The following is a 72,089-nucleotide window of genomic DNA, read 5'->3' as shown; positions in this document are numbered from 1 at the left end:
TACCTGTTTATGCTTTTCACTAATTTTACTTTGATTTATCCCCTTTGATTCATTTCTCATCTGCTTCATTCCACTTTACCCCCTCCCCTTCCATCTTGAAAAGAATCCTTCCTAGGATTGAGGGTCAAAAGGTTAAGGGCTTTCGGCATGTTGGGATGGGAGTTACTTGTGAAGGAGCCAAGTATAGAAATTTGGATTGTATTCCAGTTGAGCGGCGCAGTCCAAATCAAAGGGTTGAATTCCCACGTGCGTGATGTATGTGAGAACATCTGTGAGGAAGTCACCAGAGTCGACCCGACTGGCAATGTGGAGTTCTTCCTCTATTAAGAGGCGGTCAAGGTAGGGATGCCCCTTGATGTGCTCTTCCATGGGTCGACCCCGAAGAGTGGTTAATACTCTATACGACGTGGGCGCGACGTAAGTGGGATCATACTCTGCTATTTTGATAGCACGGCGTTGCTCGGCGTTGGTCATTATGCGACATCCTTCAACTTCCCATTGCAACCTAAGAGCGTACCACTGCCTCAAGAAAGGTGATCCAGTATCAGCTAGGTGTGATAACTCCGCGAGATCTCGCTGTGAATCAACTTAGCAGCGGAGTGAGAAGCTTTTGCAAATGCGAACTCAAAGGTCTCCCAAGAGCAAGGCATATTACGCACTTCCGTTGCAAGGGGTTCTTCCAATAGACCTAAGTCCAAGCGGTCGTAGCTGAGGGCTAGCGACACGAAGGTGGCATCGAGTCATTTAATGCATTCCACCACATCATCCCCGGTGTCCTCCGCAAGGTCAACGGCTAGCGCTAGAAAGGATTTTCGTTCATAGGAGGGTGTAAGGCCGACAAGTGGCCGAGGTTTGTTAGAACTAGAGGCCTTAACAATACATAGTTGCGATTGGGAGTTTCCTTGAGCCTGTAGTTGGGCTATTTGGAATATAGATGGATTAGAGTCAGCCACAACAGATGGACTGCTACAGTTAGCTTTGCTTTGGGGAGTCAGATTGACTTGGTCGGATGATGCCTCCTGTGACGGTGGCTGTTGCTTGGGCCGATAGGTTTGTGCGACTCTCTTGGGCCGAAGCGTAGATGGGTTGGATGGCTGGGGCTCTGGAGAGCACTGTGACTTATGGTTTTGAGGTGTTATGGGACGTGGGCTGATCAAGCTTGAAGGTGGTGTATGAATAGTGCCTTTGGCCATGGGGACCTTAGGGATCCACAGCCAGGTATTTCCCTCGTAATAGCCTTGCGCATGCAAGAGGGATTTAGGGACCCATTTTTGCATGATCACGCGGCGCTTCCTGTGATTGCATCTTGGTTTCCTAGGTTTAGAGTTCTGGGTCTTATGAGGATAGGAGCCTCGACTCCTAGGCGGTTGTTGCGGCTGTTTAGGCACCCATTGAAAGCGAGGCTGCTGGGCCTTAGCTTTGGCTGTTGCGGGTTGCGGTTTATGGAAGTCGAGGAGTGGCAGCCACGCACTACCCTCTCCTTACTCTTGCCTACGGATGTTTCTACCAGTGGCTTTGCGGACGGTGATGGTGTCGCACAGCCCTGGCTGAAAGCTGTGACAATGCGCACGTTGCCTATTGCTAGGTGGATGCGCTGCGACTCATAATCAACATTGCAGTGAGTCTGCTTTTTGAAGGTTCGCCCTAGCAGTGACTCCGTGTCTGCATCTGTAGCACTTGGCAATACGTAAAAAAGCATTGGAATAGTCTCAGACTCGATAGAAACAGCGACTCTGCACTTGCCAAGAAGTGCGTATAATTGAGCCCCATATGGGTTTAATTTGGCAGTTGTGGGTTGAAGTAGTGGTTTGCCAAGTTGGATCCATTGATTGTGGGTTAAGACATTGAAGTCTGCTCCCTCGTCGATCAAGGCGTTGAAAGTGCATGTTTGCTTGGCAGTGACCCTGATATGGAGGTAAGCGGGTTCTACGGCTTCCTCATCCTCTTCGTTGCTTTCAGTGATTGTAGCTACCCGTACTTTGATCGGCTGTTCTAACAATGGTGGCTCATCCAAGGATGCGTGGGAGGGTAGTACTTCTTGACCCGACTGCCATTGAAGAAGCCTATTCCCTCACCATCTAGTGTCTCAAGCTCGACATTGCCGGATCAGCTGATTGCACGAACCTTGAAGGGCCCGAGACCTCTAAATTTCATTTTTTTCTTATGCCCCTTAACTGAGTAAAGGAGCACTAAGTCACCCCGTTCGAATTCGTGCTGCTTGACATTCTTGTCGAGCCAGCTTTTGCATCGGGCTTTCTCACTAATCAACGTGTGGGTGGCTAGAAGACGAGTTTCTGATAGGCGTTCCAGCTCGACCAGGCATTGCGTCCATGCCTCCTTCCCTTCCCATCGTTCTTGAAGTGCTATTCTCAGGCTAGGAACGAAGAATTCTAAGGTCAGTCTGAAGGGGGTTTGGCCGATAGCCGTTTTATAAGCTGTGTAGTAGGCCCACAAGGCTGCCATCAGCTTGTTGTCCCAATCGCTACGTGAGGCTGAAAGTACTTTAGTCAGGACATTGATAAGAATCTTATTAGTTGATTCTACCTGGCCATTCGCCTGAGGGTAGTATGGTGAGGATTTGTGATGGATAATGAGAAAGGTGGACAGGAGATACACTATCACTTCGTTGACAAAGTGCGTGCCTTGGTCACTAACCAGTTTGATGGGGCAGTCGAATCGCGAGAGCACTTGCTCCCATAAGAACTTGGCAGTCGTCCTAGCGTTGTTTTTACGTGTCGCTCTTGTCTCTGTCCATTTTGTGAGGTAATCCGTGGCTACAATGATGTACTTGGCTTGTGAGTATTGCGCCGCAGGACTGATGGGTCCTATGAAGTCGATTCCCCATTTTTTGAATGGTTGTCGAGCAATAATTGGGGTCAACTCCATCTGATCCTTGTGAATCGGGACTTTTGTCCATTGGCACTCGTCACAATGCTTGACGAAGCGTGCTGCATCACGGAAAAGTGTGGGCCACCATAGTTGAGACTGTAGCACCTTCCGTGCTGTCGTGTCTCCGTTAAAGTGTCCTCCCGCAATGTCGTTGTGTGCCTCCGAGAGCACATCGCGCATCTCATGCTCACACACGCATCTACGCAGCAATCCGTCTTGCCCCAGCCTATAGAGTTGTCCTGCAATCATCTGGTAGGGCTGAATCTTCAAGATCAAGTGCCTAACTCGGGCTTTTTCTATTGGTCGCTCGGCTAGTGCATGCTCGAGCACTTGGACTATGTCGTCCGCCCAATATGGCATTAGATCAGCCTTAAATAAATCTCTCTCGCTAGACAGGTAGAATAGGTGGGCGTCGGGTAACTCTCAATGATGCCTTATCCAGTAGCTTCTCCTGTGGGGATGCGTGACATGTGATCAACCATGTAATGTTGTTTTCCCTTTCATACCACCACAGAGAAATTGAACTCTAGAAGTAGGAGGAGCCATCGAGCTATGCGCCCTGAAGCACAAGGTTTGTTTACTAAATAGAGCAGGTCTTAATGGTCCACGAAAAAGATGAAGGGTGTGGCCAATAGATAATGCCGGAATTTCTTCACAGTGAACACCATGGCTAATCCCTCCCTTTCTGTTGTCGAGTGAAGCTCTCTATCTCTCATTGAAATGGCACGAATGAGCTCTCCCTTGGCCTCCTGGCTCTTATATGCCTTCCCAAATGTGGTGTTGATGTCCCAAATCACTCACTTGTCGATCTTAGGCATCACTAGCGAGCATTTTACCCATTTTGCACGATTTTTGCCCTGTTTTGAAATAGTAAACCCTCCTTTTCGAGTTCGATTTCCTAACTCTAACCTACGCTAAATGCAACAAAAATCGAAATCAAAAAACTGAAATAGATTTTCCATGCTTTCCAATCATCAACAACCAAAATATCCCAAAATACTTACATGTTTTGAAGATCAAAAACACCCAAACTTCCTACCTATCTCCGTTTTGGGGATGAATCCCCTACTTCGATGCTCGATATGAGGCGCGCAAGTGTTCAAGCTTGAATCCGTTTGTCCCGGCACTGGAACCAAAAAGTGGGAGCTTTCACTCAACCGCCAAGACCCACGGACCGTTTATTGTTTCAAGCATTCCAAGCGAGCTCTAATGGCTATCTCTCACCTAGTCGATGCGTCGTCGATCCTACGAGTGTAGTGAGCTTACCTTGATGATTGATCGAGTACCCTCCTCTCTCTTGCACTCCGGTCGCTCCACGATTCTTGATGCTAGCTCAAGCATCCTCAAGCCTCCTCCATCTCCACGCTCCATCCTCCATAGCCGCACGCAAGAGAAGAGAGGAGAAGAGAAGAGAAGAAGAGAAGAGGAGATGGTGAAGAGCTTCGCCCTCTTGATCCCTCACTCCCACACATACTCACTCCCTTACACTCTCACACTCCCTCTCTCAAGAGCACACACAAGCAAGAAGGAGAAAAGAAGAGAGGAAGAAGAAGACTCTTTTTGCCACATACCAAAGAATGAGCTTCTCATTCACTTTTTAACTTTTTATACAAAACCCTAAATCTCTTTTGGGCGGTCATCCCCTTTTTTCCTTTTTTACATGGCCGGTTGTAGCCTAGGCCCTTTTTCCCATTTCCCACCACTCTAATTTCAACCTATTCCCAACTACTGTATACAATTTGCACAGGAGCGAGCCTGGCGCTCTTTTACAAGGATTCGGGAGCGCTTTCCATATTTAATGGTGCGCCTTTTACTCTTTTGTTGTCTCGGGGCGAGACTGAGACTTTCTGAGGGTCGTGCCCGCACATTTAAATTTTTTAGGGTCTAGTTACCGGTCAAGGCGCCTTTTTCTGCTTTTATCCTACGCCTTTTTTGCTATTTCCTTTTTTTCGTTTTCCGCTCCTCTGTGCTGTGGGAAACACGGTAACAATTCTAGAGACATATGCTTTCAACTATTCTCTAGAGGATATGAACTCCTCTCACATCCACTCTCAAAATCTTCACACCTGAATTTGGTGAGAAAGGACACCTTTAGGTCATCCCATGTGCCATAAGGTCATGCTGCTTGTCTTTCATGCCACTGAAATGCCATGCCTTTGAAAGTGGTAGAAAATATTGTCAACCAGTGCTCATGGGTTCTAGCATTGTTTGCTACACATGGTACCATGAACTCGGCTACATGAATATTGAGGTCTTCATTATATTCTCCCTTGAAGATTGGCAATGTGACTACATTTGCTGGCATGTCATCAATATTTCAAGGATGGATCTAGCTAGGAAGGGGACCTTGATTTACTATTGGGACTTCTGTAAAAAGCGTTATAAGGGCATCAAAGGAGGCTTCAGTTGCTAGCTTATTCCTAACTTTGATTTTTTGCCTTCTCTCTTCTCATGTACCTCTAGATTCGTTCTAGTGCTTTCCTCTTGATTGTGTCATTCATTAAGGAGTTGGCTCCACCTAGTTTATTTGTACTCAACAGAAGGGAATCAGAGGGACTTTAGCCTCTAGAGGACTCTCTTGTCAACATTTCTTCTACTTTCTTCTTTTTAACATCTCTGAATTCTACTTTTATTGCACTATAGAGGGGAAGATATTCAGTTTTGAAGGTATCAAAATTCATGCAATGTCATTGTCCTGATAGTAAAAACTTTGGAGGGTCTTAATAGCATAAATTGTGAAGAGCACTCTATCTAAAAGCTGCCAATGGGTTGCCAATTAGACAAATAGAAGGTTGTTAGTGCACCATGCATCCCACATATCTTACTATTGTACATCCATGAACAAACCTCAGCTCTTTTCCTTCTTATTCTTGTAAACCTCCAATGACCATGACTCTTGAAGCTTCTTCACAATCTCCCCCTTGATGATATTTGGAAATTCTTCAATGAAAGCCAAATCTTCCATTCATACTCATTCTGTCTATTTTTCTCTTTAGTTTTGTGGAAAACAGTTGGCTATAGGTTGATGATTTTTGAAATCTTGAAAATGGAAGGTCGTAGCTTTTCATAGCACGCATGGGATTCAGATATGTTCGATGTATGCTCAAATGGATCATTATATAACTATGGTGGATTTTTTGAATAAAAGATGCAGATGCAGTTTGTCAACTTGTATTGTCTTATTTCCTCTATTCCGATCCTTTGTGAGTTTATATATGAGCATAGTGAGATAAGCAGTGATGTAGAAAGTGAAATGCCTGTGATGTGAAGATGAAGTTTAGTGTGAATTCAGATTTTTATCAATTTTCAAATTGAATGTCAAAATGTCATTTGAAATAGTAAAACTGTGTAGTTGATGCTCAGCCATGTAACCATAATACATTGGCGATCACGGTGTTTATGAAGGGTGTTCATGGTCGTGTTTGCTCTCTTCTGTGGGAGGGATGAGTTCCATGCTAAGCAGTGGTTTTGGGGGTAGTTACATTGGCGGTTATGTTTTTGGAAGTCAGATGCTGAATGATTTTTCATTCTAGAGAATTTACAGCAACATGTTCACCCATATTTCACAAGGTGGGCAGCGCGGTGGTGTGCAGCAGCATGCAAAAGGGCATGAAGGTGGTGAAGATAGTGGGATACAAAGTGACAATTCGGAGGGTGAGTCAAATCAAAGTGCATAGGAATTGGAGGATATAGAGAATTATGGAGGACTTTTCAATTAACATAGAGGAGTTGGGCAATTGGATCTGACTTTTGTAGGAGAAGTAGTATTGCAGCATGCATTGTGGTGAGTAGACAGTTGTAGTTTAATGGGAATTCGAAGAGGCGTATCAATATGTCCTTCAATACATACATCATCAACATTATCTTCAGTAGGGAATTTGACCCCAAATACGCAAAGGAATATGGTAGCAGCGGCTAGAGCAGATTTATGCATCAAGTTCGGGACCTTTTTCGGGAAGTCCAAACAAGACCCCGATTGCCACGTAGCTCAATTTGAGACAAGGTGGTAGGCTAGAGGATTTGATGGACTGTATGACACACAAGCCAAGATGTGATAATTCCGACACTTGAGCGAAGAGCCATGCAGTGGTTGAGTAATTTCAATATAGGGCATTTTGCAGATTATACAACATTAAGGGATGCATTTCTAAATAGATTCCGAAAGGAGAAAACTCTGAATGATGTGCTTACAAAAATCAAAGGGATTAAGCAAAGAAAAATGTTTGTGGAGGATTATGTTCAAAAATTCAATCAATATTTGAAGAGGCTTACAAATACTGAAAGGCCTACAAATGAAATGTTGGTTGGATATTACATGCATGGTCTGCGGAAAGAATTGCGAAATGCGGTAGCAGGTGTAGATGTCGGAGCTAGTTTTAATGCCTTGGTAGACACTACAACAAGAGCAAAAAAGAGATTTGGAGTTACAAGTCCGAGTTCTTCAAGGAAGAGTTATCGAGTGAAAAGGAAGGGAAAGAAGGGGAAGAAGAAGAAGAAATATTTGGATGACAGCAGTAATGATGATTCTGATACAGATACAGATTCAGATTCCGATTCAAAAGCAAGTAGCAGTTCAGATTCTGACTCAAATTTAGATTCAGATTCAGATAAAGGAGATAATAAGAGGAAGCATAAGAAGAAGGGTAAAGAAAAGATCAAGGGGAGTTTAGTTCAAAAGATAATGGAGAAGAAGTTAAAGGAAATGGATGTCAAGCAGGAGTCAACTAGCAAGAAAGCTCATTGTGATATTTGTGCAAAGGATGGTCATTTGATAAGTGTTGAGATGACAAGCTCAACACATGCAGACATTGATGATGGACCGCCTGGTTAGATGGGTCCACATGTCTACACTTAGCACATCGATGGTCATTATGACTCTCACATGGCCACTGACTCACTACTTATTATATTCAGGTTGTTACACCTATTTACAGCTAGCATAGTTATAGCACCAGTCGACTAGTGTAGTCGGTTATGCATTGCTTGACTTTGTAGGCCACTTTCCTTTATGTTTCATCTTATCTATACTTTGTGTACATTGTAAAGTGTGTGGAAGAAGAAGAAGAAAATAGCAAGAAAACGTTTTGGTCTCCATCTCTCTTCTTAGCCGGAAAGGGGACTGGGTGATGCTTTATAACTCAAAGTTAGGACCACATCTTGGTAAATTGAAGTTGAGGTATTTTGGGCCTTATCAGATTGTGGAAGAATAGGGGCAAGGCACTTTTAGATTGCAAGATGTGTTTGGGACTCCAGTTTTGAAGCCGATAAATGGATTTCACTTGAAAGTGTGTTCGGCGCAGCATCTTGAGCAAGTCCCCCCACCATGCAATTCTTAACATGGTATCAGAGCCGCGCCACACTGAGAGAGGCTGATTTCGAAGGTTGAAGTGAAGGAGAAGAAGCAAGGTTCGAGCAAGCAAGCCACGGGTAAGAAGCTCTCCCATTCTTCCGCTCTTTCTCTTGGACAATGCTTGTGGAGGCACCAGAAGCAGGGCAGAGCAAAAATCTCAGATTGCAGTGAGATTTGGTGTGTGTGAAGAGCATTGTCTATTCTACAGATAAAACCCTTTAGGGCTTGCTGCTGTTATTTTGGCCATCCGAGGTCATTTCAAGCCCCGTTTTAGAGCCGCAAGGTTGCGGACAACAGTTTCAGGGTACAGTGTGACTTCGGCTGTATTGATCGAACGTGGGTGCACAGGTTACAGATTTCAGATCTGTAAGTGCAAAGGTGTTTATCAACGAATAAACACAAGGTTTATCTGCAAACTGGTTGTTGCAGATTGCATGTATTGTTGAGCAGATAGTGAAAAAGGCTGTCTGGTATATTGCTATGCACTATAGGTCGAGGGTTGCAGAAGATTTACTTGTTGTTTGGTATTAGTTTTGTGATAATGGCAGAGAATAGTGGAAACCCCATCATTGAGAAGCTCGACAAGAACAACTACCCTTCATGGAAGTTCCGTATCACGAACTTCCTTATTGGAAAAGGCCTCTACGAGTTTGTTTCAGGTGAAGAAAAGGAGTAGGAGGTGAGTGATCCTCCAACTGCAGAAGAGACAAAGGCACGGAAGGAATGGAATGCAAAAGACAAAAAGGTCATGTATTGGCTGTCTGAGTAATTGACAATAATATGCTGGGACATATCATAAATGCAGAGAATTCATATACAGCTTGGACCATACTTGAAAGTATGTTTTCTATAAATACAAAGGCACGAAAGATTCAACTCAAGCAAGAGTTGAATACATTGAAGAAAGGGAAGTAGAGTTGGACATATGTTTACTCTGGATGTTGGAATTCCTACTATGTATGCTGCTATGTATGCTAAAGGAAAAGGTGTTGTTGCAGATATTGAAATTTGGCACAAACGCATTGGACATGCAAATGTACAAAGGCTGAAATTAATGCAGTCCAAAGGGTTGGTTACAGGTTTGCCTACATTTAGAGTTGCAGAATTTCATAAGGTATGCAAAGCATGTCAGTTTGGTAAGCAGGCAAGACAACCCTTTTCACATGACAGAGATGTAAGCAGAAATATCCTTGATGTTGTACATATAGACATTTGGGAGCCTACACAAAATGTATCTCTTGGAGGCAATTCATACTTTGTCACATTCATTGATGATTGTTATAGAAAGCTGTGGGTATATTTTATGAAGGAAAACAGTGAAGCGTTTGAGCACTTTAGAACTTTCAAGGCTGTAGTTGAAAGAGAAACAGGCTTGAAAGTAAAGTGCTTGAGGTCAGATGGAGGGGGAGAGTACCTCTCAAATGAGTTCAGTGATTTTCTGAGGTCTCATGGGATAAAGAGACAGTTCACATGTAGGTATATCCCACAGCAAAATGGGGTTGCAAAAAGGAAAAACAGGCATATTGCAGAAGTTGCACGCGCCTTGATGGCTGAAAAGAATATGCCTAAGCATTTTTGGTCTGAGGCTGTTCATACTACTATTTATATTATGAACAGAACTCCCACAGATGCAGTTCATGGGATGACTCCTGGAAGAATGCTTTACTGGCAAGAAGCCTGATGTATCACACTTGAAGGTATTTGGCTGTGTTGTATACATTCATGTGCCAGATGAGCTACAGAAGAAGCTTAATCCAAAGGTAGAAAAATGTGTTTTTATTGGATACTCTTTAGAGCAGAAAGGGTATCACTGTTATAACCCTGACACATGTAAGTTCAGAGTGAGCAGGGATGTCATCTTTGATGAAATGAGCAATTGGTATGCATCTAATGGTGATGCATTGGATGATGATGATCATGACACTCATGTGTAGGCTAAAAAGCAAGAATCACGGACTCTTAGTGGACCAAAGACATCATTTGGTAGTCCTTGGTCTGGGAGACTAAGGAGTAGCTCTACATCTTCAGGTGCATCTAGTAGCACTACAGGTAAAGACAAAGGAAAGAGTAAAGTGTCAGATGGCATTGATGCAATTCTTGATGGAGACTCTAGTGGCTCAGAGAGCTTGGATGATGAGCTTGGCATTCCTTCTGTCAGGACACCAGGTGTATAGAGAGCTCATAGTAATGTAAAGGCTCCATTGAGTGATTCGGTGGTACGCAGATCTAGCAGGGTCAGATACCCTGTTAAAAGATTTGGTTTTGAAGGTTATGAAGCTCACCATTATGCTTATATGGTGAAACTAGTTGAGGTTGTTGAGCCCACTTGTTTTGAGGATGCTGTTGGTCATACTCATTGGGATGCAGCAATGGATGAGGAGATGGCTGCATTAGAGGCCAATAAGACTTGGGATCTAGTATCATTGCCGAAGGGCAAGAAAGCTATTGGATGTAAGTGGGTTTATAAGATTAAGCACAATGCAGATGGTTCTATTAGTAGGTACAAAGCTAGGCTGGTTGCAAAAGGCTATGCCCAGACATATGGCATAGATTATGAAGAAACCTTCAGTCCAGTTGCTAGGATGGCAACTGTCAGATGTGTGATTGCTTTGGCAACATCCAAAGGTTGGAAGTTGCAGCAAATGGATGTGCAAAATGCCTTCTTGCATGGTGATTTGCAGGAAGAAGTGTATATGGATCAACCAACAGGTTATGAAGATTTAGAGCATCCCACGTATGTGTGCAGGTTGAAGAAGGCGCTCTATGGGCTCAAGCAAGCACCTAGAGTATGGTTTGACAAGATCAAAGAGTATCTTGTCAATATTGGCTTTTATGTTTCTGATGCTAATCACTCACTTTATGTGAGAAAGGGAGATGCAGGTTTGGTCATTATAGTCATCTATGTGGATGACTTGATTATTACAGGTGATAGTGATAGTGGGATTGATGAAGTCAATGACTTTTTGAAGAAGAAGTTTGAGATGAAGGATTTAGGTGAGCTAAGGTACTTCCTTGGCATTGAGGTGATTAGATGTGATGATGGTATATGGCTGTCCCAAAGACAGTATGGCTTGGATATGTTGTCCAAGTATGGTATGACAGCATGCAAACCACTTTCAGTCCCATTGGAGCAGAATGTAAAGTTGAGTGCTGATGTTGGGGATGAGATAGAAGACCCTACTATGTTCAGGAGGATAGTGGGGAGTTTGATCTACATGACCATTACAAGGCCAAACTTGAGCTACGATGTGTTGAGATATCGAGCTCCACTTGTGATATGCCAGGGTGACCGTTGTGCATTTATGTCACCGACTTGTTAACTGCAGATGCGGTTGGTACACCGCCCATGAATAATAGCTAGATGGCAGCTATCCTTATCTACTCTAGTTCGTGGCTCAGTTAGTATGCCACCTTAGTTAGTTGAGTTTGGTTTGAGACCCATATATAGGGTTCTTCTATTTCTCTGTACGTGTGTTCTTTTTGGCGTACACAACTAAGAAGAGGAAAACTATTTTCAGTCTCCATCTTTGTGTGTATTCCCCCATTGTATAAGTGAGAAAGCTACAAGTGAGACTCCTTCCTTCTCTCCCACAATCTTGACATGGTATCAGAGCCTGGTTTGTGGTAAGGAGCTCAAGAAAGCAAACCAAGTTCGCAGTGTTCTGGTAAGAGGACCAGTGTTGCTTTCATTTTTCGAGTTTGGGAGCAAGTCTCTGCAGGTACCACAGCCGAAAAGTGCAAAAGTGCATTGTCTCAGATTGAGATGCCCTTCGCGGTGTAGCAAGAGGGCGGTATATGCTACGGGAAGAGGCTTTACCCCTCGGTTGCCCTGTTTTTTTGATTCGAGGCCATTTCGGGGCCTGTTTTGGAGGCGGAAGTTTTCTGCACGCACTCAAGAGAAGGCCTTGTTTTTTGCTGTGCGACCACTGTTCTACAGGTCGGTGAAAAGTTACCATAGAAATTGCATCATATGCCTGTGTGCAGAGACATTGGGAGTTACAGAATCATCCTTATTGCCTGTTGATGAAAAATTGTCAATAGAAAGTGACTGTGTGGTCAAATACCACTTTCTTTAGTTTTGCAGATTTTCCCTTGTGAGGCTGAAGCTGTGTTTTTTGTAGTGACAAAATTTATTGCAGTATTTTGTAATGGCGTCTGATTCTCTTTCACAGATTGTCACTGAAAAGCTTGACAAGAACAACTTCCAAGCATGAAAGTTTAGAATGACGAATTTTCTTATGGGAAAAGGATATTGGGAATTCGTTGCAGGAAATGAAGAAGAACCAGTTCTTCCTGATGTTCCCAATCAACAGCAAATGCAAGCATTTAAAGGATGGCATGAGAGAGCCAGAAAAGTTATGTACTGGCTGTCTATCAGTATTTCAGACTCTATGATTGTGCATATTCAGGATGCAAGTACACCAAAGGAGGCATGGGATACTTTGTCAAAAATGTATAGCACAAATATGCAAGCTAGGAAAATGCAGCTCAAGCAAGAGTTTCACAATGTGCAAAGAGAAAGTATGAGCATCAATGACTACCACATGAAGGTGAAGAAGATTGCAGATGCACTTGCTTCCATTGGGTCGCCAATGGAAGATGATGATTTAGTTTCTGTGACCTTGAATGGTCTAGGAAAGGATTATGCACAGTTCCGAACATCCATTTCCGTCCGTGAAAGATTTCCTGATTTTGAGGAGTTGATTGCTCTTCTAATTTCTAAGGAGTAGAGAAATGGTGGTGCATCTTCTTCAAGAGGAACTTCAAAAGAAATTGTCTTCTACTCAAATGTTGGAAGAGGTAGAGGCAGAGGTAGAGGAGGCCGATCTGGAGGCCGTGGTAGAAATCAGAATATGCAGCAAACTCAAGAAAACCAGTCCTATGGAGGAGGACGTGGTAACTCTAGAGGCAAGGGAGCCAAAGAGGTCGTGGTGGATGGCAAAGAGGCCAAAATGCAAACAGCAATGTTGAATGCTACTACTGTGGTAAAATGGGTCATATGGCTAAAGACTGCTATAAAAAGCAGAATGACATCATGAATGGAAAATTGCAACAAGAGAATTATGCATCTTCTAGTAGACAGAGTGATGATAGAAATGAGCATTTATTTATGGTGCAGCACATGACCAATTCTGTGACAAGTGAAGAAGAAAACAACAATGTGTGGTATGTTGACTCAGGTGCATCAAACCACATGATAGGTCATGCAGAATGGATGTAGGATGCAAGGAAAATGAAAAAAGCAGGATTTGTGGAGACTGGTGATGATAATGCACATCCTATTGTGCAGATTGGAAAAATTCCTTTGTCTATGCAGGATGGGAAAAAGAAATACCTGTCGGATGTATTTCATGTCCCAAATATCACCAAGAACCTAGTTTCTGTTGGTCAAATGGTTGAGCAGGGCTTGTAGGTCAGATTTAATCCTCATGGATGCTTTGATGAGGATATGAAAAATAAAGGTCGCTTGATAGCAAAAGGAAAGAAGAAGGACAGAATGTTTACGTTGGATGCAGACATGCCTAAATTGAGTGCAACAATGTTTGCACATGGGACCGGTGTAGTTGCAGATATTGATATCTGGCATAAACGCATTGGTCATGTTAATGTACATCGACTTAAATCAATGCAAGCCCAAAATATTATTGCAGGATTGCCTAAATTCAAGGTTGCAGAAATGCATAAGGTATGCGAAGCCTGTCAATTTGGAAAATAAGCAAGGAAATCATTTCCTAGACATGTTCAAGAGAGTAAGAAGCCATTGGAATTAATCCACTCTGATGTGTGGACTACTAAAGCTGCATCTATTGGAGGCTGTCATTATTTTGTCACTTTTATTGATGAATATAGCAGAAAAGTTTGGGTGTATTTTATGAAAAAGAAAAGTGAAGTTTTTGGGCATTTCAAAACTCTTAAAGCTATGGTTGAAAAAGAAACAGACCTGCAAATAAAATGCCTAAGGTCAGATGGAGGGGGAGAGTACCTCTCAAATGAGTTTGCAAGGTTCTTGCAGAAGCATGGCATAAAGCATCAATATTCATGTAGTCATACCCCACAGCAAAATGGAATTGCAGAAAGAAAAAACAGGCATATTGGAGAGGTATCTCGTGCCATGCTCAATGAAAAAGACCTGCCAGATTTTTACTGGGCTGAAGCAGTTGCTACAGCAGTCTACATAATGAACAGGACTCCCACTGCAGCAATACATGGCATGACTCCAGAGGAGAGGTATACTGGTAGGAAACCAGATATTTCTCATTTAAAATTTTTTGGTTGCATTGCCTATGTTCATGTGCCAGATGAGTTGAGATCCAAGTTGGATCCAAAAGCTGAGAAGTGCATCTTTATTGGTTACTCTCTGCATAGCAGAAAGGGTATAGATGCTATAACCCTTCTACTCGTAAGTTTACAGTGAGCAGAGATGTTGTTTTTTATGAGATGAGTAGCTGGTATAAACCAGTAAATGTGATTGATAATGTAGATGCACAAAATGATAATGCTGCACAGAATTCACAGCAGCAGTCACAAGATATTAGTGGACCTAGAGTGTCCTCTAGCAATGGTTCACATTCTTCGCCATGGACAGGCAGATTGAGATCAGGAGAATCTCCTCAAAGCAATGCTAGTTCGTGGCTCAGTTAGTATGCCACCTTAGTTAGTTGAGTTTGGTTTAAGACCCATATATAGGGTTCTTCTATTTCTCTGTACGTGTGTTCTTTTTGGCTTACACAACTAAGAAGAGGAAAACTGTTTTCAGCCTCCACCTTTGTGTGTATTCTCCCATTGTGTAAGTGAGAAAGCTACAAGTGAGACTCCTTCCTTCTCTTCCACAATCTTGACATGTTGTTGGTCTTATGAGTCAGTTTATGCAAGTACTTAGAAAGCCACATTTGGATGCAGTCAGATGCATATTGAGATATGTGAAGTCCACATTACATTATGGATTTTTCTATGAGGAAGTTACAGATGTACAGGTGTTTGAATACACAGATGCAGGTTGGGCTAGTAGTATGTCTGATAGAAGATCTACCAGCGGATACATGTTCTCTCTTGGTAATGCAGTAGTTACTTGGAGCAGCAAAAAGCAACCTACAGTTGCTTTGTCGAGTACAGAGGCTGAGTATAGAGGTGCTTATGTTGCAGCATGTGAGGTAGTATGGCTACAAAAGTTATTGACTGATTTAGATGTGCAGGTGGAAGGTCCAGTTGTCATTTATTGTGACAACATGAGTAGTATACAGTTGGCTAGGAACCCTGTGTTCCATGCCAGGACAAAACATATTGAGGTACACTACCACTTTGTGAGAGAGAAGGTACTAGCAGGTGAGATTGACTTGGTGTATGTCAGCACACAAGATCAGATAGCTAACATCTTCACGAAGGCATTGGGTATAGAGAAGCTTCAAAAGTTTCAAAGATTACTTGGAGTTGCAGAGATGCAGTTGAGCTTGAGGGGGAGTGTTGAGATGACAAGCTCAACACATGTAGACATTGATGTAATGGACCGCCTGATTAGATGGGTCCACACATCTACACTTAGCACGTCGGTGGTCATTATGACTCTCACATAGCCACTGACTCACTACTTATTATATTCAGGTTGTTACACCTATTTACAACTGGCATAGTTATAGGACCAGTCAACTAGTGCAGTCGGTTATGCATTGCTTGACTTAGTAGGCCACTTTCCTTTATGTTGTATCTTATCTATACTTTGTGTACATTGTAAAGTATGTGGAAGAAGAAGAAGAAACCAACAAGAAAACGTTTTGGTCTCCATCTCTCTTCTTGTCTCTTGAGTGAGCTTCTTCTTATGCATTCTGTGTGTGTTCGGCGCAGCATCTTGAGCAAGTCCCCCCACCACGCAATTCTTGACAACAACTAATTGTTGGTATAACCCAAATTTCCAAGGACAAATTCCGGAGCGGGTTCAGCAAAAGATTCAACAAAATTTGGAATAGGCAAGTGGAGTATTTCTTGATGCTCCAGGATAGCAGAGGCCATTTAACAATTCGGGATGGCAAAGGCAGCAACAACATTTCTCTGGATGGAGACCACCTTTCAATCAAGATAGGCCATTCAGAGGGAATTTTAATCAAGTGTTCTGACTAAGATTTGGTGGATTTCAGAATTCTAGACCATGGGGAGGAAATTGGAATCAACAGCAAAAGGATGGCAATAGCCATCAAATTGGAATCAGCAGAATTGGAATCAACAAGGGTGGAATTCACAAGGCTCAATTTAGCAACCACCAAATGAGTAGTTACCACATCTACCTGCCCCATCTGTGCAGCTGAGGGAAGTAGAGAAAGCACCTCAAAGTAATTTAATTGATGTGGAGATTTCTAAGGATCATGGGGCAAATCGAGTGTCAGCAGATTGTTATCTAGAATGTGATTGTTCGCAATGCAAGTTAGGTGAACCAGAAGTATTGGTAGTCACATGCTCTAAAGCAAAGCTAGAATCACATTTAGATTGGGAGGAATAGAAAGAAGTCAGAGATGACGTGGTTGAAGAAGTGGAGAAGTTAGAGGGAGAAGAGATGACATCCAAACAGAAGGAAAAGCAATTGAAGGAAGTGGAGAATTCTGAATTGACATCAAGAGCATTGTTTGAAGAATTGTTGAATACTCCTATGCATTTTACATTAGATCAAGTTGCTCTCATTGGTCTCGATTTTCAGGGATAGGTTTTACTCAGTTATAAGGATGTCAAATGTTCCAAAGATTCAGAGTGCATTGAAGGAGAATGTTGGAAGCTATCAAATCAGTCCTAATGATGTTGATTTTACCATTCCAACTATTAAGCTTGAGTTTATGGTCGCACATTTTCAGATGTTTTGCTAGATAGAGGATCTGGGGTAAATATTTTGGCAGAGGCTGAATTTTCAAGGCTGAAAAATGCAAAGCTTGAACCGGCACGTTTCAAGTAAGGATGGCGGACCAACGTAGAGTGCAACCGATAGGGATGCTGAGAGGGCAAACCCTCAAAGTGCATGGGTTGTTATTTCAAGCAAATTTTGTTGTTTTGAAAATGCAAGATGCATGTAATGCTTATTCAATGCTATTGGGAAGACCTTGGTTCAAATCAGCAAAGCTTAAGTAGGATTGGGAATGAAATGAAGTGGTTTTAAAGAAAGGAAATAATTCATTAAGGATTCCAATGACATCTATGAAGAGATTGCCAACATTAATAAAGCCAATGATGGCTCAGACTATTAATTTAGTTGAGGATGTTGAAGATGACGAGGAAGCATGTTTCCTGGATGCCAATCCCAGTGTGGTACCAGTGTTTGAAGTTGATGTGGAAAGGATTGTGCAAAAATATGTATGTCAGGAGGAATCTAGGAAGTCAATTAAGGAGTCATCTTGTAAATCAGAGGATGTGAATGTAGAGCAGAATCCGACTCAGGAGTCAATAGTTTCTCATTAGTTAAAGCTGAAGGAGGATTTGGAATATGCAGAAGGGGAGGTTGCACCAAAGGAGGCAATAACCAGAGTTGAATTCTTATATGACAAGTTGATGGAAAAGGTTTCACGGGTCAAAGAGGATGATTTGCAAGATTTCAATTTGGGATTTGAAGTTACTCCAAAAGTTGTTAAAGTTAGTGTCAATTTGGATGACGAATTTAAGGAGGATCTTAAGAAGTTGTTGCAGGAGTTCATGGATGTATTTGCTTGGGATTATTCTGACCTAAAAGGCATGGATCCAGGAGTTTATAAGCATCAGATCAAGTTGAAGGAGGATACAGTGCCAGTGATTCAGCAATGTTATAGGATGAATCCGAATTATGCAAAGTAGGTGAAGGAGGAGTTAGATAAGATTTTGCAAGTGGGTTTCATTGTCCCATTAGATTAGGCCGAATGGCTGTCACCGATAGTGGTTGTTCCCAAGAAGTCAGGAAAAATTCAAGTGTGTGTGGATTGTAGGAAGCTGAATGTAGCAACAATTGTAGATCCATTTCCATTGCCATTTGAGGATTCAATTCTGGATGATGTCGCAGGGCATGAGATGTACACCTTTCTTGATGGATTTTCAGGGTACAATCAGATCCAGATGGCAGAAGAGGATGTCACCAAGATGACTTTTATAACTGAATGGGGAGCATTTGCATATACAGTGATGAGCTTTGGATTGAAGAATGGACCACCATCATTTTCTAAGGCAGCTTTCAAAACTTTTGAGCCGTACCTGACGGAATTTATGCGGATTTTTATGGATGATTTTTTTGTGTTTGGAGAAAAAGCAAAGCATTTGGAGTATATTAGGAAATGTTTGGAGAGATGCTGACTATTTCAAATGTCTTTGAATCCTTACAAGTGTGCAATCACAGTGCAGCAAGGGAAATTGTTGGGTCGTATCATCTCACAGGAAGGGATGTCAATTGACTCTGACAAGATAAGTGCAATCCAAAAGGAAATAGCACCTAACAACATGAAGGCAGTGTCAAGATTCATGGGGCAAATAAAGTGGCATAATCGGTGTTTGTGGTATTTGGCAGATGTCAGTTCACATTTGACGTATCTAACAAAGAAATATGTTGAGTTTGTGTGGGGAGATGCTCAGGAGATGGCATTTCAGATTATGAAAAAGATGCTTGTGGTTTCCCCTATCATCCAACCACCACATTGGTAGCTACCATTTCATGTGTTTGTGGATGCATCGGATATGGCGATCGAAACAATTTTGACGCAGGAGAAGATCTGAGGATGGTTCAGACCTGTGTATTATGCTAGTAAGATGTTGAAATAGACTAAAAAGAATTACACGGTCACTGAGAGAGAAGCTTTGGGGATGATTTTTGCATTGGAAAAGTTCAAACATTATTTGCTAGAAAAGAAAGTGATCTTTCATGTGGATCATCAAGTGCTTATTTTCTTGGTAAAGAAACCAAAGCTGGAAGGTCGCCTTGCTAGATGGATGCTTTTGTTACAAGAATTTGATTATACTACTGCATACACTAGGCAACAAACATGCAATAGCGGATTATCTTAGCAGATTGGAGCATGTGCAAGAGGCACCTAGAGTGTCAGATCAACTTCCAGATGCGAAATTGTTTCAAATACAAGGGCAAGTTTTTGACAATTGGTATGACAAATGATGCAGTTTTTGATGAATGGAGTGTTGCAAGTTTTTGACAATTGGTATGACAAATGATGCAGTTTTTGATGAATGGAGTGTTGTCTTCTGATATGTCAACATACTAGAAGAAGAAGTTCGCCTTTCGGAGTAGGCCATTCTTAATAATTGCAGAGCATTGTATAGGAAAGGAGCGGATCATATAATTCAAAGATGTGTTCTGGATGAGGAGCAAAAGGTTGTTTTGTAGGAAGCACATCATGGAAGATCTGGAGGACATTTTTTAGGTGAAATTACAGGAAGAAAGATTATGCAAGCATGTTTGTGGTGGCCATTTTTGCTTAAGGATGCATATCAGTTTGCTAGGGAATGTTTGCAATGTTAGAAGATTAGGCAACCAACCTCAATGGATAGGATGCAAGATCATCCTATGTTGCCACTTGAGCCATTCCAGAAGTGGGGATTAGATTTTGTAGGTCCCATAAAGCCAAAAGCTAGCAAGACATGAGAAAGATATATTCTGGTTGCAATGGACTAGGCCACAAAGTGGGTAGAAGCAATACCTTTGAGAGATAACAAAGCAGCAAGTGTGGCCAGATTCTTGTACAAGCACATTATGACAAGATTTGGATGTCCAATTGAGCTGGTGTCTGATCAGGGTGTGCATTTTCTGAATTCAATTATTGAAGAGTTGACAAGTAAGCATATGATCATGCACAAGAAGTCAACCCGATATCATCTGCAAAGCAAATGGGCAAGCGGAAAGTACTAATAAAGTGCTGGTGAGGATTCTAAAAAAGATAGTGGTAGAGAATAGATCTGATTGGGATGACAAGTTGGATTCAGCATTGTGGTCATTCCGCACAGCATACAAAGTTGCAACTGGGATGACACCTTTCAAACTAGTTTATGGGATTGAAGCTGTTGTTCCAATGGAGTATGTAGTTCCCAGCTTGAGGCTAGTAGTACAGCATAGGATGAGCCCAGAGGATTCAGTTTTTCATAGGCAAAGGGAGTTGTTGAAGTTGGAGGAAGATCAGATTCAGAGTGCATATGCAGTGGAAATAAATCAAAATAGAAGGCAAGCATGGATTTCAAGGTAGGTGAAATTTAAGATATTTCAGAAAGGGGATTGGGTGATGCTCTATAACTCAAAGTTAGGACCACATCCTGGTAAATTGAATTTGAGGTATTTTGGGCCTTATTAGATTGTGGAAGAATTGGGGCAAGGCACTTTCAGATTGCAAGATGTGTTTGGGACTCCAGTTTTGAAGCCGGTAAATGGATTTCGCTTGAAAATGTTTTATGGGAAGGTTCCTAAAATTCCTCATTAGTTGGTGAATAAAGCGGAAGAAACAACAGTCAAATGGGTAGATGTTGTGCCCGAGGTCCTAGTAGACAATTCAAGGGAGGTGACTGTTTGTCAAGACAAAAGTGATGGCACATGCTTGCGGAGTTGCTGCGGAATGCGGATTGTCGAAGAGTGCTATTGGTGTTCATATTGTGGAGTTTTGGAGTAATTTTGTCAGAGGGGACATCACCAAACTGGAGTGCGGAGTTTAATTATAGCAAGTTTAAATCTGTGGGCTACATGTGCGAAGGAACTTAAGTTCAGTGCACTTTTTGAGGCTGATCATCATTTGTGCAACCCCACCTAACGAGGTGATGTTTTATGATATATTTGCATGGCGACATGCGGTACCCTTTGTGCAGGCCATCAGATCACTTGTGTGTGAGTCTTCTATCCTTCAAATTGCCATGTTCTTGGGTAGCATGAAGCAAAAGCAGCAAGCTAGCATGCAAGAGCTCACTAGTGAATCTATGACGCACACAAGGTCCATGAAGATGGCGATGGAGGAGCTCTTGTGCCCTAGGCGAGTAGTGTTCCATGCCAATAGAACAAGGGCAACATGCTTAGAACCATCACGCTCTTGCACCCCCTGCCTATTCCTGAAGGGAAATGGACACATATCATATGTATTTCATTACTGGCCTCCCTGTTACCAAGAAAGGATGGAATAGTAGATAACTCGTAGTTGACTGCCCCACTAAGATTGCCCACTTTATCCCAACCAAGATAGAATACACTGCTAGCATGTATTTAAGTTACATGGGTTACCATAAGTCATAGTGCAGGATCGGGATGCCAAGTTTGTGAGCAACTTTTGGTTGGCAGTTTTCACATCTACATGCACCAAGCTTGCTTCATCCAACCATTGCATACCACCCACAGACTGATGGTCAGACGGAAAGGATAAATAAATGGCTTGAGACATATCTACGACACTTTTGCCATGATGTACAACACAGTTGGGATATGTGGCTCCACTTGGGTGAATTCACATATAACAAATCCATCCACTCTAGCATTGGGATTTCCCTCCCTATGGTCTTGTTCAATTATAAGCTCAATCCCCATAGTAAAGAGGAGTTAGAGCATATGCAGGCCTTGCTTTAGCAATGCAAAGTGAATCTTTAGAAGGCACACAAACATGAGGCTTTACATTGATAGGAAAAGAAGGCATTTGGAATTCCAAGAGGAAGAGCTTATCCTCTTGAAAATGCCCAAGTCCCATTACTCCACTCTCAAGGAGGGAAGTAGTAACAAGTTGGCCAATTGTTTCTATGGCCCCTACCAAATCCTCAAGAGAGTTGGTGACTTGGCTTACCGATTAAAGATTCCCCCACCACCAGTATTCATAATGTGTTTCATGTCAGCCAGTTGAAGCCTTTCATTGGCACCTCAATGGACTATGTGGAAGAGCTACCTCCCATAGATGAAGAAGGCATCATTCAGTATATCCCTAAGTTAATCACTAAGTAGTAAGATAAGCACTTAAGATCTCGATCCATCATGGAATACCTCATCAAATGGCAAGGCCTACTCTTGGAAGTAGCCTCCTAGTACAAAGCCACCATTGTGGAAGAGTTTCCTCATCTCCAAGAGGCCCAACGGGCTGAAGACTAGCTGGATGTCCCCCCTTTTGGCCCCGCACTGCCTGCAAATTGCACATTGTTTTAGAACTGTTTTATATCTATCTCAATTACAACCATGTGCTTCCTACATGGGTTGAAAGTGCTAGCCATAAGATCCATTTTGACATGTGAGATGCCCCATTTGGAGCAACCCATCAAAAGTTATGGAAAATTTACCTCAACAAGCATGTAGTGGACATTATGTTATCCATAGTCTTCACCCAATATTTTCATTGTAATGTGGATTAGAGTAGTACTCGGCACCCCCAATCTTTAGGCACTCTCTCGAGTCCCTCTAATTTTCTTTTGTTTTTGAGGGCAAAAACTTTCAGGAAATCAGGATGGTATATAATGAGTGAGATACCTGGGAACTAGAGGTTAGATACCCAGTCATACTGACTGGGGTATATAAGGTGTAAGAGACCTAGTTTAGGGCATCCAGACATAATCAAGAACTGACTCTTCACCTTCTCCTTAAGCTTCCATGGCTTCCTTTCTCCTTCTCCCCTTTTTTCTATCTTTCTCTCTCCTCTTCTAGTTTTTCTCTTTCTTCTTTTTCCTCTCTTTCTGTCTCTTCTACTCATTCTCCTCTCAGCCTCTTTCATTACAAGAAAAGTGAATATGATTCATCTAGACTTGATATGAGTAGCTATCATATACTAATTCTATGTTGAAAACTTAAGATGTAAATATGGTTTATAACATTGGTACTCTATTTTTGTTAGATGGCATAGAACATTGCACTTCTATTTAGCTATATGTAGATTCTTTCTTGAATCATCTATTTGTGGAAGACCACCATTAGGTAACGTGTTTAACATTAAATCATTTTAGTATGTGTGTTAATTATACACCATGCAATATGAGAGAGAGAGAGAGAGAGAGAGAGAGGAGGAGGAGGTGGTGGTGGCGGTGGTGGTGGCGGCGACGATGACGACGACGACGGTAGCTCTATGACAATGTAAAAGGGGCCAAGCTTGTTGTTTCGCTCATGCTATCCTAATGGGATACTGAAAGCATTTTGTAACATAAGTCTCAAATAACTTATCTTTCAAAGTATTGACATCATGTGGTTGGATTGGGTATCATGTGGTCCATGTTCCTATGTAAGAGAGATTGATATATGGGGTGCATGTAGGAGGCATTGAGTAGATTATGATGTTTGGCATATAAGAGAAGTTGGTATGGAGAAGATGGATCTATAGAGCTTGATTGAAGTTGGTTTGCAGTAGGTGAGTTGCTTGAAAAATTTAGCAGTTTACATGTCCCTAGATGTTTCTATAATAGAAATTGTGGTAATGTAGAGAGGAGAGTTAATGAGATACCTACATGAATGAGTGTACTTTTACATTAGAACATAATGCATGTACAAGGAAAGTGACATGTGTGCTCAAACATTTTCAATGTTAGATAAATGAGAAAGCAAGATATTGATGATGCTAAATAGGCTAATGTTATATGGTCAATGTTTGCCACTTTTCTTCATTGACTTTCTTGAAAGAACTCAAATCTTTTCATGTTTCTAAATTTTGGTTTTCTCAATGATTATCGTTTATAACCTAGATATTGAAGTTCACACACACACACACACACACACACACACACACACACACACACACACACACACACACACACACACACACACACACACACACACACACACACACACACACACACACACACACACACACACACACACACACACACACACACACACACACACACACACACACACACACACACACACACACACACACACACACACACACACACACACACACACACACACACACACACACACACACACACACACACACACACACACACACACACACACACACACACACACACACACACACACACACACACACACACAGAGTTTAAAAACAAAGGAGGATCTTGCTACAATGAACCTTTGGTTTTGATGAGTGTTTGCATGATGAAAAGTTGATTTTCAAAGTCCTTCAAATTATCTTCACCTCTTGATTGTTTGGGCCTTAAGGAGTTCTAATAGTGTATAGGCAGTTCAAATCTATACCTGCATGCTAATAATGACTATTCAGAGTTCAGTGATCATATTAACTAAATAATTTCATTAAATTTTAACCTTAGTTTTTCATGACATCTAAAAGATATGCATATGTACAAACATAACATACATACATATATGCACACATATACACATAGGCTTTTTAAAATGGGAATATAGGGTGCAATGTGTGATTCCCCTCTCCATGCATGCATGTGCATGTACACCCACCCACCCACCCACCCTCTCTCTCTCTCTCTCTCTCTCTCTCTCTCTCTCTCTCTCTCTCTCTCTCTCTCTCTCTCTCTCTCTCTCTCTCTCTCTCTCTCTCTCTCTCTCTCTCTCTCTCTCTCTCTCTCTCTCTCTCTCTCTCTCTCTCTCTCTCTCTCTCTCTCTCTCTCTTTTGATTATCAACAAATTGAAATCTCTCTACTTTTAATATGATATTGGCTATAAGTGCTATTTATGATCATATTGTGACATAGTTTGAGATGCATTATGTTATGAGAAAATAATGAGAGAGCATGAAATGTTGTTTATATATTACAAGAAGTAAGTTTAAGATTTAGGATATAGTTAATGGGGAAGGTATTTGGGGGGAAGGGGAGATAAACACCATCACTTTACAAGTGCCTTGATGACCCATGCTTGTGTGGATCCTAGTGCAAGTGCTAATAGAACTAGAATTAAGGACTAAATTAGGAAAATTGAAGATGATGTAGTCTTTGCTCACGCTAGTGTTGTAGTAGAGCTGCATGCTTATGAGACTAGATCTTCGGTGATATTCCATGTATGTGGTATAGATGTAAGTGCTACTACGATAAAAGAGAAGAAAAAATTATAGAAATACTCTTTTTCTTAGTGAAATATCTCCCTTAGCTAGAAATGTAGCTTTATGTGGTTGAGATGCCTTGGCATTTGTCTCTTGTGGTGCTCAATGATAGTTCTAATTTCTCTATGATAAGCGTGTTTGGGTCACCCTTGGGTGGATGTGGGCATCTCGATACCAGTGCTCTATCTAAGGAGAAACCCTTGAAAGATGAATCTCCTCTATGATGTAGCCTTGCTGGCTGTTTGCCAACATCAGTGGTGGTCAATCTCGTGCTTGATTGTGTGGTAGCCAAAAAGTTGGTGACAACACTTTGTTTGTGGGGGACTCCTATCTTGTAGATTAGCAGTTTTTTGCCTTTGAAACTCCAAAAGGAAGAGTCCCAAACACCTAAGATCCTCAAATTGCGTCACTTGTTGTTTGCAAAGGGCCAAAGCCCTCAAATATCAAAACATATCTTACATTGATAGATGCAGTGCTCCTCAATCTTTGGCGCTCTCTCACAAAGTTGGCACATGTGGTCCTCTGTCTCCATACCCTCTCATATACCTTTCTCAATCCTTAACTGATACATTGAGATAAGGTTTTCCTAAAAGCTCTATGTAATCGATATAGCAATTGAGGATCCATATAGCTTGGTCGAAATGTTGAAAACAACATCTTTAGTAGTGTGCCATCCTCTAATCATGTAGGGAAAAGGGTCTAATCCAAGTCCTCTCTATATTTGGTCTAGGTATGTGCGCTCTAATCACATGGTTTAGCCTTGATTGGCTAAGCTCGTGTAGACAATGCAAACTCATCCATGCATAATTTTTGGATTCATGGTAAACGCTAAACATTGCCACATGTATGGCAATCTGGGTTGTATCCATCTATACTACATTATTATTTTGATTGTACCTTAGGTCATGCCCAGTCCACCAAAATGTTGCCGAGCCTATTTTCAAACGGAGCCTGCTTTTTAAACTTGGATGTCTTGCATAGAAAAGGACCTCCCATAATGACTAGGTGTGGTCTTCACTCCCTCCACATTACTCCTGCTCCTGCCTGCAATCGTGCTGCGTCACGTTAAGAGAGATTGCATTGCGCCAACGTGTGGGAGAGTATGCATTCGCTATCCTGGTGGTCCTGCATTCTCACCATCCTACGTTCGCCAAGGAGAGCCAGGTAAATCTCTCTCTCACCATCCTACGTTCGCCAAGGAGAGCCAGGTAAATCTCTCTCTCTCTCTCTCTCTCTCTCTCTCTCTCTCTCTCTCTCTCTCTCTCTCTCTCTCTCTCTCTCTCTCTCTCTATGTGTCAGGTTGTTATTAGGCAGGCGCGACAAGTAGGCGTCGGGTGCAACAGGCCGTCGCTACCACATGATTTGCGCCCCCCCCTCCACAGGTCACCGCAGACCTGCTAGCCTCCTGGTCATTTGGCCCCCTCCGCAAGTCATCACAGGGCCGGTCTCGGCCAGCCTTGGCCCGCCACCCACCCACCCCCAAATCAGAAAACACCCGCCCATGGGTTTGGGCCCCCCCGAGATATATATATATATATATATATATATATATATATATATATATTGTTGTTATATTAGATTGTTAGTTAGTTTATGTTTGTTGTTGATGTTTTTTATTAGTTTATTGGTTTACTCCCCCCCCCTCCCCCCCCCAATCAAAAAACAGACACCCGCACATGGGTTTGGCCCTCCTTGAGAGAGAGAGAGAGGGAGAGAGAGAGAGAGAGAGAGAGAGAGAGAGAGAGAGAGAGAGAGAGAGAGAGAGAGATTATTGTTATTATATTAGATTATATTATTGTGTTTTTTTAGTAGACTATCCCAAAAAAAAAAACAGACACTTGCCCATGGGTTTGGTGTCCCCTCCTCCAGAGAGAGAGAGAGAGAAAGAAAGAAAGAAAGTTATATTAACGTCTTCTAAAGACCAAAACTGGCCTATGAGACAAACTGTGAGAGAGAGAGAGAGAGAGAGAGAGAGAGAGAGAGAGAGAGAGATGGATACTATTAAATTTGGGTTGATTATTAGTTTTATTGATAGGCTATTGATTGATTAATTGGATTTGTTGGTAGGTTGGTTTGTTAGTAGGTTTTCATTAAAGCTTTGGTTGATGTTGCTCTTTGTGCATGTTTTGGTCTTTCGGGTGGTTTTTTGCAATTGTTGTCTAGGTTGGTGGTCTCTCTCCTTTAGAGAGGGAGATTATTAATTGTTATTAATTATTGGTCAATTATTATTTTTATTGATCGATTTTGATTAATTAATTGAATTTGTTGGTAGGTTGGTTTGTTAGTATCTTTTGATTGGTTTGTTAGTAGTTTATCATTGTACTTTGTGTTAGTAAGCGTGCGTATGTATATTAGTGAGTTTATGTTTGTTATTAGAAAGAGCAAGAGAAAGAAACTATAATTTTGGGTTAATTATTAGTTTTATTGATCGGTTTTGATTAATTGATTGAATTTGTTGGTGGGTTGGTTTATTCGTAGCTTTTGATTAGTTTGTTAGTAGTTTATTGTTGTTTGTTATTAGAAAGAGCAAGAGAAAGAAACTATAATTTTGGGTTAATTATTAGTTTTATTGATCGGTTTTGATTAATTGATTGAATTTGTTGGTGGGTTGGTTTATTCGTAGCTTTTGATTAGTTTGTTAGTAGTTTATTGTCATAGTTTGTGTTAGTAAGTGTGCGTATGTATGTTAGTGAGTTTATGTTTGTTATGTTTCTTATTAGAGAGAGCGAGAGAAAGAAACTATTAATTTTGGGTTAATTATTAGTTTTATTGATCGATTATTGATTAATTAATTGGATTTGTTGGTAGGTTGGTTTGTTAGCAGGTTTTGATCAAAGATTTGGTTGATGTTGCTTTGTGCATATTTTAGTCTTTTGGGTGGTTTTTTGTGATTGTTGTGTAGGTAGGTTAGTTTTGTTAGTTGGTTGGTTGGTTAGAGAGAGGGAGAGAGAGAGGGGGGAGCGCACATCTCTCTCTCTCTCTCTCTCTCTCTCTCTCTCTCTCTCTCTCTCTTTGAGTCTCATGTGGGGTATGAAGTCTTAGTGTTTTGATTTAGTGTTATAGGCAAAAACTCTATGTGTGTGTGTATGTGTGTCACGTTTTGAAATAGTAGGGTTTTTAATTTTAACGTTGGATTTATATAGAGAGCATGTACCCACGCACTTTAAATATAAGGAGCTACATTAGATTAGGATAAACATTTTAAGATATTCTTGACATCTTAAGGTGTCAAAGAAAACTCTCTCTCTCTCTCTCTCTCTCTCTCTCTCTCTCTCTCTCTCTCAGTGTTTTGATTTGGTGTTATAGGCAAAAACTCTGTGTGTGTGTGTGTGTGTGTGGCGCTTAAAAGAGTGGGGTTTTAACTTTAACATTGGATTTATATAGAGAACACATACCCATGCACTTTAAATATAAGGATTGACATTAGATTAGGATAAACATTTTAAGATATTCTTGGCATCTTAAGATGGCAAGAATATGGGGATTTAAATCTATGTTTATTTTATTCATGAGGTGGGTATAATTTTAGGAAACTTTTAATTTGTCCATGGGTTGTGAACAAAGATAAATTGTTAGACTTAAGAGAGGACTTAAGATTAAGGTAAGGTTGAGAGGGGTTTCTATGTTTATTTTATTCATGAGGTGGATATAATTTTAGGAAACTTTTAATTTGTCCATGGGTTGTGAACAAAGATAAATTGTTAGACTTAAGAGAGGACTTAAGATTAAGGTAAGGTTGAGAGGGGTTTCGGATCATGATGGATGTATTCATAGGGATATTCAAATGAATACATCCATTGTCACAAAAACTCTAATCTCTCATCTAGGAAGCCATGGGAACTTGCTTGAAATACTCCAACTGCACCTTCAAATTGTGTGCATGACCTGTATGTAAGTTAGTGAAAGAGCCACTTGAGTTCTGTGTGTGAGATAAACAGATTGGAACAACATTACTATGTTTATTTTATTTGTGAGGTGGGTATAATTTTAGGAAACTTTTAATTTGTCCATGGGTTGTGAACAAAGATAAATTATTAGACTTAAGATTAAGGTAAGGTTGAGAGAGGGGTTTCAGATCATGATGAACGTATTCATAGGGATATTCAAATGAATACATCCATTGTCACAAAAACTCTAATCTCTCATCTAGGAAGCCATGGGAATTTTCTTGAAATACTCTAATTGCACCTTCAAAATGTGTGCATGACTTGTATGTAAGTTAGTGAAAGAGCCACTTGAATTATGTGTGTGAGATAAATAGATTGGAACCTCACTCCAACTGTTGCTTGCTATAGCAAATCCTGTTGTTGATTAATCATATGACCTATATGTAAGTTAGTAAATGAGCCACTTGAGTTTTGTGTGTGAGATAAACAAATTGGAACCTTACTCCAAATGTTGGTTGCTATAGCAAGTCCTATCGTGATCAATCATATGCTCTAGAGCGCATATGTTTCAAATTTAATGCATTTGAAGGCTAATCTAATGCCGTCTAGGATATTTTCATGTTTCTAAATTTTAAGAATAGTTGATATGCACCTCAATGTTAATGCATTTGTTTTGTGTAGCATGGAGGCTTTTGTAGCAAACCAAGACGTGCCTGCAACAGGAAATGTTATGCAATGCACTCCTAGTGTGCAAATGAATATGCGCAAGGTGAAAGAGGTTGTAAGAAAGAAGGCAGTTCGTCATGCACTCAAGCATGTTGGAGGCTATGATGGTTCTATTGGGTTCTTGAGAGTCATTCATCGTTTGGACAGGATTGAGAAGCAAGTGAAAACACTATTTCAGCATCAAAGAGCTTCAATTTCTATTAGTGAGGCATTGGTAGTCATCTGCAGAGGATTGAAAGAATATTGGAGGAGAAATGTGAAGGGAACCTTGGTGATGGAGTGAGGGTACAGGATGAGTTGGAAGAAATCAAGGGCTATATAGGGGAGATATATGACCATATTTGAAAATATTGGCCACACGTTGGATCCTTGGATGATTGTGACGAGAAGATGAAAGATCTTATTGATAGTGTAGGTCGCATAGAGGATGGAGTATGTGAGTTGATTGCTCATAAGAATGAGAGCTTGGTCACCCCTGAAAACATTGCCTTTTGATGTGCAACTTCTTTGAAAGTTTGTCTTAATAGGTTTTCAGCGATGTTGACCCAGATGAATCACCGCGTAGGCTACTCCCCTTACACTGGACAACATTGCCTTGATGTGCAACTTGCTTCTTTCAAAGTTTATCTTGATAGGTTTTTGACAATGTTAACTTGAATGAATCGCCACATAAGCACATCCTCAAATCCATGGTTTGCTTGGTGTATATATAACCTCTTCAAGATTATAAAACTTTTTTACAACAATTTTAATGGTTTCTTTTTCCATCTCTCACCTTGGTATTCTTTCAGTTTGGAGGCTCAAACACCTTTGGATCTACAGTACCTTCGATCCTTTGGCAAGTTCTATGTACAGATGTAAACGAATAAACGTCCATTAGCAAGGCTTGGGGAGAGAGAGAGAGGGGGGGGAGATTAGACAATGCTTGGCTGGCCTTTGTGGATGAATGGAAATCCATTAGAGAGAGGGGTTATTAGTTGGCCTTTGGCAAGCACCATGTATGCATGTGTTCACACATGGCCATATACGCATCTACTTATCCATGTTGGACCCAATGCATGTCTATTATTTTGCTTTCGAGTCTCAAATATACTCGAGACTAGCATATTTTCAAGTTTGAGTAGTGCTTGCTAGGCCTTCGATGACAAGAGTCATGTGTAAATGTGGATGAATGGACATCCATTAGAGAGAGAGAGGTTATTAGTTGGCCTTTGGTGAGAACCATGTATGCATGTGCTCATGCATGACCACTTACGCATATGCTCATGCTCATGAGTTTGGGTCACCTTCAATTTAGGGTTTTTGATTGCAAATGTGTTTATCGATTGTACCTTGAGTAGCTTTGAGATTTTTGTATTGAAACTCTTATGCTCTTTTGAAAGTTTTGTGTAGTCATCATGGAACAAAGCAATGTCATGGACGATGTTCCAACATAGTGCATTCGACGCCATTCAATGCAACTAATATAGTGGAATTAAAGAAAACAGCCATGGCATCATCTCTTCGACGCTTGCCTGCTTGGAGCTGTTCACATGGGTATGGGAGATAGTTCTAATTGTATTTATGTCAAGGTGTTGTGTACTTTTTTTGGAGATAATTATTTGTGTGTGTTGCTGCAGTCAAAATGTGGAGTCTAATAGAGTTAGTAAAGTTAGTGTGCAAAAAATGAAAGAGGTGGCAAGTCAACATGGAACGCATGTTGCTAAATCTACAAGAACAACAAGGGTTCAAAGGAACACAAAGACTACTTCAAGTTCTTTTGATTTTAAATGTCTCGAGACCAAGATGAATGAGTTGATGGAATTGCAGATGAGTTTATGCACACGTATCAATCATGCACTTGCCATTTACTCTACAGAGCTACATGAACAAGCTAAGGGTTTGTATAGTGTTGTGTGCGAGACAAAGCACACCCAGTGTTCTTCAACAAGTCTCGAGTGTTCTGGGTGGTGAAGTAAGGGAACTTTCAACAATTGTCTTTAAGACAAGCAGGTTGATGAATTTGTTGGTGAATGATATGTGGGCATTGTTTTGGGGGCTGGGAGATAACCACAAGCCTGTGATTTGTCATAGAGGTTGTCGACTGCCATTTTTGCAATTTCAAATGAATGTTAATAGGTTTAATGCCTTGCTGCAACAATTGAGTCGTCAAATGAATAGTCGCAACTAAGGAGGAGGGCTTGCTCGGGATCAAGCTTATAAGCTATTATTATCTTGCTTATTATTTTAGAGTGCTTAGGCCACCGCTTTTTTGTGGTAATGTGTGCTTTCTTTTTGTGAGGCTTACATTGGTTTTGATGTGGTGAAGCTAGACTAAGTAAAGTGTATTGGCTACTTTGAATGTGATGCGATGCCTCTTTCTTATGGTGATATATGCTTTCTTTTTGTGAATCCTACATCGTTTTTGAAATATAATGAGTGAAATGTAATGGGTACATATAATGTGATGCCTTTTTCTTGCAATCTAGAGAGAAAACTTAATTGATTTTTGCAATGTAATATAGTTATGGTCTTTATTGGCCTTTTTTCATTTGCGTTTTAAAGTGCATTAACACATGCTTTTTTTAAGGTTGTGTGCTTTTTTTTTGTAAAGTTGCATTTCATGGGCTAAGAAATTATAGCACTTTTGATGTGTGAAGTTTAAAGATTAACTTATAGAGAAATTTATTATCTCTTGCAATTTGTGAAGAGATAACTCTACTCTGCTATTTTCGTTATGGCAAAGGTAATTCTTGAATCTTCATTGGGTCTTTGCTAAGTATTGGCATAGTTTCGTGATTGTTGGTTAAGAATCTTGATGTTTTAGGGTATACTGCGCATTCCTATTGAATGATATATTTGGGTTTGAATTATAGGCTTGGGGGATCACTTTGCTGGCTAGATAGAATTTTACTTTGTCTCTCTTTGGATTAGATATCTAATTGTACGTAGAATATAAAAATATATAATTTTTATTTTGACTGCTAGCGTTCCTTTGCGCATAGCACTGTGTTGATTTAAATAAATTATTGGAGTGTTTTGAATTATGTGATTCTGGATTGATTCTACTTTTAAGTCTTTTTGAAAATACCAATCCCAATCAAGTCTCTCCTTGAAAGAATGCATGGTCTCTCTTGGCATGCAGGCTTTGTGAGAATCTAATCAATATGGGATTTTCACATCGATCAATTGGAAGAGATGGTGTTACATGTTCATAGGCATAGACTCAACTCTAGACAGCATAGATGACGACAAATTGCTAGGCTTAGGACTCAAATGATTTGGTTACGAGCAAAACATGGTTGAAGGAGACACAAAGAGATGTGTTCTACTATGGTTGGGTGCCAAAACATTTCATGCAAAGAAACTCTAAGTCATGATAGTGTGATTCATGAGGGAGTTTAGAGTAGCTTGCATAGCATGCAAAATATGCCTTCTTGCGTGGGGATTCTAGATGGGAATAGTGAATTGATGCAGCAGCAATTTCCTTTTGCTATGAATTATAATTGTGATATTGGAAATAGCCAAAATCCAGAAAATCTAGTGATTAATGAGTTGCGTGTTAATAATGCTCCAACCTTTAGCCCTCAAAATGGAGGTTTTTGTTCTATTTTTCATGCTTTACCTATAATGGATATTCATTTTGCAACAACAATATTGCTATTTCAAGACCCGATTGTGCATTCCATGGGAAGTCTTTTTGAGATGTGTGAGCATTGTTCTGCTAAATTGTGGAGATGTGAGACTCAAGTGCAAGGATTAGTTTTGTTTGGTAAACATTGTTGTCGGAATGGAAAATTAATGTTGCCACCGTTGCAACATCCACCGCAGCCATTGCATGATTTGTTGCATGGTATGCATCCTCAAAGTAGAGTATTTAAGAATAATATACGGGAATATAATAGTGTCTCTTGCATTGTGGGTATGGGAATATGTTTCTTTATAAGTGTTTGCTTGCTAGGCTATGCAGTGGTCGTCATACAACATTGCCAACGACATCTTCTAGCATTGTTGCTTTGCTTTTATAGGGTGGTCATACTGCTCACTCAAGGTTTAAAATTCCATTGGATCTAAGTAATCGATCCACCTATAATATTCATGTTCAGAGTGATCTTGCTAAACTATTGAGACGGTCAAGCCTTATTTTGTGGGATGAGACTCCCATGATGTACAGGTGTGCATTTGAGGCGGTTGATAGATCTTCGAGGGATATTATGAGTTGCAATAAACCATTTGGTGGAAAGGTCACTTTACTTGGAGGTGATTTTAGACAGATCTACCTATCATGATGAAGGGCTCCCCTGAAGATATTGTTAGTGCAACACTATGTTACTCTCATTTGTGGCAATGTGTTAAGGTGCTAAGGTTGTCTAGGAATATGCAGATGTCAACCGTTGGTGATGTAATGGATAATGGGTTTATTGGTTGGATTCAAGGGATAGGGGATGGAGTGGGTATTACAAAGAATTGTGATAAGTTACATATTCCATCTGGCATGGTATTAAAAGGATACTCTATTGAAACCTTGGTTGATAGTGTGTACAGTGAAGTATCCAACGTGAGAGACTTTGGATCATATTTCAGTAAGTGTGCTATACTTGTAGTGCGGAATACAGAGGTGGCTTCTTTGAATATCATGCATTACAATTGATGCGTGGAGAGGTTATATAGTACTATAGTGTAGATTCGATTGCAAAGACAGATGATAGCTCATTTTTGTACTCTGTAGAGTATCTAATACATTAGATCTTGGAGGTGGGTTTCCTTCCCATCTATTGTTGTTAAAGATGAATGCACCTATTATTTTGCTTAGGAACTTAAATTCGGAAAAAGGTCTGTGTAATGGTACATGGTTGATATGTAAGGCATTCAATAGAAAGGTAATAGATGCTGAGATAATAACGGAAACAAATGTAGGGGAACGGGTTTTCATTCCTAGCATCACTTTTATTCCTAGCACTTTACAATTTCCATTTACTATGAGGCGAAGGTAGTTTCCTGTTCGATTGGCATTTGCTATGACAATCAATAAGTCGCAAGGCCAGACTTTGTGTGTTAGTTTCTACTTGAAGATACTAGTATTTGCACATGGACAGTTGTATGCTGCATTTTCAAGGGTGAAATCCTCATGTGGCATGAGAGTCTTGCTGGATGAAAATGACAACATTGTGAATGTCACAACAAACATTGTATACAAGGATGTACTTCAAAAGATGCAATAAGATGTATTACTTTTTTGCAAGGATGCATTCTGAGATGTGTTTTTTGGACAGTGCAATGGTATGCTTGCTTTTTTGCAGGGATGTATCCATTGAAATTTGACAGCTTTGCAGTCATTGCTTGGCTCATATGTGAAGTGGGCTTTTTGCCACATTCGGTTGGCATATACTTAGTAGTAACTGATTATTTCCTACACTATATTTAAATGTTTGCTCAACTTTTGCAGATGCTTACTCCAAGTTGGGGCTATTATTCGGCTTATGAGTATTAGAGGGAGCTGCAATGTATCTTGCGCGCATTAACAACACATGATATTATAAGAAGAACGCTTGCAAGGGTTTTTACTTCTAGTTTTTATTGAGGTGGTGCATTGTGGATATACTCAATGTTTTCGAGTGCATATGGCTGAAGTTGAACATGATAACAGGTTTCGACGATCTCACACTGATAGAGTACCAAGGGGGTGGCCGATGTATGAATTTAAAGACCTCGGTTGCTTTGTGACGCTACATCAAGCTATGACAATGCCTACTGAGTGGTTTGCAGGTGTTAGCCCAGGTATTGTTATTCTAAAGTTAAGTAATCTTTGTCAATCGTTAGATGTATTTACGTTTACATTGTGGCTTTCTAAAAATTTAGGTGCAAGAAAGAGAGGAAAGACTGTCATGTCCCCTGTACCATCGCCAAGGCAAGGAGTGGCAATGGGACTTGCTTCGCCTAATTGTGTTGTATTGAAGAATGGAAATTGTGCCAGTGATTCCTCGAAGAAAAGAAAGCTTTATTTTGGTTAGGTTCCATATGAAATTTTTGATTTTTTTGTTCGCATTTGCATAGGCACAATCAAGGAGTAGCACTTTGTGGTTTGTTGATGCTTGACTTTGTGGTGCAAAGTTATTGGCGCAGTCTCTCGAACAAACTTTGGTTTCGGGCTCTACTTCACCTATGTGTATTATTAATACTGAGAGTTTGTTTATAATGCTTGGATACACTTGGACTGTAAATAGGGTGAGAGATAAAGGGGTTGGGGATAGAGGAGAGGGATAAGAAAGGAGAGGGAGCCTGGAGGGGGAGAGGTGAAAAAGGGGGCGGAAGGAAGAGATAGAGGTTGCACAGAGAGAGAGAGAGAGAGAGAGAGAGAGAGAGAGAGAGAGAGAGAGAGAGAGAGAGAGAAGATAGTGAGCAAGCATGTGATTTCTTGCACTCAAGGATACAAAATATGCATTTCGTATATCTTTTGTTTGTGGTCAGGTGCAAAAGAAGAGAGTGTGTTCATGTTATGGTTGTGCAATTGTGTAGATGTTACAATTGTATAGATGTAATGTAATGGTTGTGCAATGGAAGCGAATTGTATGGTGTTTTTACACTCAAGGATGGCAACGCTATTGTGCGATAGGGAAACGAAGCTCGCATGGCACCTTCGCTTCCCTATTGCTGCGCTTTGCGGCAGCGAAGCTAGGAAGCGGGACAGCATTCCTAGCGCGCTAGTAGGGGGTAATTGTGTTGATGTGCATACTCCAGACCATGGAAACTCATCCATGCACAATTTCTGGATGAACGCCAAACATTGCCACGTGTGACGGCCCTATGCGAGATTGGTAGGGAAGGGTATGAAGGTGCCGAGGTGCCATGGTTTCTTCCTTCAACGACACCTCTGGCTTCAATAACGGCCAAACGATACTGGTGATGGTGGCCCGCTTTTCTACAACCAGTTTTCAGGTTACCATGGCCGGTCTGCCAACATCTTGTACCGCCTCCCGTCGTCGCCAGGGTCCCTCCTCCCGGAGGAGGCTGCCGTGCAGCATCGCAACTGGAGTGAGAACCTGACCTACTGCACCGGGTGTGGCTACCTGTTGGCGGTGGCCCCGGCATTGGAGATGACATCTGTACTGCAGAAGGAGGCGATATGGATCAACAGGGTGCTCGATGCGCCTGGTCACCGTGGTAGAACTTACGGTAATAGACTCGGAGTAGTCGGGCTCACGTATGCAGGTCTTGAGAGTGGCATGATGGTTGCTTGTGGAAAGGATAACATGCTTAAAATGCCAGGCTTGGTACCGGAGTCCTCTGCTGCAGGACCTAGAGCCACCACTTTTGCCGGTGCTGTTGGTCGGATTGCATCAGGAGCTGCGGTTGCTAGAAGACATGCACTCGAAAGATATTCCCCAAAATGACACGGTGAGGCACTAATGTTTGCTGCTGCTATTGTTTAATTCACATCCCGATGGAGAAGAAGTCGTGCCAAACCTTTTCAGAAACAGATTCCTGTAGCATGGGCTAGTCTTGTGTATGTCTAGTTGCAAGCTTGCAGCTCCAAAACAGGCATTAAAGCGGCACTATCAACTCAAAGCTATAGCACAACAGGGATGGGGGTGTGTTTCTTCATCATCTGCAAAGTATCAGATGACAGAGTGTGCAGAACAGGTCCACATTCTTTGCGCCAAAGGAGAACTAGAAAAGGCAGCAATTTTGCTTGCCTATCATACAGATAGATTACCTGATGCTAGTGCTTACTTGTCCCTCTTCAAAACTTGCAGCAAGGCCAAAAATGTCACCTTGATCAAACGTCTATATGCTCACCTTGCTCAACATCAGCAAGAGTACCTTAAAGGATTGCTCGGTGATCACCTGGTTGTCGCCTTGGCAAAATGTGGTGCATACGATGAGGCACGCAGTTTGTTCTTTTCCCTATCACATCGGACAGCCTTTTCATGGACTGCTGTCATTTCTGGTTGCATTGACTGTGGGCATTGCAGGGAAGCACTGCAAATGTATCGTAGCATGCTGGATGACAATGTCAAGCCAGTTGAGCACACTTTTGCTTGCCTGTTGAGGGCTTGTGCCAGTATTCCTGACCTTCTTGAGGCCAGAGAACTGCATGCTGATGCATATCAGAATGGGTTTGCCTCCTGCATCTTTGTCAATACCTCACTGATTAGCACCTATGGTAAGTGTGGAAGCATTGTTGAAGCAGAGAATGTGTTTTGCAAGCTGTCTGAACGTAATGTTGTGACATGGAATGCGATGATTTCAGCTAATGTGGATCAAAGAAATGCAGAAAAGGCTTTAAGAGCATACAGACAAATGCAGGAAGAAGGGGTGGGTTTGAATTCACAGACTTATGTAATCATCCTTAAAGCACTGATGATCTATGTGGACAGTGATAATGCTGTTGATGCAGCTGGCCAAGCTTTTAAAGAGGTTTTACTGGAAATTGCAAAAGGTTTGCATGCTGATGCACGGAGGCATGGTTTTATTTCAGATGTTTTGTTTAGTAGTTTCCTTGTGCGTTTGTATGCTAAGTCGGGCAGTGTGGCAGATGCTGAAAACATGTTCTATGGTTTGTTCCAGGACAGTCTTATCCCATACAATGCCATGATGTCAGCTTATCTTGAGCATGGGCAAGAAGAAATGGTTTTACACTTGTATAGCCAGATGCAAAGTCGAGATGGGGCTGTAAACCAACAAATGCTTGTTGTTGCTCTTCAAGCTTGTGGTTCACTCATTGAAAAGAATAAATTTGCAAATGCAGGGGGGCAAGTACCAGAGGTAATGCCTTTGGAGATTGGAAAAGCTTTGCATACTGATGCAAAGAAACATGGATTTGCATCAGATGTCTTTGTGGGAAGTACCATTTTAAACATATATGGAAGGTGCGGACTGATTAAGGAAGCAGATGCATTGTTTGTAGAGTTCTCTGAACGCAACGTTGTCTCTTGGACGGTCTTGCTTTCAGCGTATGCTGAACATGGCCATGGAGAAAAAGCCATGAAGTTATACAGGCAAATGTGTCAAGAATCAGTAAGTCTGAGCCAGAAAACATTTGTTGTCACTCTTCAAGCATGTGGCATGCTTGTTCAGAATGACAAGTCTTCATGCTTGGATGGAAGGCATGTGATGTTTTTGGAGATTGGGCAAGCTATACATGCTGATGCTAGAAAGCAGGGCTTTGGTTCTGATATTTTCATTGGTAACTCTCTTGTGAGTATGTATGGCAGGTGTGGAAGTATAGTGGATGCAAGGAAAGTTTTTGATGGCTTAGGCAGGCGGGATGTGGTGTCATACAATGCAATGATCACAGCTTATGCTGACCAGGACCAAGGAGCATTGGCTCTGCAGTTGTATGTGCAGATGCAGATGGAAAATGTTGATTCCAATGAGCAGACCCTTGTCTCTGCCCTTAATGCATGCAGCAGCTTATTTGGAATGAGAAATGAGGGTGGATCAGACAAAGTGGCTTCTTTGGAGATTGGGCAAGCACTTCAGTTTGATGCCTCAAGGAAGGGAATAACTGCTGATAATCTTTTTGTTGGCAACACTTTTCTTAGTATATATGGCAAATGGGGAAGGATTTCTGAAGCCGAGGAGCTCTTTTGCAGGTTGATCTGGCGTAATATTGTATCTTGGAATCTGATGCTCACAGCTTATTTTGAGCAAGGCCAAAGTGAAAAGACATTGCTGCTATATAGGCAAATGCAACAGGAACATACAAGTCCAAACAAGCAGACATTGGTGATTACTCTTCAAGCATGTGGAGCCCTCGTAGGTAGGGAGGAAGTGTTGGTTGAGCAAGTACATGAAACCAAAGAGGCATTTTTTGAAGTTTTGCAGGCAGTTGACGCTGATGCCCAAAAAGAAGGCTTCACATCAGATGTTTTTGTTGGTAGTGCACTTGTGCATGCGTATAGTCAATGCCAAAGTGTTATGGAAGCGGAGAATGTGTTTGACAGGTTGGTGGAGCATGATCTTGTGTCGTGGAGTGCAATGCTCACAGTGTACCTTGAGCTAGGCCAAGGAGAGAGGAGTTTGCAGTTGTATAGACAGATGCAAGAGGAAGCTGTCAGCCCAGACCAGCAGACATTTGTGATTGCCCTTCAGACCTGTTTAAGCCTCCTAGGGAAGGAGGAGCAATGTGCAGCTGATAAATCACTAAGTAAATCTATCATATTGAAGATAGGGCAAGCATTGCATGCTGATCTTTGTGGGCTGGGTTTTGCATTGGATTCGTTTGTTGGCAGTATGCTTGTGAGCTTATATGGACGGTGTGGAAACATCCATGAAGCAGAGGATGTCTTCAATGAGATATCACAGTCTGATGTTGCTTTGTGGAATGCAATGATCTCCGCTTATGCTAGGCAAGGCCAGGGAGAGGAAGCACTGCTGTTATACAGACAAATGCAAGAGCAAAGGGTGCCTCTAGATGAAGTGACTCTTACGTTTGTTCTACAATCTTGTAGTGAGACAGGAAGTTTACAAGTATGCTATTATTCTCACTTTAGTATTATCTATGCAGGCTTTGATGGTAATCCTCTTTTGGCAACCACGTTAATACGTGCTTATGGGAGTTGTGGAAGCATGGTTGATGGCCTGACAGTTTTTGATGTACTGCCTCGACCTGATGTTACAGCATGGAATGCACGTGTTGCTGGTCATGCACAAGAAGCGAATAGTACAGCAAGCCTTCAGACATTGGAGGAAATGCAATCATCGGGTTTTCCCCCGAACGAGGGCTCATTTTTCTCTCTGCTTTCTACTTGCAACCATGACAGCCTTGTTAAGTATGGCACTGAGTACTTTGAATATATGAGCAGAGATCATGGTATTGTACCCACTTTGAAGCATTATACCATTATGGTTGATCTCCTCAGCCGAGCAGGGAACTTTAGAGGGGCAGAAAGCTTGTTATTAGGTATGCCGTCGCAGCCTGATATGATGTTTTGGTCATGCTTGCTGGGTTCATGTGCAGCACATGGCAATTTAGAGCTTGGGAAACATGTGTTTTCTCATGCAGTGAACTCAATGTCAGGGGGGGCGTCTGCCTTTGTTTTGATGTCAAACATTTATGCTTATGCTCAGTTGCAAGAAGAGTTCCCAGTTAATCAAGCACAGAGGCTGCTCTGCATGCAAGGGGACCTGTATACGAACAACATTCCCTTATTCTCTGCTGATAAATAAAGGGGCTTAGAAAAGGCAAGTCTTTTGTTTAACAGGTACTTGAGAGAGAGAAAATTGGAGAAAACTAGACCCTTTTTTCATAGCTAGATGAGTATGGAAATAAGGTTTGTGCTGTCATCATTCGTGAGCATCTTGAAAAAAAAAACAAGGCATGTGAGAAAGTAGCAATAGCCCAGTATGAGGTGAAGAGAGTTCTCACTTCACCAAAGTGAATGCAAGAGATGGTGGACCTTGGGTTGTGATGTAGACTGATCACATAGTTGGTTTCTCCTCTTAATACTTCGTGTAGGGTAAGCTGGCTAACTTTCTAATTGATATTCACAGAGTTGGTACTGGCAGGCTTGGGACTCCTGCTCTTGGACCCCTGACCAGGTACTGTGCAAATTTGATGCTAGCTATCTTGAGGTGACACTCTACTATAGAGAGGTAGCCAATTTCAACAGCAGGGTGGGTAGTGAAAGCTTCAAGAAGCAGCATACACGGTGGCAAAGCATTGCTATTTAGCACTTCTTCATCAGCACACACATCACGTCACTCCTTGGGATGCAAGTATTTAATAAATTTGTTCGCTTCATTCTTCATATTCACTTTATTTGAAATTATTACAAGAGTTAGCCTGTCTTTAAAGCAATGGCCAGTCATGTGATGTGTTGCCACATGTACAAGAAAAGTTTGATGGCCCAAATTACGTTGTGTGGAAATTTGTGTAAAGATGCTGTTGTTTGGGAAAGGACTATGGAAGATTGTCAATGGACAGAGCCCAAACACACAACCAATGTAGACAGAGTGACAGAATGAGAGACTCTCAATGGTCAAACCATGAGCATCATTGCTAATTCTATTAAGGGCAGCTTGGTTACTAACATTATGTTCAAAGAGACTCAACAGATGCATAGCAAGTCCTGCAACAGACCTTTGAGGTGAATAACACCAACGGGCAGATGCAGTTGAAGGCACAGTTACATGACTTGCATGTGCATGGGGGAGATAATATATCCAACCTTATCAGAGAGGTTCTTGAGCAGTTGGCAGTGATCACAATCAAAAGAATCTACCCTGGATGAACTGATTGGGATGCGTTACCAAGGGAGCAGATGCTACAAAAACAATCTCCATACCAGGATCATGCATTTAAGTCGGACACTGTTGACAGGTTAGGAGAGGTGTGTTCCCTGGTAGAGATAGTACTGACCTGTCTCCTTTGCCATCTCCAGGAGTCCAGGCTTTGGATCCCTGTCCCATGCATCCAGCTTAAGAAGAGGCGGGAAATCTATCCATAGAAAGGGGAATTGCAATGAGTGTGGCAAACCTGGCCTTCATGAGTAAGAATGCAGGAACACGTGAGATACAATGACAAAAACAGCAGGGCTATGCCATCTTAAGATACATCTAAGCAGGACACCATCAGCAGTGGTCAAGATGAGTTTAATACTATGGCTGAGTTACTCTTTGGTAGTCACTGGCTGAGTTACTCTTTAGTCTGACTGTTCATGAGCCTAAGTGTGGAGTCCAATGCAGGAATATGTGTGGCTGGTAAATGGCCACATGCTGTATCAGAAGATTCCTCCACAAGGACAACATATGCAGCTGCAAATGCATCAAAAAGGTGTAAACAGTCTCACACACAAGTGGTGAGGATGTTGTGATTGATCCTATGGAAACGGACATATACACCTTTAATGATGAGAACATTTTTGCGGACATCAAACATCTGTAGCCACTGGTGCTTGTGTAAATGTCATCGACAAGGATGAATGGTTTCTTGATTTGGGTGTTGAACTGGAAATAACTACGAGAAGGGGAATGCCACCTCAACACACTAACTGTTGACCATTAATGGTATTGGAACTCACCCTAGCCTCAGTGGCCTTGTAAATAATAAGCAATAACTGGTACTGAACCACCCCTAAGCAAGGAAGAGCATGCTCATTATATAAGCCACTAACTCTACTTTGTGAAATGCTTTTTACCATCAAGTAATAGAAGCTTGCCTCTTCTTGTTATTCAATTGTGTGGATGCTCTACTCCATGAGTAAGTGAGGGAGTAAGAATGTGTGTGTGTGTGAGTTCCATTGTGATTTTCCTCTGTCCTATTCTCTTCTCCTCTGTCAACTCCAAATGTGGAGTAGAATTGCGATAGAGGAGCCAGTTATTGAGGTGTGGAGTGTGGCAACAAGGTGATTCAAAACCCAGGAGGTTTGCAGTTCAAGTGACTTGCATTGAGAAGATTGTGTGTGAGCGAGCATAGCTCCATCTCCTCACCACCATTTAGTGGTACTAGGCCTTCAGTTACAAGGCCTATGAATGGCATTGTGAGTGCAAGAGCCTAGAGCTTGAACTGCATCCATTGGATTTGGTTGTGGGGACGTGTGTAGTAGGAGAGTGAGCTAGCCTTTCACATCTGTGATCAAAGAGCGGGATAGATGGTGCTTGTGACGAATGAGCACACCAAACCTCGATTGATGGAGTTAGAGAAGGATTGTGGAGTGAAGAGTAAAACTGAAACGAAGATTCACTGCCCCTTAAAAATTTCCTTATTGTAATATGCTTATTGAGTGTGCTGTGCAATGTGGATTGCATGATACTTGAAGAAAAGTCTGTTTGATTGCAAGGAAAGTAAAAGGAAGAGTTGAGTCGTTGCATTCTTTGCACGAGTGTTTCTCCTATGTGAGCCCCCCAAAATCGAGGTGGTGTTGCATTTGTCAGAGTTTCCCAACTGGAGATAAGCTAGAGTCCCTTATAAACATACGAGTTGCCACAATTACAGAGATGGAGGATGAAGATGAGGAAGCAGTAGCACATGCTTACATACGCATAACGGTCTCATTGCCTAACAACCGCATACTTTCAATGCATTGATCGATGAGGGGGGCTGACTTTAATATATTAACTCATGATCATTAGACTCTCATTTGTCGACCACAACTACAACCCACGAATGCAAAACTGAGTCCATTTCAGGGTCAATTGTATGCACTTTTGGGAAAGTGCAAAGTTGCAGCCTCTATTGAGTCTGAGAGCATACCCATGGTCTTTTATGTATTACCAAACACAAAGGATGCAGAGGTAAGGAATCGCTATTGGATGCACATTTAAGTAGGCACATTGCAATGTCGATTACGACTCACAACGCATTCACCTTGCCCTTAGCAATGTACGCATTGTGATAGCTTTTAGCAAGGGCAACGCAACTCCATCAAAGCAAGCTAAGCCCTTGATAGAGGGACCAACAACCTAGTGTAAGGAGGGGGGTCGTGACTCATCACGACTCTCCAAGCCTTAGCGCCAGCAAACCACCAAGAGTGTATTTAAGGCAAATGAACCCAAGTTCAAATGGGTGCCTAAGCACCAATGATTGCCACACAGAAATATGCCAACACGACCTCGCGCTTCTAAAAACTCATACTCGAGGCCTAGGAGGAAAATACGACATTTTAGGCAAAGACAAACCGTCAAGCCGCGATTGGGTCCCCAAAACTCTATTACAAGCACATGGCTACTATGACGACAATACCTAGATATGGGTGCCTAAAGCCAAGATGGCTAAGGGCACTGCTCAAGTGCCACCCTTGAATTTATCTACACATGGTCGTGCCACAATTAAGGAACCAAAACCACATGAGACTTAGACTGCAAAGCCTATAGAGCCCAAAACCGCTAAGCTTGCAACGCCTCAATACGTCTACCAACAGAAACCGCAGCTTGTTGCTTTCAACCCACCTCAGCCTACCATTACTAGTGTCCTAAGGGCATCACAAGCATCAACATCACAAACCATGCCTATGGCGGCACACAAGGCTAAACCACACCGTTAAGATCAACCAAAGTCACAGACACCAATCGCTGAGCTGTCTAGTCCACCAATCAAACCCCAACTGCCTATGCGGACCTTAGACCCTCTTATGAGCGGTGATCCATCCTTACCTTGGCCTTTGACTTAACTGAAAATATGGGGGATGACTCGATCACTTGCATTCAATGCTTGGATGTTACATTTACCATGCTTGCTAAAAGCTATGAGCGGTTAGACTTAGGTATTTTAGAAGAGCCTTTAGCAATAGAATTGTGTACATTGCCTTGCACCTGGGAGGAATAAGAATTCATGTTTATTAATAAGGCCACCACGGCAGCTAAAGCATTAATGGTCGACGAAATTTATCACAAGAAAGTGTGCAAAACAACGACTCATCACGCCTTATGACAAGAGCATGGTCTCTGCCACAAAACAAGAAATTAAACAGTTGAAAACCCTAGTCGACACAACGACTTCTCTTTCTTGCAAAAATGGTATACTCTTCGGCTTCAATGGGAAGAAGAGGGTTGCCAAATTACGACCAATGCTGAGTAGAGATGTGCAATCAAAACCTCTGAGTACGACCCAACTTATGTAGCTCTTGTCTCCTATAGGGTATTGACCACTACTCGGACTGACATCTAGAAGAGTATGTCATGACCCACCCCTATTTAGATCGCATCCTTACTAAGGAAGAGCTACACATTGCTAGCAGAATTGACTCTGGTGACTTCCTAACAGATGTCCTCACCTACATCACTCAAGTAGGCATCCAACCCTATTGACATGGAACAGTATGCTTCCTTGCAGTACAACCAACACTTCTACGCTTGGCTCATGCAAAAGTGAGGCACCCTGAGCAGACACTGAATGCCCTTAACCCTTCAACCATAATCCTTGGAAGGATTCACATCATTCCCAAGGGGGAGGGAATAAGGTGGAAATCAATTGAAAATCAAAACACCAAACAACGAACAAAACAAGTATGGAAAGGAAATGAAACAATAAGGGAACCTTAAAACTGGAAAGTGATTTTATACTTTAAAGAATAAGGAGGAAATGCTTGCTTGGAATAAATGAACTCCTTGAAGTGAAAATTGGGTTACAATCCCTTTGTCTTCTTATAGAGAAAATGATCTTGCAAATGAACTAAGGGAAGCTTGTTGTGCTATAGCAAGAGCTAGAAATGGCAGGATAGTAAGATTGCGCCCATTGACTTCCGTTCACAGAAGAAGAGAGAAGACAATACGGTATCACCCTCCTTGAGAATCAGGCCTATAATTAGCTGAAGTTTAGGACCATTCATAACGTAGACAAGGTAGTGGCCGGAGGAAGCAACCACGAGAAGGATCGTAGAACAATGCAGCCTCACAAAGTATGTCGAGAAGTTTGTGCAAGAGGGCGATTACAATCGCGGCATAGAGTTCTTGAGAACCTACGACTTTGACAGAGCATGTGGCACCATGATTGTGGACAAAGGCAAAGAAGCCAAACATGTATAGGTAGAGTTGAGCAAGGAATTGGTGGAGAAGGCACTGGGGCTAGCACACAAGGTGGAAAGGAGACCAAAAAGGGATGTTTATGCCATGCTCAACATGAAAAGGACCAAGTCCTAAGAAATGATGGTATCAACATCCAGGATATCCTCGATCCTAAAGTGAGACTCCAGGCCAAGGTCATCCATACGATGTTCTCAAGCCAGAGGTACAACTCACTCATACACAGGATTGGAGTGCCTCTATTGGAGAGCCTGGCAGCCCATTCACCTGTCGAAATTGATTGGAATGGCTATGTGTGAAAGATAATCGACCAATCTACTAGAGCACTAGCCTCAAGGAGCAAGCCAGCCACGCCAAAGAGTCCCTAGCATCAAAAGCTGGAATAGAAAGAAAGAAACCTGTCACAAAAGCCTCATTCGTTGGGTTCGGTGGAATATAATAGCCCTCATCCAAGAGGCAATGGGAGAGGTGGTAGGCAAAGAAGAAGTAGGAGAGACACCCGAAAGGACACTGCCTCCCGGAGAGAGAATAGTCTAGCGAAAGAACAACAAGCGCAAAGGAAGAATAGGAGACACAATCTAGCCATGGAGGACTTAAAAGGCCAAAGGAGAAGACTTCCCAGAAGTGGCAGTAAGAAGCTGGGGAGAGGCTGACAAAAAAAGAAAATGCCAACTTGCAGAAGGCACAAAAAGAGTCAAAGAAGGTTGAAGGAGAGAGAGGGAGGAAGGAAGAAGCCGAACTACAAAGGATCCAAGAGGAGTCTAAGAGAGTTGAAGAGGAGAGAAAGAAGAGAGCAAAAGAAGAAGTAAACAAGCTACGAAGAAAGGAAGATGAAGACATGGCTCTAACAATATGCCTGTCGATAGAACAACCCTCTAGGCGGTAGGAGGAGCTCGCTCCCATGAGCCCGCGAGGAGAAGAAGGCCCAAGCACTAGTGCCCAAGTGCCATAAACTGCAGCGCCACCAGCAACAGAAGGTAAGGGCAAGAGCCCTTTATATCCAATCCCAACCATTCTCATGCCTGCCACCCCAGCTGCCATATCCACCTAGGGCACCTCAACCACAGTGGATAGAAGCAACCTCATGGCCTGGGTACAGTACTTAGTCAGAAAGGTACAAGAGATTGTACCTACACACAATGAAGGAGCCCCTCTGGCAGGAACCAAGAGACCAACTGCTGCAGATGTCGAATCAAGACAAGACCCAAAGAAGCTAAAAATAGAGGCATCCACAACGTCCATCCCTACAGTAGTGCCGCCATCCATGGGCTATGACAAGTATGTTAAATAGCTCATTTCATAGCTGGAGAGGGCTAAGGAGGAAAAGAAAATTGCAATGGCTGAATTGGAAGCGGAAAGAGAGACATTGGCAGCCTTTCAGCTGGAGAGGATTCGCCAAGTGACTGGTTAACAAAAAGAGATACCAAAGCTGAAGGCTGTTAAAGAAAGAGACAAAGACAGGGGGCAAGTAAGGCTCATAGAAGCACAAGAGCTAATCGGCTTACAAAGGCTGTACAAGCTACTCATCCTACAACACAAGGACTTGGCAGAGGAGATGAGAAGAGTTCAAGAAGCCATGGATGAGCTTGCAATAGGAGAGGGAAAAAGAGCTCAGGTAGGAGAAGAGCATCAAAGAGAGGTGGAATAAATGAGATATAAACTGCTAATGGGGATCGAGGAGCAAGGAAGGATAGAAAGAGAGATCAAGAACTTAGAGGAGAAGGAAAAAGAAACTCAAAAGTGGAGAGACCAAGAGATAATCATAGAGGCCTTAGCCCCAAAGACAAAGGGAGAGCCTAGAGGAGATGAAAAAGGCCAAAGTGTGGGTGACCCAAAGCGAAGAAAGGGTAAAAGACCTAGCAAGCCGTCCTAGCCCATGGTGCAAAAGGTGACAAAATATTAGTAAAGAGCAGGGTAGAGGCTACAACCATAAGATTGGAAGCCCAACAATGCGCCTTCCTTAGGACCATCTTGGACATCACACAACCAGATGAGGAGGAGGCCACTGAAACACTAAAGGGGAAGTTGAAGATTGCCTATAGAGCCATAAGACATGGATTGTGTGCCCAATCACAAGGAGAGGGAACTAGCCTAAGCCAACAGGGGCAACGAGAGCATTTGTTAAGGATAGGGATGACAGTCCAAGAGGTGGAGTTGCTAGGCTTTAAGGAGGAGCAAGTCCCATGACCACCCTCTCCAAGACCATAAGCCTAGCAAGATGTACATCCTGAAGATGCAACGATTGAGGGAAAAGAGAAGGCCGGGGAAAGAAGGAAGAGGCTACTAGAGCACTCATGACAATTCACTAGGTGTAGTCGTCCATTTTCGTCAACAACTCCTATAAATGTACGAATGAACCTAACAGACCATATGCAAAGTAGTAACTTCCTTAGTAAATTGATTAAGCCCCCAGTCTCCCCCTCTCACAATTTGGAATCCGAGGATTAGCTCCCCGTGCACATTTAATATTTTTTTTAAAAATAAAGAGGAGTAAAGAAAGCCAAAGAAAAGAAAGGATAAGAAAAAGTACAAAGACAAGAGTAAGGAAGGAAAAAAAGATTAAATAGAAAGTGGGAAAACACACCTCACTTCCTAAGCCATACTTACCACACTTTCCACATACACGAATTGGGTCCTCAAGTGTGGGACAACACCCAAGGCTTGTCGACCCAACTCCTAGTTCCACTAGCATGGATACAATGTACCACACGATGATAAGGTAGACACACCCCCTAGGTAGTGCACTTTTCTTTTCCTTTTTAGGTAAATGCAGATGTGACCAATCACTGGCAACAAAGGCCTCTGTCACCCACTCAAAGTACCCTCAGCCTCCTCCACAACCTCAACCATTTTGACATGCTTCTCTCCTCCATGTCCAAGCCCTACAAAAGCCCCATCACCAACCCAAAAGGTCAACCTTCAGCCAATTGAGACCTTACCCACAAGTGCCATGGGATTGGCACTCGACTAGGAGGGGGTAATGTTACAGACATGTTACGGACCATACAACCCAAAAAGAAGCAGAGGAAACCAAGGAAGTCAAAAAGTGAATAGAGAAGCTCATTCTGCCTAGGCGAGAAAAGAGGAAGAGAAGGCAAGCTCGGAAAAAATGTAGGAGAGCACCAAAGATTCTAGCAAGGTGCACTGAATATTCTAGCAAGGAAAGCGCAATATAATCCATTTTATAAGCACCAAAAATTCTAGCAAGGAAAGCATAGGGGGCAATGTAATTAATTTTATAAAAGAGTGCCAGGCTCCCTCCTGTGCAAATTGTAAACATAGAAGTGCAAGAGCAAAAAAATTGTGAAAAGAAGGAATACATGAGGAAAGAAGACTTTGGCTAAAATGGCCAATCATGTAAAAAAGGGGATGGGTGCCCAAAGGGATGAGGGCATGTATAAAAGTCAAAAAGTGAATGGAGAAGCTCATTCTTGGTGTGTGGCTAAAGCGTCTCTCTTCTTCTCTTCTCCCTGCTTGTGTGTGTGCTTGTGTTTGAGAGAGAAAGTGTGAGCATGTGTTGCCACGAATCGCGTGGTGGGGGGACTTGCTTGAGTTGCGGTGCCAAACACACACTGTATACACAAGAGGAAGCTCACTCAAGAACACAAGATGAGAGATGGAGGCCAAAACGTTTTCTTGCTGGTTTCTTCTTCTTCTTCCACACACTATACAATGTACACAAAGTATAGATAAGATACAACATAAAGGAAAGTGGCCTACTAAGTCAAACAGTGCATAATCAACTACACTAATCGACTGGTGCTATGTCTTTGCCAGCTGTAGGTAGGTGTAACAAACTAAATATAATAAGTGATAAGTCAGTGGCCATGTGAGTATCATAATGACCACGAACATGCTAAGTGTAGACGTGCGGACCCATCTAGCCAGGTGGTCCATCATCAATGTCCACACGTGTTGAGCTTGCCATCTCAACACTCTCCCTCAAGCTCAACTCTATCTCTGTAACTCCAAGTAAGCTTCGAAACTTTCGAAGCTTCTCTGCACCCAATGCCTTTGTGAAAATGTCAGCTATCTAATCCTGTGTGCTGACATATACTAAGTCAATCTCTCCTGCAAGTACCTTCTCTCTCACAAAGTGGTAGTGCAGCTCAATGTGTTTTGTCCTATCATGGAACACTGGATTCCTAGCTAGCTGTATGCTGCTCATGTTGTCACAATGAATGACAACTGGACCATCTCCCTGCACGTCCAAATCACCTAATAACTTTTGTAGCCATACCACCTCACATGATGCCATAGCAGCATCTCTATACTCAGCCTCTGTACTCGATAAGAAAACTGTAGGTTGCTTTTTGCTGCTCCATGTAAATGCTGCACTACCAAGGGAAAACATGAATCCACTTGTAGATCTTCTGTCTGTCATGATACCAGCCCAATCTACATCTGTGTATCCAAAGACCTGTACGTCCTTACCTGCCTCATAAAAAAGTCCATAATGTAAAGTAGACTTCACATACCTCAATATACGTCTAACTGCATCCAAATGAGGCTTTCTAGGCATTTGCATAAACTGTCTGACAAGGCCAACAACAGCATAGCTCAAGTCTGGCCTTGTGATAGTCATGTAAATCAAACTCCCTACTATCCTCCTGAACATAGTAGGGTCTTCTATCTCATCCCCAACATCAGCACTCAACTTCACATTTTGCTCCAATGGTACTGAAAGAGGCTTACATGCTATCATACCATACTTGGATAACATATCCAAGCCATACTGCCTTTGGGATAGCCATATACCATCATCACATCTGATCACCTCAATACCAAGAAAGTATCTCAGCTCATCCAAATCTTTCATCTTAAACTTCTTCTTCAAGAAGTCCTTAACTTCAGCAATCCCATTGTCACTGTCACCTGTGATAATCAAGTCATCCACATAGATGACTATGATGACCAAACCTGCATCTCCCTTTCTCACATAAAGTGAGTGATCAACATTAGAAATACAAAATCCAATATTGACAAGATACTCTCCAATCTTGTCAGACCATGCTCTAGGTGCTTGCTTCAGCCCATAGAGCGCCTTCTTTAACCTGTACACATATGTGGGATGCTCTAAATCCTCATAACCTGCTGGCTGCTCCATATATACTTCTTCTCGCAATTCACTATGCAAGAAGGCATTCTTAACATCCATTTGCTGCAAACTCCAACCTTTGGCTGCTACTGCCAAGGCAATCACACACCTAACAGTTGCCATCCTAGCAATTGGACTGAATGTCTCTTCATAATCTATGCCATATGTTTGAGCATAGCCTTTTGCAACCAGCCTAGCCTTATACCTGCTAATTGAACCATCTGCATTATGCTTGACTTTGTAAACCTACTTACAGCCAATAGCTTTCTTACCCTTAGGCAAGGGTACCAAATCCCAAGTCTTGTTGGCCTCTAATGTAGCCATCTCCTCATCCATTGCTGCATCCCAATGTGCATGACCAACAGCATCCTCAAAACAAGTGGGCTCAACATCGTCAGCTAGTTTCACCATATAAGCATAATGGTGAACTGCATAACCTTCAAAACCAAATCTTTTAATAGGGTATTTGACCCTACTAGATCTGCGTACCATCGGATCACTCAATGGAGCCTTTACATTACTATGAGCTCTCTGTACACCTGGTGTCCTGACTGAAGGAATACCAAGCTCATCATCCAAGTTCTCTGAACCACTGGAATCTCTGTCAAATCCCAAATGACTGGTAGATGCATCATTACCATCTAGCACTTTCTTCTTTCCTTTGTCCTTCCCTGCAGCACTTATAGATCCACTTGAATATGTGCGGCTACTCCTTAGTCTCCCAGACCAAGGGCTCATTGTAGGTGTAGTACCAGATGATGTTTCTGGTCCACTAAGACTTCGTGATTCTTGTTTATCTTTCTACACATAGCTATCCTGATCATTATCATCATCCAAAACATCACCAGCAGGTGTATACCAACTTCCCATCTCATCAAAGATAACATCCCTGCTCACTCTGAACTCACCCGTGACAGGGTTATAACAGTAATACCCTTTCTGCTCTAAAGAGTATCCAATAAGAACACATTTTTCTGCCTTTGGATCAAGCTTCTTCTGTAGCTCATCTAGCACATGAACATATGCAACATAGCCAAATACCTTCAAGTGCGATAGATCAGGCTTCTTGCCAGTAAAGCATTCTTCAGGAGTCATCCCATGAAATACAGCTGTGGGAGTTCTGTTCATAATGTAAACAGCAGTATGGACAGCCTTAGACCAAAACTATTTGGGCATATTCTTTTCAGCCATTAATGCCCGTGCAACTTCTGCAATATGCCTGTTTTTTCTTTCTGCAACACCATTTTGCTGTGGGGTATACCTACAAGTAAATTGCCTTTTTATCCCATGAGTCCTCAAGAAGCCACTGAACTCATTAGAGAGGTACTCTCCCCCTCCATCTGATCTCAAGAACTTTACTTTTAAGCTTGTTTCTGTTTCAATAGCTGCCTTAAAAGATTTGAAGTGCTCAAACACATCACTTTTTTCCTTCATAAAGTATACCCATAACTTCCTTGAACAGTCATTAATAAATGTGACAAAGTATTTGCTGCCACCAAGAGATACATTCTGTGTAGGCTCCCAAACATCAGTATGCACTACATCAAGTGTTTTTCTACTCATTTCTCTGTCGTGTGAGAAGGGTTGTTTTGCCTGCTTACTAAACTGGCATGCTTCACAGACTTTATGCAATTCTACAATTGTAAAAGAAGGCAACCCTGTAACCAATCCTCTGGACTGCATTAATTTCAACTTTTGCACATTTGCATGTCCAATACGTTTATGCCATATTTCAATATCTGCAACTACTCCTTTTCTTTTAGCATACATAGCAGCATCCATTGCAGGAATTCCAGCATCTAAAGTGAACATTCGGCCAACTCTACTTTCTTTTGCGACCAACCTGCACTTATCATTTATGTCTTCTACAAAACAACTTTTTGCATTGAATCGGATCTGCAACCCCTACTCTACCATTTGGCCAACAGACACTAGATTCTTTGTAATTGAAGGCACATGTAATATATCTATCAGGCTCTTTGTTTGGCCATCATACAAGGACAAGGGAACCTTTCCAATGTGTGAAATTGGGTGGCATGAATCATCACCCGTCTGCACATAACCTGGATTTTGTAAGTCTTGCATCTCTCCAAACCATTCAACATGATTGGTCATATGATTAAATGCACCTGAATCAACATACCATACATCATCATGTGTCCCCTTTCCTGTAACTGCATTCATCATATGCTGCATGACAAACAGACGCTCATTTTTGTCTTCATTCTGTCGTGAAGACGATGCATAGTTTCCTTGCCGTGACGATGCATAGTTTCCTTGCTGCAATTTACGACTACGAATATCATCCTTCTTTGCATAGCAATGGGCTGCAATATGGCATCTTTTACCACAATAATGGCAAACAATAGCAGAATTTCCAGAACCTCTATTTTGCCATCCACCTCTTCCTCTAGAGCTCCCCCTACCTCTAAAGTTTCCTTTGCCTCCAGAAACCTGCATTTCACCAAACTGTTGATTGAACCTGTTTTGTTGGTTATCGCCAACACATCCCATACCACGGCCTCTCGAAGAGGATCTTCCACGTCCCCTTCCTGAACTCGAGAAAAATGCTTGGACCTATTCATAATTTCTTTCAGACGAATCACCCTGTATATTGATCTCTTCAGTAATCATGAGAGAGATTAGCTCATCAAAATCTGGAAATGGCTTCCGTACATATACTAAAATGACAAATGATTATACAACATAAAGGAAAGTGGCCTACTAAGTCAAACAGTGCATAACCGACTACACTAATCGATTGGCGCTATGTCTTTGCCAGCTGTAGGTAGATGTAACAAACTAAATATAATAAGTGATAAGTCAGTGGCCATGTGAGTATCATAATGACCATGAACGTGCTAAGTGTAGATGTGCGGACCCATCTAGCCAGGTGGTCCATCATCAATGTCCGCACGTGTTGAGCTTGCCATCTCAACATGTGTGAGGGAGTGAGTGACTGAGGGTGAGGGACCGTGGTGGAGAAGCTCTCCATATTCTCCTGTCTTCTTTTCCTCTCTTCTCTTCTCTTGTCTTGCGTGCACGACTATGGAGGATGGAGCTTGGAGGTAGAGGATTGACCTTGCTTGAGCTTGCATCTCGGATTGTGGAGCTCACTACACTCGTAGGATCAATTGGGATAGCTCCACACTCAATTGGGCATAAAGAAAGGTAAGCTCACTACTCTCGTAGGATCAAGAGCGCCACATACGGCTATGTGAGAGGTAGCCATAGCATTCGGCTTGAAATGCTTGAAGCAATAAGTGGTTCGTGGGTCTTGGTGGCCGAGCGAATGCTTTCACATCCCTTCACTCCAAGCCTCGAAGGGATTAAGTCAATTTGCACACTCTATGTATCTATGAATATTGATTTGCCCAAAAAGAATGAAGAATACCAAGTGCATCAATATGAAATCTATGCCCATTTATTCTCATAAAACATTTACAGAACTTCAATGACTTGATGCAGTTTGGGAGGAGATAATTCAATAGCCTACGTATTATATGAAGTCTCCTTAAAGCTCACTCCATTTTACAAATGCAAATATGGGCCTTGCACCTGTATGACATGGTCTCATTAAATCTAATTGGTATCATATGACTACAAAGATGAGTCTTGCACCTAACAAATGGATTTTGATGATTTTTTTCTTTTTCAAGCCTAAGCTATTACCATCAAGCCTTAAGCTTGTATGTCTTTGCCACTAACAAAAGACCTATTAAGACAAGAGATTTTACAATGGATGTTATCATTTTTCTCATTGGTCTTCAAAGAGGATGGTTCCAACACTATATCTATCACTTGAAGATGGCAATCCTTCATCATGGATTGCGTTAACCTTTCCAAGTTGTAATAAACATCGATAACTTGAGTGCCTCCTTGACTGAACTGATTTGATGTCTTGCCAAGTTTAATCCCAACATTTCCATCGTTAAGAAGCATGCTTGTGAATCTTGACGTCAAGAAATCTTCCAAATCTTCTGTACTTGCATTCGACCAAATGTTTGTTGTAAGGACATCTACGGATGTGTCATTATAATTTAATTTCTTTATCACACCAAAGCATTGTAGAGCAAGCTCTATATTGCCATAGGTTTTTGCAACATGCCAATATAATCTCCAGCCAACAACATCTAGTCACTAGCATAGATTTGAGTAGACTTTCAACATCATGTACATATCCTACTCAACTAAGAAGATCTACATTGTAGTTATAATGCATGGTATAGACGGATCAACATCATATTTTCTCATGAAACTCAAGTAAAAGCAAGCATATTCTAGCAAACCATCATGACTACATGTTGCTAGAATACTGGTAAATATCACATAATCTGACTCAATACCTTCTTGTTTCGTGTTGTCAAGGCATCGAAGAAAAGAGGTGCAATCACTACTCCTAGAAATAGCCCACCAACATTACAATCCATGATATTACATCAAGGTTTGAAATTATGTGGAAAAAAACATGTGTTTCATCCATCTTCCCACATGTAACATGCAATCCATGAGGGCATTTTCAATCCCTACATCAACCTCTAGATTATGTCCAACTATTTGGTCATGAACCTTTTTGGCCTAGTCTAGAGCTCATGTCTCATTGCATGCTTTCGGCACATAAATCATTGTTCCAATCGTGGTTCTAGAACTACCTTGAAACATTGTCTCAAAAGTTTAAATGCCTTGATCAACACAACCATTCATGACATATCTTGAGATGATGAAACTCAATGGGCATTTTGAAATGGAATTTCATCAAACTATTTGTCGGCATCTTGTAGAGCTCCCAATTCGGCACATGTATCAACTAGTGAAATCCCCAATATTATGTTTAATGGAAACCCATCCATAACCATTTGCTTATGTATCACCTTCCCTACAATAATGGCTCCTACATTAACACATGCATTTAAGCCATAAACAATTGTGGCTTCCATAGGTGGAATGCCTTCTTGCAACATTGCTTCATATGGTCTAAGGGCAAAGTAAGGTCGCCCATCCTGAGTGTAACCATATATCGTGCCACACCATGACACCTATTAGAACCCATAGGGATGCCAATTAGACTAAAATTTTTCCCTTCTTCAATGATTTGACAATCTTCACTTAATAACCATTGAGGAGAAGGTTTAATTAGGCCTTTGATGCCTATTTTGTCTAGATTTATAATTAAGCTTTGATGCTAGAAAAAAGGTTTTAAGAAACTCCCAAAAGGATAAGATGGATAATGGGTCATTGTGAACAATTCATAACATCTACAAATTGATTTAAGACCATGTCCTTATTGTTAGGCAATTTGATCCTTGCAAACTTTTTTTGACTTCATTTTTCACCATCTAATCTAATGCATCAATTAAAATGGCAAAGAGGAGGGGAGCTAGGGAGCATCCCTCTCATATCAATCTAAAAAAATGGGATGATTTCCCATTAACAATCACCCTATCATAAGCATTCCCAAACAAAATGCTTACATAATAAATCTTTTCCTTAGCCCACAGTCATGCAGATCTTAAGCTTATCAAGGTTAGACTAGAAAACAAAAGGATTAATATTCTTAAGAGTTGGCTAGATATGCCAAACTAGATAGTTATAATTAGCAAGATAATATAATCATGAAATATTTATACAATGTGCATACGTAGGCTGAATGTTTAGAGTGCAGATATCTTTGCATAAGAAACTCATATGAGTATTCTAACACTATTTTTGTAAGTTACTCAGAAAGAGCTTTCATATGACACCATATTGCGAAGGGAGAGGTGAGGCTAAATTTTACGAGACCCCTAAGAGCCTCAAATTAGCCTAAAGATGTTGATCCTAAAAGATACAGATGACATTCTAAAAATAATAAGTTTGTGTATTGACATGTGGCTAGAGACTCATCTTATGCTAGTCCACTTTCCCTCTTTGTACGTCCTATGTTCTCTCAAGATCCTTTTTTAGCACTTCTTCCATTTCAAGATAAAAAAGAAGCCATAACAATGTATAGCTAATCCATCATGAAGAAGGATTGGTTTTCTCTCTTCCTACTCTCATTTTGTAAAGATTTAGTTGTTTCTATAGAATAAGATATGCATATGATGCATGTGGTGTATATACATATTTTGCATGATCCCATGAGAGTAAAAAATACCTCTCCTCACTCTCAAGTTGATTATAGCTGAGCTCTTTGCTAAGGGACTTGGGTTGAGCAAAAATACATTCCTTCGGGTAGGGAAAGAGGGAGAGTGCGGAGGAGAAGGGGCTTTACTCATCTTCAATCCTCAATCTTGTTTCCATTTCTTTTATATTTCCATAGCTATAATTTTTTGAATAATTGTCATATTTAGCTTTAAGCATTGATTTTTCTCCATTTTCTTGCAACATTAAGTCTTAAAAACAAGCAATTATTATAATCGTTGACTCTTGAGCACACTAAGTTGTCTGGGACATTTACACTTCTTCAACCCTAGACAGCACTAGTGGGCACTAGAAGGTTAGAAGGGATTCACAAAATTTAGGCCTCACTTCAACATATTAGGCTGCATAGACTAGAAAATTGTGAACTTTTCATCGCCTTTTATATAATTTGTTACCCATTTGTTATTGGAGCCTATTTCAATTTTCTTAACCAAACTTGCTGATCTATTATTTTTAACTAACGTGGATCCATGGGAGAATAGTACTTCTTTATGAGGCTACCATTGAAGAAGCCTATGCCCTCTCCATCTACGGTCTAAAGATCTACATTGCTAGTTTAGTTGATCGTGCAGACCCTGAAAGGTCCTAATCGCCTAAACTTCATCTTTTCTTTATGGCCTTTCACTGAGTACAACAATAATAGGTCACCCTGGTTGAAGTCTCGTTGCTTGACATACTTGTCAAAGCAGCTCTTGCTTCATGCCTTTTTGCAAATTAGCGCATGGGTAGCTAGAAGTCGAGTCTCTGATAGGTGTTCTATGTCAAGATTGTGGGAGAGAAGGAAGGAGTCTCGCTTGAAGCTTTCTTGCTTGCACAATGGGGGAAGACACACAAGGGTGGAGGCTGAAAACAGTTTTCCTCTTCTTAGTTGTGTAAGCCAAAAGAACTCACATACAAAGAAATAGAAGAACCCTAGATATGGGTCTCAAACCAAACTCAACTAACTAAGGTGGCATACTAACTGAGCCACGAACTAGAGTAGATAAGGATAGCTATCATGTAGCTATTATTCAGGGGCGGTGTACCAACCGCATCTGCAACTGACAAGTCGGTGACATAAATACACAACGGTCACCCTGGCGTATCACGAGTGGAGCTCGATATCTCAACACTCCCCCTCGAGCTCAATCCCAATTCCTGCACACCAAGCAGGTCTCTGAACTTGCGCAGCTTCTCTGCGCCCAATGCCTTCGTGAATATGTCAGCTACCTGATCCTCTGTGCTGACATAAACTAGATCAATAAGACCTAGTAAAACCCTCTCTCGCACATAGTGATAATGCACCTCAATGTGCTTTGTTCTAGCATGATAGACTGGGTTATTTGCCAAGTGTATACTACTCATGTTGTCACAATAAATGACAACTGGCCTATCTGTAGACTCATGCATATCATAAAGTAGCTTATGCAACCAAGCTACCTCACATGCAGCCATTGCTGCACCCCTGTACTCAGCCTCTGTGCTCGACAAGGCAACTGTAGGCTGTTTCTTGCTGCTCCAAGTGACTGCAGCACTCCCAAAAGAGAACACATATCCACTGGTAGATCGTCTATCAGAAATACTACCAGCCCAATCAGCATCAGTGTATCCATGCAGCTGTATCTGAACCCCAGTCTCATAAAATAGTCCATACTGCAATGTGGACTTCACATACTTGAGTATGCGTCTAGCTGCATCCAAATGCGATTTCCTTGGAGCCTGCATAAACTGACTTACCAATCCAACAGCATAGCTCAAATCTGGCCTGGTAATAGTCATATAAATCAAGCTTCCTACTATGCGCCTGTACATAGTGGGGTCTTCCAGAAGCTCACCTGCATCTGCACTTAGCTTCACATTTTGCTCCAAAGGAACTGAAATAGGCTTACAGCCTGTCATCCCATATTTGGACAGCATGTCCAATCCATACTGCCTCTGCAAGAGCTGTATCCCACTTGGTGATCTAATCACCTCAATGCCCAAGAAATAACGCAGCTCTCCCAAATCCTTCATCTCAAACTTTTGTTTCAATAGCATTTTCACATGAAGTATATCTTCATCACTGTCACCTGTCATAATCAAATCATCAACATAAATGGCAAGTAGCATAATACCTTTCTCTGTTTTTCTCACATAAAGTGAGAAATCTGCCTTAGAAATCTGAAAGCCAATAGTGACAAGATACTGTCCTATCTTGTCAGACCATGCTCTAGGTGCTTGCTTCAAGCCATACAAGGCTTTCTTCAACCTGCAAACAAACTCAGGATGAACAGCATGCACATAACCTGGTGGCTGCTCCATATAGACCTCTTCTTGCAAATCACCATGCAAGAAGGCATTCTTTACATCCATCTAATGTAAAGACCATCCCTTGGATGCAGCCATAGCAATGACTGCTCTTACGGTTGCCATCCTTGCAACCGGACTGAATGTTTCTTCATAGTCAATGCCATATGTTTGTGCATACCCCTTGACTACTAATCTTGCCTTGTATCTGTTCACAGAACCATCAGCATTGTGCTTCACCTTATAAACCCACTTACAGCCAATTGCATTCTTACCTTTAGGCAAAGGTACCAATTCCCATGTAGCGTTTGCTTCCAAGGCATCCATTTCTTCATCCATGGCTTTCTCCCATTTTTCTTTTCCCATGGCTTGACTCAAAAGAAGTGGGTTCTGGTTCCTGTATCACCTTGACCATATATGCATAGTGAATGGCTGTAAATCCATCATATTTCAGCCTATCCACAGGATACCTAACTCTGGTAGACCTGCGCAAAGTGGGTTCACTCCCAGGTGCTCTCAAAACATCCCTGGTCTTCCTTACTCCAGGTGTAACAATAGAAGGAATACCCAACTCATCATCAATGCTCTGTTCTGAGCCACTGGATTCACCATCCACATAAGAGTGACCTGCATTCACATCAAACATGGGCTGATCAACCTTCTCTTTTCCTTTTCGTGATACCTGCATACCACTATCTGCATTACTTTGAGAAGATTCTCCTGATCTCAATCTGTCTGTCCATGGCGAAGAATGTGAACCACTGCTAGAGGACGCTCCAGGTCCACTAATATTTTGTGACTGCTGCTGTGAATTCTGTGCAGCATTACCATTTTGTGCATTTACATCATCAATCACATTTACTAGTTTATACCAGCTACTCATCTCATCAAAAACAACATCTCTGCTCACTGTAAACTTACGAGTAGAAGGGTTATAGCATCTATACCCTTTTTGCTGAAAAGAGTAACCAATAAAGATGCACTTCTCAGCTTTTGGATCCAACTTGGATCTCAGCTCATCTGGCACATGTACATAGGCAATACAACCAAAAATTTTCAAATGAGAAATATCTGGTTTCCTACCAGTATACCTCTCCTCTGGAGTCATTCCATGTATTGCTGCAGTGGGAGTCCTGTTCATTATGTAGACTGTTGTAGCAACTGCTTCAGCCCAATAAAAATCTGGCAAGTCTTTTTCATTGAGCATGGCACGAGATACCTCTCCAATATGCCTGTTTTTCCTTTCTGCAATTCCATTTTGTTGCGGGGTATAACTGCATGAATATTGCTGCTTTATGCCATGCTCCTGCAAGAACTTTGCAAACTCATTTGAGAGGTACTCTCCCCCTCCATCTGACCTCAGGCATTTTATTTGCAGACCTGTTTCTTTTTCAGCCATAGCTTTAAGGGTTTTGAAATGCCCAAAAACTTCACTTTTCTTTTTCATAAAATACACCCAAACTTTTCTGCTATAGTCATCAATAAAAGTGACAAAATAATGACAGCCTCCAAGAGATGCAGCTTTAGTAGTCCACACATCAGAGTGGATTAATTCCAATGGCTTCTCACTCTCTTGAACATGTCTAGGAAATGGTTTCCTTGCCTGTTTTCCAAACTGACAGGCTTCACATACCTTATGCATTTCTGCAACCTTGAATTTTGGCAATCCTGCAACAATATTTTGGACCTGCATTGATTTAAGTCGCTGTACATTAACATGACCAATGCGTTTATGCCAGATATCAATATCTGCAACTACACCGGTCCCATGTGCAAACATTGCTGCACTCAATTCAGACATGTCTGCATCCAACGTAAACATTCTGCCCTTCTTCTTTCCTTTTGCTATCAAGCGACCTTTATTTTTCATATCCTCAACAAAGCATCCATGAGGATTAAATCTAACCTGCAAGCCCTGTTCAACCATTTGACCAACAGAAACCAGATTCTTGGTGATATTCGGGACATGAAATACATCGGACAGGTATTTCTTTTTCCCATCCTGCATAGACAAGGGAATTTTTCCAATCTGCACAATAGGATGTGCAGTATCATCACCAGTCTCCACAAATCCTGGTTTTTCCATTTTCCTTGCATCCTCCATCCATTCTGCATGACCTGTCATGTGGTTTGATGCACCTGAGTCAACATACCATACCTCATTGCTTTCTTCTGCATTTGTCACAGAATTGTTCATGTGCTGCACCATGAACAAATGCTCATTTCTGTCATCACCCTGTCTGCTAGAAGATGCATAGTTCCCTTGTTGCAGTTTTCCATTCATGATGTCATTCTGCTTTTTATAGCAGTCTTTAGCCATATGACCCATTTTACCACAGTAGTAGCATTCAACATTACTGTTTGCATTTTGACCTCTTTGCCATCCACCACGACCTCTTTGGCTCCCCCTGCCTCTAGAGTTACCACGTCCTCCTCCATAGGACTGGTTTTCTTGAGTTTGCTGCATATTCTGATTTCTACCACGGCCTCCAAATCGGCCTCCTCTACCTCTGCCTCTACCTCTTCCAGCATTTGAGTAGAAGACAGTTTCTTTTGGAGTTCCTCCTGAAGAAGATGCACCACCATTTCTCTGTTCCTCAGAAATTAGAAGAGCAATCAACTCCTCAAAATCAGGAAATCTTTCACGAACTGAAATGGATGTCCGAAACTGTGCATAATCCTTTCCTAGACCATTCAAGGTCACAGAAACTAAATCATCATCTTCCACTGGCGACCCAATGGAAGCAAGTGCATCTGCAATCTTCTTCACCTTCATGTGGTAGTCATTGATGCTCATATTTTCTCTTTGCACATTGTGCAACTCTTGCTTGAGCTGCATTTTCCTGGCTTGCGTATTTGTGCTATACATCTTTGACAGAGTATCCCATGCCTCCTTTGGCGTACTTGCATCCTGAATATGCACAATCATAGAGTCTGAAATACTGATAGACAGCCAGTACATAACTTTCCTGGCTCTCTCATGCCATGCTTTGAATGCCTGCATTTGCTGTTGATTGGGAACATCAGGAAGAACTGGTTCTTCTTCATTTCCTGCAACAAATTCCCAATATCCTTTTCCCATAAGGAAATTCGTCATTCTAAACTTCCATGCTTGGAAGTTGTTCTTGTCAAGCTTTTTAGTGACAATCTGTGAAAGAGAATCAGACGCCATTACAGAACACTGTAAAAAATTCTGTCACTGCAAAAACTCAGCTTCACCCTCACAAGGGCAAATCTGCAAAACTGGCGAAAGTGGTATTTGACCACACAGTCACTTCCTAGTGACGATTTTGCCTCAACAGGCAACAGGGATGATTCTGTAACTCCCAATGTCTCTGCGCACAAGCATACGATGCAATTTCTACAGAAACTTTTCACCGACCTGTAGAACAGTGGCTGCACAGCATAAAACTGGGCCTTTTCCTGAGTGCGTACAGAAAACTTTCGCCTCCAAAACAGGCCCCGAAATGACCTCAAATAAAAAAAACAAGGTTGCCAAGGGCAAAAGCCCTCTCCCGCAGCATATACTGCCCTTTTGCTTCACCGCGAAGGGCGTCTCAACCTGAGACAATGCACTCCTGCAATTTCCGGCTGTGCTACCTGCAGAGATCTGCTCCCAAAACAGAAAATGAAAGCAACACTGCTCCTCTTACCAGAACACCGCGAGCTTGGCTTGCTTTCTTGAGCTCCTTACCACGAACAAGGCTCTGATACCATGTCAAGATTGTGGGAGAGAAGGAAGGAGTCTCGCTTGAAGCTTTCTTGCTTGCACAATGGGGGAAGACACACAAGGGTGGAGGCTGAAAACAGTTTTCCTCTTCTTAGTTGTGTAAGCCAAAAGAACTCACATACAAAGAAATAGAAGAACCCTAGATATGGGTCTCAAACCAAACTCAACTAACTAAGGTGGCATACTAACTGAGCCACGAACTAGAGTAGATAAGGATAGCTATCATGTAGCTATTATTCAGGGGCGGTGTACCAACCGCATCTGCAACTGACAAGTCGGTGACATAAATACACAATGGTCACCCTGGCGTATCACGAGTGGAGCTCGATATCTCAACATTCTAGCTCAACTAGGCATTCTGTCCATGCCTCCTTTCCATCCCATCTCTCTTGGATGGATACCCTCAGGCTAGGGACAAAGAATTCCATTCGTAGAATGGCTTCAGTACCGTATATCAACTTAAAGGGAGTTTGCCCCCCATAGCGGTTGTATAGGCTATTCGATAGGCCCATAAGGCTGCCATTAGCTTGTTGTCCCAATCACTGCGTGAAGCAGAGACTACTTGATGGAACCTCAAATGGGCCGGCATTGGCTATGGCACTAGCCGGACCTCACGCTCATAACAGACAAACACACCCTCACGACCTCGCAGGCCAGGAGCGTTTATCTGCTGCTAAAGAATGAACTGTCCTAAAGCCTAATCTATGCGTTTATAGTTTTGTAGTCCAACGTTTCCCTTTTTATAAAATCCACAGAGGGAGAACCCATACATATTGGCAATAAATGTCACGATAATCACATATATGGGAGGCAACCTCTCAGTGGAATCACCACGGCCCCACTGCAGCTCTCCTACACCGCAGGGATTAGCCCCTTGATGCGCTGCTCAACATATAGAACAAACAAACAAACTTCACTCTTTCATCTTGAATGCATTCCAAGAGATACCATGTGTCCTTACCAAATAGTCCCCCAAGAAACGAACGTCTATCCTACGGCTTAGGTTGCCTTTCCACACTCAAGCATGGGTCATCATGATCGAAAACAGGTGCTATGCATCCAATACTTTGTATTCTGATACTATGGTTGACATGCACATGCAAAAGTGGATGATCCTAAAGGGCTCAAACATAATTTTAAATCAGAATCATGTGGTGCACAACCAGGCTTTCCAATGCTCATTCACTAACTCGTTGCGGCGATGTAAGAATAGTACCGAGACAACACTCGTGCTACTATCCTCTTAATTAAAGTACTACGAACTCCATGTCATGATATGCATCAGAAAATCAACAATAATCAGCACGCAAATCACACCATTCAAACATCCCAACCCCCTACGTTTAGGTATTGCTTTCGTTGCATAGGTGTAGAGGTTCATTTTGTCATGTTTTGATGTATGAAAAGCGATAAATCACAAACTTTACAAGGAGATAGGGAAAACTAAGGCTAAACCTCATGCTTTTCCACTACCATACATCCACAAACAATCATTATATTTTTCCTTATTTTTGTGAGTCGTATTTCTATTTTTTCCCTTATTTTTCCTATTTTCTTGATTTATTTGTCAATAAAATATGCTATTTTCCGATTTTTCTTGTTCCAATCACTTCAGTATACTAACATTCAATTGATCTTCCATTTTCCCCCATGGGAACACATTTCACCCACCCGAAACGACAAAACTACCATTTTACCACTTAAAAACCGCATTTCGGGTCTACGGGAATTAAATAGATCATGTAAATCATTGCAAAATCAAAAGTTTCCGATAAACAACAATTAACCATGATGCAACTAGCACTCAAACAAATTTTCATCCAATAAGAACATCATTACTATCTTAAACTATAAAAAAACTTCATTTTTCTTCATAAAAATGGTCATACCGTGTTTTTACGTAACCCGAGACGCATTAAATGATTGCATGACCAGCATACAGAGTCTCCATTGCTCTCAATCCAATGCTGCACATCAATCTTCAGCATCTCCATCAATCTCCATCACTGCTTCCTTCAACCCCCTTCCCGGTTCCTCCTTCAAGATGGTGCACATGGACAGCCCATAGAGAGGAGAGAGAGGGAGGAGAGAGAAAGAATAGATTTTGATCTCTTCATCCAGACAACCATATCTCGTGCGAAGACCGGCGATAGAATCAGAAAAGAGGGAGAAGTTGCCAGGTAATGTCTATTGTATGGGTTGCTTACAGCCTAGAATTCGATTTTGGGGGGGGTAGTGAAATTTGTGCCGCCACGCTGCTCCACGACATGCTGCCGCCATTCGTGGAGAAATTGGAGGGGGGGAGGATAAAGTCCCAAAGGGCACCCCCTTTTGGTCTAAAATTTTGTCCACCCTTTCAAATCTTGGCCAATTTTTGGCCTCTTCCGCGTCTGGGCTCCGTTTCAGCCTCTAAAAAATCCTGCGTATCCGTCTCGGCATCCCGCACTAACTAGCAGTCCCGGCATCCCACACGACAGTCGAAAAAATGATCAAAAATCCACAAGTGTCGCTCGGGCGCCTTTTAAAAGCCGTCTTTCACTTGGTGCTTAAAATCGTCCTAGCTGTAGCCGCCCCCTTCGATGTCGAATATTTTTCCCCTAAATTCTGGATTTTTTGGCAAATTTTAGGCACATCCTAGGCTCAAAACTCCGCTCTCATTGGCGACCACGGGATAGGGCAACTCACCTCGTCAAATCCCACAATAGATCTACACAAAACAACCAAAGGAAGCATCAAGCTGATACAAAATAAATACATACTAAAACACAGCACAATGCTCACCCTACCCCCTGACAAAACCAAGCCATGAAATCCACAAGGAGTAGGCCTAGCATAATCTGATAGAAGGTACGAAGCTAGTCACTAACCGACTGCTCCAACAAGGCCAAACTAAAAAGAACTATCAAAGAGGTCGTCCTAAGTGGTGGTCTGAACTACCTACCTAACTAAGGACAACACAACCAGGAGCTCCTACTAGGCGAGGACTCCTATAGCCTGATCAAGAAGTATTTTCTTTTAGCACATTTTTTCTTTTAGGTTTTTAGTTTCCCATACTCAGGCGTGTAAAAAGGAGGGAGCTGAGCGTAGTGACCCAAGGAGAACAGAGCATCGGCCTCGGGTCCTATCTTGGTACCCAAGAACCTACCAAGCCCTCGCGAGGCGGCACTTAATCCTTTTCTGACACTCACTTTTATTTTCGCTCCAACCTTCCTTACTTTCTTCTTTTCCAGTGAGACGCCGCCCCTAGGAAGACAAGGCATCGCCCCCGGGTCTGACTCATCCCTAGGAACCTACCAGGCCTTCGCAAGGCGATGATTAACTGCTTATAAATCTTCCTTTCTTTGCTTTTCTATTTTTATAGGGGTTAGAACCCCTTTTTATACACCTTTGTATATATTTATTTTCTTTGAGATATTCAGGGTTTTTTTTCCTCTATCATCATCATTTTTCCTTCAACACGCTTCTCTAACTGCCTCACAACTAAGTAGGAACTCTTAGAATGGTTGCCTAGCAGGCTAGCAAAACAGGGTCACTAGAACTGCCTTCTAAAACAGATCTTTCGTGTCTTTACAGGAGGCAACGACTACTCAGCCCTCCCTCAGACATACCTAATCTAAACCTGGGACTTCATGCCTTGGACGCCGGTCCCCAACAAGAAAAGAAAATCCCCTACAAGTACACATACACATATAGCATAAAAACACGTTACTTGTAAAGGGGAGATATCACCTGGATAGGGCCATTGAGAAGTCTCCGCATGACATAGGCTCCTTCCAAGCTCTTCTTTGAACCTGGCTAGCACAGGACTAAAACAAGAAACTATTAACCGCACCCGTAGTAAACAGATGACTGGCCTTCTTGGCCTAATGAAATAAAGCATGTCACTCCAAAAACTGATCGGCCCTCTTGGCCTAATGAAATAAAGCATGTCACTCCAAAAACTGATCGGTTCTCTTGGCCTAATGAAATAAATCATTAAAACCCCGCAAAACTGGCCCTCTTGACCTAACGAGATCAAACAGAATAGCACCTACACATCCCTCCCCGAAATAGTACATATATATAATAATATGCTCCTTTTCAAGGAGGAATAATAGGGCTCGCAGCCCTAAGCTAAATGCATAAGATTATGACCCATCCCTCCTGCATATATAGCAAGAGGCATACGCATAACATGTTGTCTAATAAGCCTATGGGTCCAGGATAACAACGGTAGATGGGTCTTGGCTACTTTGTGCATCACCCATATCAACCATCGCCTGCCATATATTGCATGCTCTGATAACATTCCCCACAAGCGATCAGGTCCTGTCTCATTATTGATAGCAATATCCAAACTAGGACCACAGTTGAAGAAGAGGTCTTCTTCATAAGCAAGGTTTGCCAGTGAATCCACAAACTGATTCTAGTAACGTGGAATCAACTGAAGAGACACACTCTCAAACTCCTCAAGTAGGGTCATGGCAGTTCGATGATACATACAAAGGATGGGATTTCGCACTATATATGTCCCATCTAGCTGATTCAAGATCAACTGGGAATCCCCTTTTACTAACAACCGCCGAATACCACCTTGCTTGGCAATATGTAGTCCCATAATCAAGGCTTTATACTCCGCCATGTTGTTAGTGAATCCTGCCCCGAGATAAGCAACTAACTTCATTGTAACTCTACGTCGGGGATCTCGAATTACTACTCCAACACTCCCCTTTTTATTAGGGCCCCTGGACGCTCCGTCAAAATATAATGTGTACGTCCACAATGGGTCTACACATCATACAATCATGAACTCCTCTATTCGTAATTATGATAGTCAAAATTTAACATGTTTAGAGGATGAACTGACGGCTCCATCCCACCTTCTTCATTAAACTCAACAGAGATACTTGTCAACACTCGTAAGCAGTGATGGCAGAAGACTTTGATCTCCCACACAAAGGTTCCGTCTTCTTGCTCAATCACTTTGTATCCTTTGCTCCACCAGATAAGTTTCCCCTGATGGTATCTCTGCTCCAGATATGGGTGCTCCAAATAAGGAATTAACCGCCCCATCAACCAACTTAAGCTCTTTTGCAGGTCTCAAATTAGCCCCAGCATGGACCTGCAATGCATTTCCCCGTGTTAGCATACTTAGAAATAATAAGGTTTAATATTATTAAGATTAACCTTATTTTTAAATTCTACTCCATGTAGATCAGCTAGTAGAGCCGTAGATCTATTTTTCCCTATCCTGACAATCTTGTAGGGGCCATCCCATCTAGGTTCCAGCTTCCTTGGAAACAGCTCCCTACACGCATCGTAATACTGAACTAATTGCTCTTTTTTAAAGGATATTTCTTTCCTTTAAGGTCGTGCAACTGCTTTATCCGACGTTTAGCTACCTCTTGGTGTAATAAGCTCTGCAATTTCAGTTCATCCAGGTGGGCTATGGTCATGAAATGTTCAAAGAGTGCATCCTCGTCTCCCAAAGAGTGGTTAATTGCAAACCGTATGGTTGGCAGCTCGATTTTGAGGGGTAACACACACTCTTCCCCATAAACTAATTTAAATGAAGTATGGCTGGTAGCTCGCTTGAACATTGTATTGTACGCCCATACTGCCACATACAACTTCCTGTCCCAATCTCGTTTCTTGTTCGAGACTATTTTAGACAAGATACCCACAAGCTGCTTATTAGTACTTTCGACTTGCTCGTTGGCTTGCGGATTATAGGGGGTCGTTTTGTTATGCTTGATTTGCCAAGCTTCAGTCAGGCTTTTAATCACTTTATTCAAAAAGTGGGTTCCACGGTCCGACACTAGTTCCTTTGGTGGACCGAAATGGCAGATAATCTGATCTAAAAGGAAACTTGCACTCTCTTTTGCATTGTCCTACCTCGTCGCCCACACTTCTGACCATTTTGTGAAATAATCAGTTGCTACTATAATGTACCTCTTCTGGGTAGCAGGCGACGGGGTGATAGGACCCACAAAGTTAATGCCCCACTTCTCAAATGGAAGGATAGCCATAATAAGCGTAAGTGGGCATTTCCTATTCTATCTGCTGTCATGTCTTTGACAGGTATCACATCTCTTAACGTACTCAAAGGAATCTTGGAAGATGGACGGCCACCAATATCCAGCTCTTAAAGCTTTTTGTCCCGTCAACTGTCCAGCGAAGTGCCCTCCACATGCAGAGTCATGGCACTCTTCCAAGATGAAAGGAACCTCGCCAGGCATCACACATCGGGGATAGATATCATCAACACCCTGCCGATATAGTGTTCCTGCGATTAAGGAAAACTTCAAAGCCTGTTGTCTGATTTTCCTCTTTTCTGATTTTGATAAACCAGCTCCAGTCTCTCCTGTTGATAGATAATGCATGATAGCAGCATACCAAGATGGGATAGAAGCTGTATCAATTTTAAACATTTCTTCAATATCACTTCCTTCAGCCAAAATCTCTTTCGATTCCCCGAAATCCACAAGGCATTCCACAATCCCCTGCAACCTCGGTGGCTTACTCTTAATCTCATAATCGAACTCCTGTAAAGTGATTAACCACTTTGCCAGACGATTAGGCGGTTGCAGCTTGTTCATAAGCAATCTAAGCCCTTTTACCTTCGTATAAAAAACTACCTTCTCATAGAGGATGTAGTGCCTGAATTTTTTAGTCGCAAAGACCATCGCAAGGCACAACTTCTCCATATAGGTGTAGTCGATTTCTGATATGCCCAATTTTTGACTAGTAAAAGCTATCGGATGATACCACTTTTCCTCCCAGATTTGGGCTAAACAGCAGCAGCTGATGCTATGCATGGTGGCTGCTGAAAATATGTAAAATACCTTGCCTCTTTTGGGTGTTTTTAAAACTGGTGCTTTTACTAGCTCCTGTTTCACATCCTCGAAAGCTACCTTACAAGGGTCGCTCCATACAAATAGATAGCTAAAGGATAATAAGTTCGTTAATGGCAACGTCCTTTCTGCCAAGGCATTTATAAACCTCCGATAGTACCCTATCGATGATAGAAAGCTATGTACCTCTTTCGGAGTGCGTGGTGGACTCATAGCGACTATAACATTGATCTTTTCAGGGTCAATTGTGATCCCTACTGAACTGACCACATGGCCTAGCAATAGCCCATAAGGCACTCCAAAGACACACTTCCGTGGGTTAAGAGCGATACAAAATTGTCTGCAGCGCTCAAAGCACTTTCTTAAGATAATCAACATCCTTTCCCTTACAGTGGCTACCCCTAGGTCATCGATAAACACTTTCAACTCATCGGGGAAAATGTCACCAAAGGTCTTGTCTGCTGTTTGTTGCCATGATCCAGGTGCATTGCACAAACCAAAGGCCATCACATGGTATGCAAAAGTATCGAAGACAGTAATGAAAGTTGTTTTCAACTTGTCCTCTTCTGCAATTGCCATCTGGTTGTATCCTGCAAAGCAATCCATAAACGAATATGTTTTCCTACCTGCTAATTGATCCAAAATCTGGTCAATAAATGGCAACGGGTAGTAATCCTTAACCGTCTGCTTATTTAGCTCTCTAAGATCTACACATAGTCGGATCTGGTTGTTTTTAATCTTCTTGATGACAACTGGTGAACACCATTCTGTATGCTGTACAGGGAAGATTAAATCAGCTTTCCTTAACTTCTGTAACTCCTCAAACAGCCCCTTCCTCAATTCAAAAGGCATACGCCTTACTTTCTGACACACAGGACGACTGCCTTCTTTTATAGGAATAGTATGAATGGCTAGGCTGGGAGGAATACCTCTCAGCTCGTCATAACTCCAAGCAAAGATGTCACAGAATTTTTGAATCAAGGACACATAGTCCTCCCTTTCTACTGAACTGAGCATGGAACCTAATTTAATTGGCTGTGAATCATTCGGCGTGCCAAGGTCCAACTCAATCACATCCGTGTCTCTTATCCTATCTTGAGGCTCTATCGGCTCATTTAGAGTTATCTGATAAATATCCTCTGTAGTGGAACCTTCTTTAGATTCATCATTGGATGATGTCTCACTACCAGATGGATCATCTACTGTTTCTAATTTAGTAGAGGATAACGGAGCTCTCTCACTCTGAGGAGACTCGGGGTAAGCATCGACTATTACTCGATTAGCACCTCTACCTAGAACCACTCGACCGATGGGTATATCGACTTGACAGTCTGTTCGTAAAATCCAAGGCTTACCTATAGGAGGACTCGATAGCTAGGACGTCCTGCAAATCTTGTTACCCTAAAGTCCAAGAAGCATTCTACACTTGCAACTGTAACATGGACTTTAGTAACGCAACCTTCTGGTTGCCTTAGACTATCATCAGCCATTCTAAGAAGGGTGGAGCTATCTTTTTGGATGCCTAGACCCAACCTCTCCATCAACTCTGAACTCATGATATTGACGGAGGACCCAATGTCTACAATAGCATGCTCCACTAATATTCCATCCACGTATGCTGGAACCCTAGGGTAATTCTTTTCAGCATATTCAAACCAATCTTCCCTACTCGTGCTATGCCCAAAGGTTCTACAATATACCCAATACGCAGGATCTTCTTGAATTCCTTGCGTACTCCTGGAGATAATTTAATCAACTGTAAGAGGTTTACA

At 41.8% G+C, this 72,089-nt stretch overlaps 1 protein-coding gene across 1 annotated transcript; it reads left to right on the top strand.

Moving 5' to 3' along the window:
* The first annotated feature begins 37,253 nt into the window (after nt 1–37,253).
* On the top strand, nt 37,254–40,919 carry LOC148036990 (pentatricopeptide repeat-containing protein At4g39530-like). Its single transcript, XM_087677056.1, has one exon. The coding sequence runs from the start codon at nt 37,254–37,256 to the stop codon at nt 40,917–40,919; it is 3,666 nt and encodes a 1,221-aa protein (XP_087533182.1).
* The last annotated feature ends 31,170 nt before the right edge of the window (nt 40,920–72,089 follow it).

Source organism: Lygodium microphyllum, chromosome 4, assembly GCF_053477565.2.
Source record: "Lygodium microphyllum isolate KBCC chromosome 4, Lygodium_microphyllum_v1.1.10, whole genome shotgun sequence".
Taxonomy (NCBI): domain Eukaryota; kingdom Viridiplantae; phylum Streptophyta; class Polypodiopsida; order Schizaeales; family Lygodiaceae; genus Lygodium; species Lygodium microphyllum.
This window is presented reverse-complemented; position numbering and strand designations above follow the sequence as displayed.

Bases quoted from the DNA above. Each gene is read 5' to 3' on its own strand.
- LOC148036990 (XM_087677056.1), top strand. From the start codon at position 37,254: ATGTCTAGTTGCAAGCTTGCAGCTCCAAAACAGGCATTAAAGCGGCAC.